Source organism: Triticum aestivum, chromosome 2D, assembly GCF_018294505.1.
Source record: "Triticum aestivum cultivar Chinese Spring chromosome 2D, IWGSC CS RefSeq v2.1, whole genome shotgun sequence".
In the NCBI taxonomy this organism is placed as follows: Eukaryota; Viridiplantae; Streptophyta; class Magnoliopsida; order Poales; family Poaceae; genus Triticum; species Triticum aestivum.
This window is the reverse complement of record NC_057799.1, coordinates 2,418,398-2,488,953: the sequence shown is the minus strand read 5'-3', so window position 1 is coordinate 2,488,953 and position 70,556 is coordinate 2,418,398. Positions and strand designations below refer to the sequence as shown.

The 70,556-nt window shown below is 44.2% G+C and overlaps 4 protein-coding genes and 1 long non-coding RNA gene across 17 annotated transcripts; 1 reads left to right on the top strand and 4 right to left on the bottom strand.

Annotated features, from left to right (window-relative positions):
- Positions 1 to 7,403: 7,403 nt before the first annotated feature.
- Positions 7,404 to 14,642, bottom strand: LOC123050936 (uncharacterized). Of its 5 annotated transcripts, none has more exons than XM_044473655.1 (3): positions 11,950 to 14,642; positions 11,790 to 11,870; positions 7,404 to 11,646 (listed from the first exon to the last, which is right to left on the bottom strand). In XM_044473655.1, the coding sequence occupies exon 3, from the start codon at positions 11,617 to 11,619 to the stop codon at positions 10,507 to 10,509; it is 1,113 nt and encodes a 370-aa protein (XP_044329590.1). In that variant the 5' UTR covers positions 11,620 to 11,646; positions 11,790 to 11,870; positions 11,950 to 14,642; the 3' UTR covers positions 7,404 to 10,506. The 5 variants fall into 5 exon arrangements, with proteins under 5 accessions (XP_044329590.1, XP_044329589.1, XP_044329591.1 ...); XM_044473654.1 differs by having other exon boundaries at positions 11,790 to 11,866; XM_044473656.1 differs by having other exon boundaries at positions 11,790 to 13,322; positions 14,443 to 14,642.
- A 10-nt stretch (positions 14,643 to 14,652) lies between these two features.
- LOC123050938 (uncharacterized) lies at positions 14,653 to 15,683 on the top strand. Its single transcript, XR_006423869.1, has 2 exons — positions 14,653 to 15,326; positions 15,412 to 15,683. It is a non-coding gene; the product is annotated as an uncharacterized lncRNA (long non-coding RNA).
- A 7,305-nt stretch (positions 15,684 to 22,988) lies between these two features.
- LOC123050931 (MDIS1-interacting receptor like kinase 2) lies at positions 22,989 to 28,636 on the bottom strand. 3 transcript variants are annotated; one of them, XR_006423868.1, is made up of 8 exons: positions 25,860 to 28,636; positions 25,316 to 25,708; positions 25,078 to 25,201; positions 24,820 to 24,992; positions 23,885 to 24,411; positions 23,696 to 23,799; positions 23,358 to 23,603; positions 22,989 to 23,244 (listed from the first exon to the last, which is right to left on the bottom strand). XR_006423868.1 is itself a non-coding variant. In XM_044473647.1 (3 exons), the coding sequence occupies exons 1-2, from the start codon at positions 28,372 to 28,374 to the stop codon at positions 25,356 to 25,358; spliced, it is 2,868 nt and encodes a 955-aa protein (XP_044329582.1). In that variant the 5' UTR covers positions 28,375 to 28,636; the 3' UTR covers positions 25,056 to 25,201; positions 25,316 to 25,355. The 3 variants fall into 3 exon arrangements, 1 of the variants encoding a protein (XP_044329582.1); XR_006423867.1 differs by having other exon boundaries at positions 23,885 to 24,992; XM_044473647.1 differs by lacking the exons at positions 22,989 to 23,244; positions 23,358 to 23,603; positions 23,696 to 23,799; positions 23,885 to 24,411; positions 24,820 to 24,992 and having other exon boundaries at positions 25,056 to 25,201.
- Positions 28,637 to 42,994: 14,358 nt separating this feature from the next.
- Positions 42,995 to 46,421, bottom strand: LOC123048111 (uncharacterized). Of its 2 annotated transcripts, none has more exons than XM_044471279.1 (6): positions 46,256 to 46,421; positions 46,023 to 46,178; positions 44,615 to 44,721; positions 43,666 to 43,783; positions 43,508 to 43,582; positions 42,995 to 43,327 (listed from the first exon to the last, which is right to left on the bottom strand). In XM_044471279.1, the coding sequence occupies exons 1-6, from the start codon at positions 46,355 to 46,357 to the stop codon at positions 43,160 to 43,162; spliced, it is 726 nt and encodes a 241-aa protein (XP_044327214.1). In that variant the 5' UTR covers positions 46,358 to 46,421; the 3' UTR covers positions 42,995 to 43,159. The 2 variants fall into 2 exon arrangements, with proteins under 2 accessions (XP_044327214.1, XP_044327215.1); XM_044471280.1 differs by having other exon boundaries at positions 43,010 to 43,327; positions 46,023 to 46,172; positions 46,256 to 46,417.
- A 3,209-nt stretch (positions 46,422 to 49,630) lies between these two features.
- Positions 49,631 to 62,674, bottom strand: LOC123050930 (uncharacterized). 6 transcript variants are annotated; one of them, XM_044473643.1, is made up of 9 exons: positions 62,597 to 62,674; positions 56,093 to 58,543; positions 55,918 to 55,986; positions 54,516 to 55,824; positions 53,556 to 54,417; positions 51,450 to 53,089; positions 51,147 to 51,361; positions 50,111 to 51,061; positions 49,631 to 50,020 (listed from the first exon to the last, which is right to left on the bottom strand). In XM_044473643.1, the coding sequence occupies exons 5-9, from the start codon at positions 53,780 to 53,782 to the stop codon at positions 49,664 to 49,666; spliced, it is 3,390 nt and encodes a 1,129-aa protein (XP_044329578.1). In that variant the 5' UTR covers positions 53,783 to 54,417; positions 54,516 to 55,824; positions 55,918 to 55,986; positions 56,093 to 58,543; positions 62,597 to 62,674; the 3' UTR covers positions 49,631 to 49,663. The 6 variants fall into 6 exon arrangements, with proteins under 6 accessions (XP_044329578.1, XP_044329577.1, XP_044329581.1 ...); XM_044473642.1 differs by lacking the exon at positions 62,597 to 62,674 and having other exon boundaries at positions 54,516 to 55,640; positions 55,729 to 55,824; positions 56,093 to 58,976; XM_044473646.1 differs by lacking the exon at positions 62,597 to 62,674 and having other exon boundaries at positions 54,516 to 55,633; positions 55,729 to 55,824; positions 56,093 to 58,976.
- Positions 62,675 to 70,556: the final 7,882 nt, after the last annotated feature.

Sequence of the window (70,556 nt, the reverse complement as noted above, 5' to 3'; positions counted from 1 at the left end):
CTCGTCTAACCACCGTATCTCCAGCTCTCCACTTTCTAGTCGCCCGAGACAACGCGGGAAGGCAGCACGGCCTAACGAGCCACCGCCCCGCCGCCCCAATCTCTTCCCACCGCTGTCCCTTCGCTCGAGTACTCCTCCCGCTGCGGAAACCAGGTCTGCGGTGCTGTGCCGCGCCCTGCACCGGAAGAACCACGGCCTCACCATGCGGAGTCCGGCTAACTGCGAGCTCGGTTTTGCTGGCTTTGCCAGGATCGCGGTTCACGATGGTGTCTCCTTCGCCGAGGATTCCTGTTGAGAAGCCGTCTGGCGATGGTGCTGTGCAAGACGTGATGGTGCAGGTGGTGCCATCCATGCCGAGTCCAGTGCAGCCTCTACGGTCGGCGGCGTAGCACGCACAGCGGCCGGCGTCACCTTCGGCATGGAGCGGACGTGAGGGCCTCTAGAGTTTCCCACTCCACGCTTTCAAGCTGATCGGCCAGCGCATGGACACGTACGCCCTCTCCTCCGGCCCCTATGAGCTATGACGGCCAACGTCGTGCAGGACTGGCTTCGGTTGCATCAGTCGACACCAACGACACCGTCGGAGCTGCCCGCACTCGAGGCAGCGCCATCTTACTCGGGATCCAGGGCAATACATGTCGCGCGCCGAGAGTTCATGCGCGTCCGAAACCATTGCTGCAGTCGCTCACCCTGACCATCTCATGTTCGTCGGTGACTCGATGGAAGGTGCTTTTATCTCTATAGGCCTCACGTCTAGAGCTACGCAGTTCACCGAGCTTGAAACTACACCGATTTTAGGTTTTGTAAGAAGCAACACACACGTGCTAAGCTTGCCGTAAGAAGTTGACTGGACTTTAAGAAGCTTGATCGATTGTGTGTGCGTCGCCGGCGGCGAGGCGGACGTTGTGGACAAGGCGCTGAACCTGTGGACCTTCGTGGTGCTCACGTGTGACACCCTGCAGTACATGTGCTCGCCTCTCTGGCGCTGTTGGAGCCTGCTGCCCCCGGTTTTGGCCGTGTGCGCGTGCGCCGCTGCATCGGTGACCAAGCGTGTGCCGGCCTGGAGGGTGGACCTCAAGAAGACGGTGAAGCAAGGCTGAAAGCTGACAAGGTGCTTTTGCGGCGCGACGGCAGCAGGGCTCGTCGGCGAGCTGCGGGGATGAGCCTGCAGGAAAGAGGGCGAGCGTCTCAATTTCCGTATACATAGAATAACTGAATAAGTACGGGAGAGATAAAAATTACAATAATTGTTTGCCTCATTTTTCTGGCTAGAAAAGAGACGGAGAAGCTATGTCCGTTGGTTTAAAAAGAGAGAGCGGGGAGCATGGAGCGGGAGCAGGCAAGCTCCGTCACGACTTCACCGCGCATCCTACTACGCCGACCGCGACGCCGAAACTACATCACGCAGATGCAACAGCTTCGCATACATGCACAGCGACCAAGTCCATGGGCATGCTACGATCGAGCTCCAACCAGATTAGCATCGGCATCGAGCTTCATTGGGACCCGGCTCAACGCGTCTCCAGCTTCATCGACCCGATCTCCAGCATTGGCATCTCATCGACACATCTACTCCAACACACAGAGGTGCAGCCAGCCGAACACATCCACACCGAGCCGGCCTGATGCAACTGCATGGATATCTACACCACCGATCGGTACCTCTGCATCGACCCTGTGTGCTACATCATCGAGGTGTACGACTACATCACACCCAAGAAAAAAAATCTTCGTCGAGCACATCTACAAGAAGCGACCATGACATCCACCGTCCACACGCTAGGCCACTGTGGAAAGAGATGCAAGTCTTCATCGACTTCTCCGGCACGACACGGCATCGACACATCGTCGCCGCGAGGGACGCCTTAAAGCGACATCATCGTTGACATGCCGCTGCAACGTCATTGCCGACACTTCATCGCCAAGGTCTTCATCAACATGGTCTTCACCAACAACTTCGTCAACACACCACCACCGCCTCGTCCACAAGATGGAAATCTAGCATCCTCTGATAGACTTTTTTGCAAGACGCAACCTCGACGACGGCAATGACCGCGTCACGATGATGACATCGACCGTGTCATGCACGACGACATGAATGCATCGACACGGCGTCACTACAGTGATGACCCTAGATGGCCACAAAGTTCTGGCAAAACCGATGTGTGCTCGATGGGCTTCCGCCGGTCTTGGCAAACCGGTAGACTCATCACCGACGCACCCTCTGACATCCGCAAGGCGCATCGTCTACATCTGCAGCTCCGTCATAGCGCATTTTTGTGTGCCTCCGGATTTGTGTAGCTTCATCATTTACGATGAATTCCACATCGACCACGACTAGTTCGACCACGCTACATCACAACCGGCAACCTCGACATCGACCAGGACTACGCCTACAGTAACACATCGGCAATAACTCTAGTCAACATCGTCCGCGTCGTCACTAGCGTCCACTCCATTCCCGCTATGACCGCGGGAGGGAATAGAGGAGAGTCAAGGGAGGCACCAGAAGGGGACACAGTCACCGCCCTAAGTGTCGACCCATCAGAGACGCAGTTGATGATGACGCAGTGGAGAAGACAACGAAAGTGCAAGACTTCAAATTCAGTCGTAATCGTCTGCTTCACTCTCGCTATGACTGAGGGGGAATGTTAGAAGTATATTGTGTTTAAGATAGAGATAGGAGTTAGAGATACAATATATTAAATCATGCATGACTTGCCCTCTACTCCAAGTCTCTCTCCCCCACATGTACTCCCTCGGATTCTTTTTTCTTTGCGCCTAAGACCGAGCTCGCATATACCAAGGAAAAGATCTTTAGGTTAAATCCGGACCAAACTGCCCCTGGTTTGCCATAGATAAAAAAAACTGAGTAATTATGTTCTGCATGCAACCCATTGGCGCAGCAGGTTTTACGCCTCAATTCCTGTGCGCACTAGTCTCTCTGTGTCTCTCTGCATGCGCTTCTCTCCCCCCCCCCCCCCCCCCCCCCCACCCCTCTCTCTCTCTGCAAGGCCTATGCCATGACTGCGACGATGTGGTCCTCGCGGAGCCGCCCGGTGCATCATCCGCCGACGATAGAAAGTAGGTGGCTAGCACAGACGGCACGGCCTCCTGGTTCTTCACATGGAGTACCCAACCAAAACTCGTAAATCTTCTCACAGGGGACATCACTCTGATGCCTCAACTTCCAGAGAATGTCGATGAGAAGACAAAACAGCATTCGCTTTGAGTAGTAGTGTCTCAGAATCCCTGGCTTTAGTCTTTTCTATCTAATAAAATTATACTCTTTGAGTAGTATAAATGGGAAAACAGCATTCACTCAATTAGCATGACATGTTCATTGCAATCAACTTGCACACAGGCTGCTTACTATATGAAAGCTTCTTCATCTGGTACAGTTGCCGAATGGCTCTCATCAAAGATAAAAGTAGTAGTCTTGAGAGAAGTAAACCACCAAATTCAGATCCGCGAAAACCCTCGGCTCCGCAGCTTCTCCTCCAAATCTGAAAAAGCTTCCGTCCCTTGTCATTGGTGTACACCACACCGCCATGGTGGTAACGGATCACGGCCACACTGAAAGCGCACGGCATCAACAGCATCAACATCCCTTGAAAACAACTTCGTCCATGCTCAGCAAAGGGCCAAGTTTCTTTCCTTTCAGATCAACGTGAGCAGAGCATTCCCATCCATGTTCAGCAGGGCATAGCTCTTCCTGTGCAAAATATCTATCATTCCTCAGATGCCGCCACCAACGCCACCACACAGTAAGAGGAGATTTTGGGTATGTAGCTGCAATCTATATCTATAGAAGCCAGCCAGTAAGAGGAGATTTTGGGTGTGCTGCAACACATATTTCATCTTTTAATCAGGTAAAACCCACACTCCCCGTCTGAAACAACATCACTTTTAATCAGGTGCACCGAGCTGAGGTTCAACCACTACTTTCCCAACAACAAAAACTTAAGTCGTTTGTTCCTTTAATCAAGTCTTCAAGAGCTTTTGACAAAATGTAAACACAAGTAGCTACAAGCCTACAAGAGAAACACAATAACACGTGAAAAGCAAGCAATCAGAAATTAGGAATGCAGGAACAGCTGGTACTGATAGGAACATAGCAGTATGTTTAAAAAAATGATCACCTAAATATCTGTAGCTTGACCCAAAGTCTTATTTATTCCATACTGATGCTGTACTGACATTTTGATTGTGACAATCAAAATAGGCACGTCTTGATGAATGACAATAACCCAAATTTAAATGCAAAAGATGAAGCCCATAAGATCAAAAGAACACCTGCACAAAGAACCAAACCATATTTTTTATCACAGGTTATGTTAGTAATGAGTAGTAATAAGCCCTGCTTCGGTACACCTCTACCCCAAAAAGGTATAACGGGCAATATGTACCTTTGCCAGAACGTACCCACTTTCGTATGTTGGACCGGCAGAACGTATACGCCATATCCAGTTTGGCTACCCTACCCGCCGGGCCCTCACAGAAAAAGGAAAAGAAAAGAAAACCGTTGGACCCTCCCGATCCACAACCGTTGTCGCGACTCTGACCAGTGGCCATCTCCAGTCGTCGCCGACCCCGCTTGGACCCCGCTCGTGAGTCGACGTTGGTGTTGGGCTCATCGGCATCATTGGACGCTGCGCCGTCCACGCCCCCTCCTCGCACACGGCACCGTTGTCGTCACCCTCCTTGCAATTGGCAGCGCCAAGCATGCCGTCATCAGCGCTCCTCCCGCATGCGTCGCCGCCCCTCGTAGAAGACCTTCCAACCAGCGACGCACTTCCGCCTCCCCCACACTGCTAACCAAGACAAGGACGATGTCGACGCCCGGCCTGCGTTGGATCAACATAAGGTTTGCTCTTGCCATACTAGTTATTTTTTGCACATTGAAATGGTGCGAAAAATGATTCACTGCTTTGTTGCTATACTTGAACCATTTGACAGTGCCTTTGTGCATATTGAAATGGTGCGGAAAAAATTCATGTGAACCGTGAATGCTATCATCTGCTTTGCTTCTGTACATGTTTTTTGTGTGCATTACACAACACCATTGATTTCGCATTTGAATTGAATATGTCCCTGATGATGTTGTGTAGTGTTCGGATTAAGCATGAACTCCAATTGAAGGTGCTTGGATAGACCATGAAACTGGATATGCCGGCGATGAATCTTGTAGCGAGAATAGATCTTGGTCGTCATATGAAACCCTACCTCCCGGGACAACCATATCAGTGAGGATGGAGCCGACAGTGCTAAGTGACGTGTAAGTTGTCAATTTTTTTATGACAAGCGACAACATGAGAACTTACATGTCTTACTTCTAAAATTCTATAGGTAGATGTCGCTGTTGACAATGAGCACAATGACTTCGAGGAATCTTATGCTGATGTCAAGTACGTTGAAAAAAAATTACGGCAAGGAATGATATAACAACTGAGTGACGACAACTTACATGTCTTTAAGTCTAATTTTGTAGGTGGATGATCATGGTGATGATGATAAATTAGACATGGACATTGGGCATGATGAATATTAGCAAGAGACACTGGGTAGACATTGAGAGGTAATGGCAATGCCATTTGGTTTAGAAGCGGAGGCGTACGTATTCTACAACAACTATGTGAAGGAACATGGCTTCAACATAAGAAGTGATAGGGTGAAGGGAGGAAAAGGTGCTTTGGGAATTATACGCTCGAGGAGATTTGTTTGTTCCAAGGCTAGGAAATGGCGGAGCAAGTTTTTAACCATGGATGGCCACAGCCGTAGTCTAACACCGGAGACTCGGTGCTACTGCGATGCTCATTTCACTGTGAAGTTTGATAGATCTTGTGTAGTTTGGTTTGTTGGGCGTTTCCTCAATGGTCACAACTATGTTAGCAGTTACTTCACACGAGACTCGTGACAAATTATGCGTGACTGAAACACCACTCATAATACTCACCTCCGCTCTTTGTTGGGACAATAACTATGGAGATGCTCTTACACGATGGTGCTACACTACCTTGTGTCTCTGCTTGCATGCCATCAAGCATTTTCTAACGCTGTTGCCGAGGAGCTAAGCGCGGAGTACTATTTACGTAACTGATTTCTAGGTGTTTTTATTGTAGATGCTAGCTGTCACCGATAGAGGCCCTACTTGTTCTGGAAGAACTTACCTACCGGATTATATTCTGCATTTTTCCCAGGATCTACAAGTTTCATTAATTGAAAATACCAACGAACAAACTTCTGAGCTAAACACTTTGTCTGCAGATATGCCGATCACACCGAAGGAGGGGAAGACTCTGGACGAGTATTGTGCACCATACATGGGCTCAAGATCTCCATGGTTTATTCGACTAATTTTTCTGCTTCTGAGTATTTTGATTTTCGTGTAGAATAGATAGAACAGAATAGATCCCCGCAGAAAAAAAAAGATAGAATGGAATAGATAAATTGTAGATATATAAAATTCAAAGCTGGTGGGTTGGGTCAGGATCGACGTGGAATGGAAGAAGTCGTACGCGCGAAGATGATTACAAATATCCAATTGGCACAAATAAAATGCACGCATCAGTAGAGTACACGTACATTCAATGGAACGGAGCCTTTATTTAATGTATGTATGCTTACATGGTGAACGATTACAATAATTGTGATAATAAAGATAGCACATGGAGCTTGGCAGCTGGCAAAGCGATGCTAGCTATTTCTGGAACGTGAGGATGCCCAAGCACATGGACCCGTCGCTCTGCTTGTGCCAGGGGCACTCCTGCTTCTTCTCGGCACCGTCGTCGGCGTAGACCAGCGTGACCGGCGGGTACAGGTCCGTCGTGCACAGCGGGCCGAATTGACGGTGGAGCTCCTTGGCCGTACTGAACTCATCCTTGAGTAGCCCGAACGCCTTCTCGTTGAGGAACGGGAAAGGAAAGGCCGTGACGATCAGGATCACACCGTGCTGGCCGTCCTCAAGCTTGTGATCGCCGACTATTATGCCGGTGACCCTGGAGTACTGGATGCTGCGGCCTTGCGCGTCCTTATCATGAAACTTAATGCCTTTCTCGACACCGTCTTTGGCTGCATCTACAATTTCCTTCAGCTTTTTCATCGACTTGAGGTTTTCTTTGGTCCAGCCATCCACCTTAGGAAGGTGCTGAGCAATGGCTTTGGGATTGAATAATGCGGCAGAGACCGCATGCGTCGAGTGAAGGGAGACGGCCATGGTAAGCACCGCGACGAGGAAGCTAACACTCTTCACCATTGGACCAATACTGATCAACAAGCTAGTGAGGTCTAGCCGAGTGTTGTACGCGCGCGCGCGCGTGTGCGGGGGGCTGTGTGTAGTAGGAGTATAGACGGGTCCTCTCCTCTCTATATATAGGCCAGGCCGCGGCGGGTTGACACACGGTTTTCAAGTTTCAACCACCATTCGTGTGGGCTATGCCGCCATATACGTACATGGATGGGGCAAAGAGTTTTTCTTGCTTGCGCTTAGAGCCTTTCTTCCTCAATCATGTGGTCACAAGAATAAGGCTGATCATATTGGGGAGTACCTTAGACTTAGACTAGTAACATGCATACGGGTAGTAACATATGTATGATATCATGCAAGCCTTCATTTATTTAGAAGTAGACTCATTTTTTTCTTGGGGTGCGCTATGTTACGGTAACATATTATTTTACCGCAAGTGAATTTGTCTCAGGTTGTGTTATGTTACTAGCTAAGTTACTTCCACTGTGATGTGTGTGCATGCACGTTATTGAAACTAGTTATGACATGTGAACAAGCCTCGATATTCTCCAACGTCGCCGAGTCGTAAGCCGCTTAAGTAAATTATATGCACAACTTTTCATGAGCGCATTTTTTCTTGTAGACTAGCTTTGTATATAGCGGTTGCATTATTGTTGAGATCAACTTTTACATTGTTTGCACTGCCTTGGCAAACAATTGAGTACAGTTGGTGCTCGTCAATACAATCAAGATAGGTTCGTTTGTCCAAACACTAGTTTGTGATTACTACATGATGAGAACAATGGAAATATTATCCCGATTCTCAATCCTATTCACCTCTCTTGACCAGTAATATGTACGCCAACTACTGATTCCTAAATATGTTCAAGAAAATGATTACGTGTGCATATAGTCTCCAATGTGACTTTTTGACCATTAAGTTTATATACCTAGCTCATTATAGAGTCTTTGTATTATGACTCCATTCTGTTCTATGAAAAAACTTATGACACAAATTCAAAGTGTTATATGTGAATTAGCACATTCGAACAATGTTTTATTAATCAGTAATCGAAGATGTGTAGAAGAATAATTTGGCCCCTCATGACCAGGGATGAATTAATGCAGGTAGCTAGCCCTGGCATAGGAATACAATGTCCTGGAGGTGGCAGAGACAAGATAGGTAAGGTTTTGGTTTTTCTTGTTTGATGATGAAAACTACTCACCGTTGGAGTACGTAGTAATGTGCAGCAGTGCATATGATTATGGAGCTTGAGTCGCACATAACCACCAAACACCACATATTCTCACCGTTAGAGTAGAAAATTAGAGAAGAATTAATTAAGGGGAGGCAGGGCCTAGTTGGACAAGTGGTCTACTAGTGGCACTTAGGGACCGAGTCCATATTCTTGATCTACTGGGTGGCACCTAATAATTGGAATCAACGTCAGAGTTGGACAAGTTTATTGTCTTCCATATGATGAGGTAGGTTGTCTAACGTGCTGGAGGGATTGTTCGTGGAAAGAGCCAAAGTGTTGATTCGTGGAGGTGAGGTCATCTCATCTACGTACATAGACCATTACTTGCTGACGTAATCTGGGGCACAAACCAGGAAAGTGATGGGCCCTCGAAAATGAAGAAACATGGCATGTTCATATTGTAATCCGGGGCACAGACCAGATATTTCATCAAAAACCAAAAAACATGGCGTAGTGAGTTCAGAGAACCTCGTTGTGCTATCTTTTTCTTTTCGTGAATACGCAAGCTACGTATCATTTCATTGATAGATAGAATAGCAGGAGTAACATGATGATAGATGCATGACGCGTTCACCGGAGGGCGAGGATGCACCTACAATGAGCAGAAGAACCTCGGAGGTGCTGAGCCCCATGAGCAAACTTGTAGACACCTAATACGGTGGTTCCAACTGGGAGATTGCCGCCAATTCCCTAGCTCATTGTGCTATCTGGTGGGCAACCTTGTTGAGTTCTGCTATCTGTCGAGAAAACATGGCAGGTAGCATCCACACCATTGAGTTTTTCTATCTGGCGAGTAACCTTTGTTGCTACTTCTCCATTTCTTCTTCACCAGAATAAACTACTCTTCTCCATTTCTTCTTCAGCTGGTGAAGGGTGGCTTGGCTCTCTGTGGTAATGGGCGGGCAGTCGTTGGTGGCCTCGCGTTGAGCTGCATCGGCCGCCATGGTGAGGCGACACGGGGTGTGTCCCGTGGGGACTTCTTAGGAGGGATGGGAGGCCCCGATGTCGGGCCACCCGTCGCCGGTGCGGGGGTGCACCGGTCCAAATGCGCCTGCTCCTCCTCCCCATTTCCTCGGCCGTGTGCCTTCTGGCGAGCTCTGTCGATGTTCGAGGAAGGACGGTTGCTGGCTGCTCCATCGGTTGGGGTCTGCCAATCAGGCCAAAGTCAAGGACTTTGGGTGTTCACGAAGGTGCTTGGATATAGGGCAGCCGCCCTGGCGGTGGGAGACACAATATTCATGGGCGGAGCGCACGTCTTGGGTGCAGTCGGGCAGCCATGGTCACGCGGGGTGGCATGGTTGGTAATGTTTGGTCTAGCATGGTCGTTTGGCAGAGGGAAGGTTAACACCATAGTGCATAACTTGCCCGGTTCTTTCCGGTCGATGGTGGCGGCGGCGGCGGGCGCCGTTTTCCTTCATGAAGGCTCCGTCGTGGTGTTCCCTTCTTCACATTGCTCTAGATGAAAACTTGATCGGGATTGGGTGGTGGTAACAATTCAGTCGTGCCCTTCTTGAAGGCACCGCCTTGGAGTCCATGCTCCGTCATTGTCTCGCTTCACATCTTCTCGGTGGCTAGTTCTCAGGAGCTCCTCGTTGGCCCCAAGTGGTTCTTTTTGGCTCATCTATAGTTTTCTTGGCGGTCGATTGGGTAGTGTTGCGGTGCATCGGTATCCTTGTATCTTGTCTTGGGTGTGTGTGTTGTGTTTGTCGGTGGCGTGTTGTATCCGGGTTTGTATCTCTGGTCGTTGCTTTATATATAAAGCAGAGTGAAAGCCTTTTTCAATAAATATATTTTAGGGAAATGATCCAAATCATCAGACTGATAACGACGCGAGCGTCCGTCACCTTTGTGGCCGTCAGATCTTATTTTAATCAGATGGCTCAGGAGCAACGTATTACCTAAACTAAGTCTTGCAACTAAGTAGTTATTGCAATCTCGCCACCGCAACAACCGGTGTGTTGCGGGATCTGGATCCCCTTGAGAGCAATCACCTACCGTGCTGCTCTTGAGCTCCCAGTCAAGCTACAACCTCTGCGCACTGCTCTGACCGCCGCCTCTAGCAAACACGCCAACGAGGCCGCCGACAAGCACGGCCGCCACCGCCTGCAAGCACACTGGCGAGGCTGCCAATAAGCATGTTGACGAGGCTACCGCAAGCACCAGCGGGCACCACCCGCGTTCCTCACGAGCAGTCCCCACCACACTGCTCCAACCACCGCCATCGGGGCTCGCTGGAAAATGATTCTGCACTTGCTGGTTGCGATATATGTGTTGTATAAGAGTTGTCTTCCCCATTCCCCCTGGACCCACTACCGGCAGCACAGTTAGACCCTTGTCATAGTATTGACCCTTGGTGATATCATGTATGATGCTATTCATGACATGGTCCCTTCCATACAGTTTTGGCTCATCAATTCTACTTTTGGTGATAGGACGACTCAGGGCAATGTCTGGGACAGTTCTAGGGCCACAATGTATCAGAATCTTGCTAACCTCATTGCGCATAAGTTGCAATTTCTCTACAATGTCCTTCATCCTTTGAGAGAAATAAACCCTATTAAACTCAAGCTTTGGTGTTTCTTGCACATTGCCACAGTCATCATCACTATCATAGTCATCATCACGAACATGTGGATGCGGGGAAGATGAGCAAGTGAGGAGTTTACCGATCTTGGGCATGCATCCGCTAAGCTCCTGATTGGTGTCTGGGGCCGAGGAGTCGCTGTGTGACCTCTGCCGATGCTTAGCACAGTTGACCAGTTTGCCAAAAGCTTTGGCGGTGTGGCGAGCATTGAAGGCAAGGTTGTGGAAGCAACCCTTGTCGTGCTCGCCTGCAGCATCGTGGGTGCCGTGGAGCTCATCGTGGATGCGGAAGTAGTCGAGCTCATCTAGCAAGTCTTCAGCATTTTGCGCCGAGTCACGCAGCTTCTGCAACAACATCTCCATGGCCGGCCCGCCGAGCTCCTTACGGCCAGCTTGTTCGAGCGTGGCCTTCACCAGCATTAGTTCCATGCTGAGGGCCTCGATGTTGAAACCGAAGTTCCTGGTGGCCGCCCATGCCTCCAGCACCCCATCCGCAACAGGGGCTAGCGCCTTGCCCACCACCCATTGCGCCGCACTGAGGGCCGCGTACATCCTCCCCCTGATGCAGAGATGGATGACCTACAACGATTCAGGAACCAAAGGGAATCCAGTCATTCGTGGATATATGCATGAATTGGTTTGCCGTCACCAATCCTGGTGGAGAAGGATAGTAGTACTTGTATAGCCTATCTGCAAATTAAAGGAGAGGAGTAGGTACTTACGATGTGCACACGTGCACGAGTTGCTGGTTTGCCAGTGACGGACGCCGCCTGCCTTCGTGCTTGCCTGCTGTGGAGGTCTAGCTAGTTGCAAAAGGGAGGGTTAAGCCGTTGAGAGAGAGAGAGCGAGAGAGAACTGATATTGATATACAATCTCTCTAACCTGTAAGCTGGGTAAACACGGAGTCTTAGTCTCCTCTGTTGCAAGCCAAAAAGGAATTGAAAGTGGTGTGGGTGGATGACAGCTCAAAAGATGGCAAGATAAGATGCCATACCATTCACACTGAGATATCACAACTTCTCCAGCCACACAAAAAAGAGAATACGGTGCTGTAGAAAAAGGCTCTAAAAATGAGGAAGAATATGATACTATGAGAATTGTGCCGGTGGGTCACAAAAGTATTTGGCAGCACTTGATAATTAATCAGCGATCAAACAAAACTAATTAACGTGCTACAACTGCTTGCTTGCAAAGCACAAGTGTGAGGCGTAAGCACTTCCAAATGTACTGCCAAGGGTGGAGTCGTTGCAGGAACACCTTGTTTGGTGTTTGGGCTTGTTTGGAGTTTCAGAGACACGAGAAACAAATGCGTGCATTCTTTGGAGTTTCGGCTGGAGCCTAAAGGTGAAAGGGCAGCAAGGCATCAGTGCTTGTCCTTGTGGGGCAGGAGCTTGGAACAAGATTAGAAGAACCGGTGCCTTTCACGTAATAACGGAATAATGGAAGGAGAAAAAGAAAAGAAAAGGGATCAATGCTGCTACAGACTAAGAAAGTATCTTTCCACCATTATTTCTTCCTTTAGTACCCTGTTCAACTTAGATCAAGGCTAGAGATGGCACCCTGCTATACTAGTGCTCAAGCCAGCACTCTTTTTTTTTCCTTTTTTGTGCCTGGAACGAGGAAGTGCGTTGACACAGCCAAGTTGAGCGCCCGGAGGGTGGCGCTGAGCAAGGGTCAGATTTGGTTCGATTTTTAGAGTAAGGTTATTTTGAACTTTCAAACAAGGGTTAGCTTTGTCAATTCTCACACACACGCCATCAAGGAGTGGTAGGTCTGCAATGATTTCATGCAAATGAAATCAACAGGATTGTACACACACAGACTAAACGGGAGATATGACAGAAAGCTTGACCATTTATTTGTTTCTGGAATTATTTTATGTCGAGATGAACAGTATAGATAACTAACATTTGCAAACATAAGCCAGTGAATCACTGGCATATATAACTGACCTAATGGAAGAACAATAGCCAGAAATAGGTAGAGAGATCTTTATCTTTAAAAAAAAGAGAGGAGTTCCAATTGCCAACCCAAGTTGAAAATCAATTGCCTGGCAAACACACATGTAGCATGATGGATGATGGATGAACTAACCGAGAAGCCGGCACCTCAATTGCATGCTATTTTACTAACACATGAATCTCTAGCTAGTTACTGTGAAATAATTAGAATGAAAACAAAATCATTCTTGCCTGACCGAGAGCTTGTATGGGAAGGCCTTTCCAACACGAAATGTAGGCGGTCATCAACAGTTACTGAAAAATGGAAGCAATAAGCACTTTCATCAATAAAGAAACAGCTGTTCATCATCAGATGACATAACGGCATCCTGGATAGAAGGTGTTGCGTAGCACACTCCAGGTGCCTGGCCGCCTTGAGAAATGCTTTGACGGAAACTCATTTGTTCTCTGAAAAGTATATGGAATTCAGGAAATGCACTTGTATAAAATATTCAGAACTGCAGCCCGATCAGCTTGTGATTCTGGAAACTTCAACAGTGGGAATTAAGGAGCTTATGGCACACAGCTCGATGAGCTTGTGATTCAGACCAAGAGACGTCTTTGGGAGGAGCATTGGATTTGCTACAGGTAACACCTCATACCAAGCACTAGGTGATAGAATCTGTGTTACACATAGACACAGGCTTTAATTTGTCGTGGTCACCAGAGCAGCAGGACTCTGATTGTGTGTTCAAATTAATGTGCTGCAGACCTCCTTCATTTTACACAGTTTGCTTGCAAGAATAGATCCATGGACATATAAAAAGATAGATGTCGTGCTCACATTTACATGTAGCTGGTGCGTTTAGTAGTAAGAAGAATGTATTGAGCTCAGCTCGCCGGTTGTTGTTATCACTGTCTGGCAATGAGAGTGGGTGTGCTTTGGCATGTATGTGTCTCCGTTGGGGTTGTTGGTTGGTCACTAGACTAGAGTGCTGCAGAGTGTGTGCAGCAGCACTCCACTAGTTTGTGATGAACACAACCAGAGCATTAAGCAAGCAAGCAAACTTAACTCTACTAGAGGAGGAAGAAGGTGTTTGCCTGTGTGCCTAATTGCGGGATCCAGCCGGCCAGCCGTACTATCTAGTAATTCAGAGCGTAGGGTCCACTCCAGGAGTATCTGGATCTTCTTCAGAAAGATGCTTTGATGCATTTTGATTGACTGCGCCAGTGTTGGTTTTTGAGATCATTAAACAAAAGAGCAAGGCAGACGATGTATACTCCTTGGCTACTGCAATGTAATCGCCGGTCAGTGTTTATTGGATGAAGACAACAGCCAAGACCCCAAACCCAAAGCAGCGCGAGAAACGAACGTCACGGGAATAAACACAAACACATGGCGGGCGGGCGGGCGGGCGGGTGGACGAAAGCTGACCTGACCTGACCCGGTGGCGGTGGCTCCAGCTGAACGGGAGAGAGGTCAGGCCGGCCGCTAGCAGCTGGAAGACGACGCGTCCTCGTCCTTGCCCGCCGTCCCACAGGTGTCTCCTCGCCGTCGCCGTCGCCGCCGTCTGTTGGACTCGTCGGAAGCAGAGCAGCAGGGAGGAAGGAAAGGAATGGTGGCCCACTTCGGTGCTGTAGGATGTGTTTGGTTCAGAGGCTATCCCTCGGGGGACAGGGATATCCCCTTTTTAAATGGTTGCCACCCGTTTGGTTTGAGGGATAGAAGGGATAAGGATAGCCATTATTCCTGGAATATTCCCTAAAACGGGGGATGTGCGGAGCCGCCGAAATCTCGCGGGCGAAGCCAGCCACCCTTCTCGTCTCACGCCCGAAGCGTTTTTCTCTCGCTCTCACCCCTCTCTGGAACAGAAAACACTCCTGGAAACATTATCCTCTCGATTCGCTGGTGAGCGACCACGCTGGTGAATCGTACAAGTGGAATGGTCGAGCCATGAGCGGCGGCGGCGGCCGCGCTGCCATGGTCGGACCCAGATAGGCACACGCCTGCGGCCCCCACCCGTGCCCCGCCAAATGGGAGCGCGCCGCCGGTGACTTACGATGCAGAGTGGCGGCGGCGGCGGCTTCAGTGCCTCTGTCTTTGGGTACGTGATGCCGGTTTTATTCGATCTTTGGGTACGTGATGCTGGTTTTATTCGATCTTGATATGCGCCTCTGTTCTCGATCTGTTTCTGGTGGGCGCAACAACTTCGATTTGATCTGGCGGGTGGCACCAGTTGCATCAGGAGAAAATGAGGAGAGAAAGTGGTACGAGCAGGAGATGGCTGATGAGCTCAAGCTCTTCTACACGTTCAACTAGTAAACCTCAATTTGTACAGGGCATTCGTGTACCAATTTGCATTCTCTGCTCTGAATGTGCACTGTTCTTTCTGTCATCTGATAGGTTCTGAGAATCGGCGAAGATGCAGACCACAGATGGATCAGTTCACCTATCACCAGTACTTGATACAAAGATTGTTGTGGTTGTGCACTAGTGTCTTCGATATGGAATTATTCGATTAAAATAATGCATGGTCATCGCAGGAATTTTTTAGTTATCACCACAACGTATCCATCCCTCAGTCTCTCAAACCAAACACTTAAAATGGCTATCTCTAACCATCCCACCCAACCAAACAAAAAAAGGGTTATCCCTAGCCAGGTGGTTGGGGATACCCTCAACCACCCAAACTTATCCCGGGAACCAAACACATCCGTAGTTGCTGCAGGGCCGCCGGGTACATACATGGCCCCGCCCGGGTGGCCTCTATTTTGTTTATTTATGCGTCACAACGTAAATTATGTTTAGGATCTCTAAAAAAACGTCAATTATGTTTATGTGAAAAAACCCATCATTTTTTTAGAAACTTTTGTGAACATTCTTTAAAAAAGAACATTTGAAAGAAACCATTACCTTTTTAAAGATGCGAACATTTTTCTATAAATATGAACTTTTTTAAAAAAATGAACATTTTCTAATAATTTCATGAGCATCTTCTAGAATTATGGACATTTAAATAGCATGAACAATTTTTAAAAGAAAATAAATACCAAAAATGCAAATATAAAAAATTAAACTTGTAGAGAAACAATAGAAGAATTTTTTTTTTGAAAAACCGGGCGGGAAGAACCTTCTAGAACTTTTCTAAAACCGGAAAAACAGACTATTTGCCATAGGATTTGCGCGACCAACGTCTCATGCTAACAATAGTATAATTTCTGCCATGTGCATGTCCAGCAAAACTGCTGTAGAAATTACAGCAACCACGAAGTTCTGGACAGAAAAGCAAGTAACGCTAACGAAAAAACTAAATAACTGGGCGCTTCCTAAATTAAGCAGCTGCTGGTTTTCCTTTTCCAAAAATCAAGAAGAACCTAGAAAATTGTCATACTCCGTGTCAATAGATTCAGACCGTGAGACTCGTCCAAAACTAGTAGATTCAGCGTGTCATTTACAAAAAATCAAGAAGGACCTAGTACATTGTCATACTCCGTTGAGCCAGGGAGAAAAATACCTAGAGACACTTAACGTTAGGGGGCACGTGTACAGATAAGCAGCAAGACAATAATGCCATATAATATAGAAAACATTACAATTTAAATGTGTACAGATAAGCAGCAAGACAATAATGCCATATAATATAGAAAACATTATAATTTAAAATGCTAACTAGAAGGCAAGAGGTCTTATCTATAGGACCAACATGCTCCAATAGAAACATTTCACCACAATGATCCTAGACGTCAGCATAAGCATGGTAAGCCATTTACACTAGAGTAAGCATAATATGAAACGGAGGCATCGCGGCAATAAAATTTTTAAATTTCCTTGCAACAATAGAGCCACAAAAACACAGCTGTTGTAAGTCTACCAGAGTGGTCTATTAAAAGACCGCAGTCTTGATTGTACAGTAAAGCCTAGAAAACAATAGACGGACAGATAGATCAACCTAACTGTTCCAATCTTCAAAAAATTCCTCATGACACAACTCCAAGATGTATGGCATAAATATTTGGAAGTCATAGAACAGAGCTGCTGAGTCTACCTGTGATCCGACTCTGGTGGTGGTCCATGATTTTTCTGCCTTATACTGTTCAACAAGGTGATCATTGTCGGTGACGTCTCTCATTGGCGGGCACCTCCATTTGGCACCGATCCTCGCCACATCCGCTCCCTTGGCTCCAGGCATGGCGACAGCTTCGGTGAGCGGCTAAGACTAGACATGGTGATCATGGTTGACAAAAAAAAACATTTGCAAAAATAGTCTCTTCGTCATATTAAATTATGCCTGATATAATTTTTTATTAGAACAACAAAGGTGATATTTATGCAAAGTTTTTGACATCGAATGCGCAAGCAAATAGTAGGACACAAAACGTGATGGTTGACTAACTCCGACCGGTGTGGCAGCTGTCGGCAAGGAAAATCATCTCACACACAAAAGCTATTGATGTATGACTACAAAACAAAAAATGAAGCAACGATTGCTCGTGTTTGTTTTTCAGGCAGAGCTGGCTCATGGTACGAACTATAACTTACTGAAGTTATTATATCATTCATTGTCCTCACTTGATTAGAGAGAAGTGTACATGCAAGTAGCGAGACAGCAATGCTGTGTTAAGCACTCAGTTAAATATTTCTATATAATTATTTCTATGCATCACCACTTGTGTCAATATACAACAACAGTAGAATTTCAAATGCTAATTTGAAGGTAAGAAGCCTTAAGTACAACACCAATTATCAAATGCTAACTTGAAGGTAAGAAGCCTTATGTACAGGACCGACAAGCTCAAATAAGTAGATTTCACTACAGAGACCCTACAAAGTTCTCATAAGGACGGATATAAGTTAGCAAGTCAGTATAGAGTAAGCATAGTATGGAACTGAGGCATCTCAGGCGAATATAAAAATTGGAAATTTCATTGTAACTTATGAAGTTATTACCATTCGTGACACATTAATTTTCATACAGCTAGTTCGCAAAATGACACACTCGATTAGAAGGCAGGTGAACAAATATGTAGCAGGTTAATGCTACATTAAGAACTTCAGTTAAATATCACCACTTGTGTCAGTAATTCAATATACAACAATAGTATAATGTCAGAAGTTTCATTAATGAACTTTTTTATGTTACCGTTGGGCGTAGCCATCCCGTTACCATTGCTGGCCATAACTTTTTGTCTCAACGATTAAATCGTGGACATATCGTCGTTGTTAAAACTAGTACCATAACTTGTGAGTTTGATCATCTAATCGTTGTGAGAACTACTATAACAGTCAAATGAATAAGGTTTAGCCTTGGGCCACTTGAATTCTAAATGTTATGATTTGATAGCAAGTTCTCAGACCAAGAAAGCAGCACCGCAACCAATGGTATACACGGGGATCTATGACAAAATAATCGTTGCCACATCATACATTCTTGAATTATTTTTTTGTTAAATCTAAAAATATCAGTCTTTGTAAATTTAGAAACATTTATAAAGTTATTTGCTAGTTTCGTATAGTACAAAGGACTCTACCAAGTTTGAAAGTTCAGTAAATACTTAGGTGTGGTATGGATAAAGACAGATGCATTCCAATTCATTAATGACCTAAATTAGTTTTGTTGAGTAGGACAACACCTTCACTTTGATTAGATAAATAACATAAATTAATTTGGTGGAGTGAGATCCATCTTAAGAAAAGACTTTCTTAAATGTCCCAAACTAAAACTAAAAGGAAACAGAGTCTTATGGCATTGTTAATTGTTCTAGTTATTTTTGAAATATATTCTTTGCGGATATTGGAATATATTATTTAACATTGTATGTGAAGTAACGAATTGAAAACAATGCATTCAATGAAAACTATATCACAAAGTAAAAATATTTAGTATCAAAATGGCATGTTGGTTCATTGTAACCCACTAAGTCCATAAAACATTTGATTTGACAATATCGAAAGACTCAACCTTAATGCAAGTGTCCACATCAGTACAAAAGTTGGTAACGAAGGTGTGGAAAAACTAGTTTCCTATAGTCAAAACTGAAACTAGTGATAACTAAATCAGTTTAAGAAGAAAATAGTTTCCAGTAAGGTTCAACTTCACAGTGACAATAATAAACAAATCACAAGGCCAGACAATACCAAATATCAATGTCTAACTGTTGAACCAGTTTTCTCACATGGCCAACTATATGTCACGCTTTCTAGAGCGACCACACATCAAACATAATGGTACTAATAGGTACACATGATGAGAACTAGGAGAAGAATAAGAAGATACGTATAAGCAAGACAAACACAAACAAGATAAGAAAAAGGAAAAAAGAAGAAAAGGAATACCAACACAAACGAGACATACACAAAAAGTATTGTCTACACAGAAGACCTCACCAAATAGGTAATGCAACTTTCACATTTTTGTTCAGAAATTTATTTTCTACTTTGTGGGTCCATTTACGACCGACTTAAGCATTTATGTTCCAATTGCATTGCTAATTTTCTAACCTTCAATTCATTACTGAATTCTACAGAACCACCAAACTATCAACTTCCGAGTTAAAATTCGGAACTAATTGATCGTCTTAAAGAGCATGTCTTTATGTCGTGAACCACTAACTTATTCATGCATATTTAAAACTATGATCACTCTGACGATCCACATTATGTTTATACAAGCTATATACCAATAGTTCTATGTGTATATGCAAATTTAGCAGCAAAATATGTAGGTAAGGGAAACTAAGACTAACAGTCAAAACAGGGACACATTTCTCGCCTTGGAGCTGTAGCCGCACTAGTTTTTTATAAACATGGATTTCTCTAACTTACCCAAAACCTGAAATATATCTGGCCCATTTTGAAGAATACATATCAATTTCACAGCTATAGATAAACAAAACCACTACACAAGCAGATGAATATAATCTGGTGGACATAGTATATTTAATTGCGAAAAGATAAAGAAAATACCCAATATGAACCTCGAAAACAATTGCTCATCCCTCTCCTGTTATTGGGCCTCGCATATGACGTTGTTCCTGTCTTTTCTGTGTTTGTTTTCACCAATCTCCCCGATCAGTTTTTTTTGTGTGTGTTTTTTCTCGGTTTTACCGGTTTATTTTCAGTTTCCTATTTTATTTTATTTTATACTTTTATATTTTCTCATTTTATTTTTAAATCCATGCATTTTTTGAATCATGAGAGAATTTTCGAAAGTCCATGCATATTTTTTCAAATTCATGAATATTTTTTGAATTCTGGAAATATGTTTGAGCTTCAAGAACACTTTAGGAATTCAGGAGTATATTGTGAGTGGAACAACATTTTTGGAATTTGGGAACATTTTTTAATTAATGATATTTTTAAATCCACAGACATTTTTTTATTTCGATATTTTTTTTGAAATGCTAGTACTAAATTTATGAACATTATTTTAAAATTTAGGAACATTTATAAAATTTTGGAACGTTTTAAAATTATTGAAAATTTATTATGTTTGCTAATATTTTTCAATTAACAGAAAAATTAAATCCGGCAACTTTTTATAAATTTTGTTAAAAATAAAAAGTACAAAAAAAGAGAAAAAAAACAAAGAAAAATATATGTATATTTAGTGCCTCCTTTAGCGGTGCAATTGCTAGCTTGGTGGGTCTTAGGCCAGTAGCGCTATCTCAGCGCCTGCCCCACTCGTGAATTGAAAAAAATGTGCATGAATATGTAAAAAAACAGATCCAAAAAAGATATTATCGGTTGTTTGATAGATTTGAAAAGTTCACTGACCTAAGATATTTATAAAATTTTAAAAAATTTCTTAAATTTTAAAATTGTCATGAATATTTAAAATGTTAACACATTTGAAAAAAATGTCCAAGATTTTGAATATTATTGCGATTTTTGAAAAGTTCATGAGTTTGAAAAAATACTAAAGAATTTACAAATGTTCACAAATTCAGAAATGCTCATGAATATAAAACAAGAAAAATACAAAGGTGAAGAATAAAAAAGGAACACGGGAAAAAGCCTAAAACATAACCAGTAAAGCAAAAAGAAACATAGAAAAGAAAAATGAAAAAAAAACATGTAGAAGATTCTAGAAGCTTCCGAGAACTGGTGAAAAGGTAGAGTCCTGAGTTGGGAAGATTTTGCTATCTCTACGTGCGCAATCCCGCAAAAATAAAATAAAAATTTGTGTTGCTATTTTTCTCCATGTCTTGTTGACCTGAATAATAAACTGCCTCTCTACGCAAAGCTTCTTCCCCAGATACGACCATCTTTATATTACCGGGAGGTTCGTTGTAGCTGAGTGAATATTCTTCAGAGATGACATATATTGGCCGAATAGCTATCATCAAAGATAAAAAGTAGTCTTGAGAGAACTGAACTGGACAAAAAAAATACCCAGGACTGGACACAAGCCTGAAAGAGCTTCCATGTGTGCGTCTCTTGGCAAAGGCATACACCACGCCGCCATGGTGGTCACCCACACTCTGCCGCTCTCAACTGAAAGCCCGCGGCATCAACATGAACTTTCTGAACCGGACTTGGCGCCCATCCCATCCATGTTCAGAAAGTTCAGCAGCACATTTACATAGCTCTATCTATCTATGTCTATCTGTAACAAATTGCCCGACGCCGCAGTCCCTTCACGTCCATGACACTTCCATTTCTGAGATGCCACCAACACCTCGGTAGGTGGAGAAATAGGCCACGCTGGTCCGTCCATGGAGATTTTTGGCTAGCAGCAATAGAAGAAGCCAGCCAGGCCAACTATGGCTGGGTCTGTCTGAAACAAACTATGCCAGTGTACTGCAACTCACATTTTCACAATCAGGTAAAATCTAAACTCTGCGTCTGATGCAACATCACACAGTATTTGCTGAGAAATCGAGAGATAGCTGCTTACATTCAGCAACAAAATCACACAGTATAGTCAGCTATAGATTTGTTTGGCACATCAGGCGCGCTCGAGCAGGCAGGCGCCACGAGTGCTGCCTTCGGCGATGACCGACGGAATAACATTTCTTGAACATAAACGAAATGAAGGCCGATTTTTAAGGCTAAAACAAATCAGGCCCCCGCGTCGGGCGACTCGGGCGGCGCCCTAGCCCCAGCCGCCGGGGGCGCATCCTCTCTCCTCCCCTCCCTCCGCCGCCGCCGGTCTAAGCCCAGGGGCCGACGGCAGTGGCGGAGGACATCGCCTCTCTTCCGCGAATCAGGGGTTGCGTCGCGCCATCTGCCTTTGTATCGGCGGCGGCGGCGGCATGGAGGGCCTGGTGGTCGCGTCGACCGCACCTCCGGTCTCATCTGTTCTGACCGGTGCAGTCGGCGGTGGTGGTCATCTCTTCCGTCAGAGGTGGTCGGCCGGCGGCTCGGTGGTCGGATCTCAAAATTCGTCATCTAGTCCCGGATTCGAGTTCGAGGAGACATAGTTGCCGGTGAAAACCGGGCCATTGGCGGCGTTTTGCGCCATTACCTTGATGAAGACATCGTCATGTAACTGTTGACGACCCACTCGTGCTGCTTCAGGGAAAACCCTAGGGTCTGGTCTTCTAGATCGGATGATGGCGATACTACGATGCTGTTTCTTTCTTGGGAGCATCGTTTGTGGAAGACAGAGGCAGGAGTTGGAGCGGTTTCGTCTTACACGGAGCTTCGGTGGAGCTGTCAAGTCATACCTGGCCGACAGGTGCTACGCACGACAGATCTTCCAGAGTCTTCGCATCTAGGTGGATGGGCGCAGGGCAGTGGAGCCGTTGGGCGCCATGGTGGCGTCAACGGATGTCCGGACTGGCAAGGATGATGCGGATATCTTTCCTGAAGATGGGTCAATGGTCCAATGATGATGGCGGCTTCTAAAACGTGTGCATGTGGTGTGCGCATTAGGTAGGTTGCACCGACTGTTGGTCCTGATACGTTATGTGGATAGATTGGCGACGACACTGGTTTTAGATATGGGAAATTAGAGCACTCCACATTATTGAGTTTGTACGTATGAGTGGTGGCTTATGGTGGATTGATGTATGTTCTTGTCAGACCTTTATGGAATAATTAATAAAGATGGATGCATGCATCGATGACCCAAAGCCGGGGGTTTAACCTCCTTAAAAAAACAAAAAAACAAAATGAAGGCCAGGGCTTCAAGCAAGCCGTACGAGCAGCATCCCTTTGCTAAGAAGAAGAAGCTGCCATTTATTTTGCCAACAGACAGGTACCCTCCATGGCTCCACTCCATGTTACATCTATCTGCCAGGCAAAGCAGCAGCAAATGAGACGTCTAAGTACTGCCTGGCACGGTTCTGGCTGTCACGGTCAAAATAACTTGTCATATACTAATACCAAATGAACAAAATACTAACCATGGTATGAAGGTGAATAAGGCCTCACTGGATGTACTCATCACAGCAATTTCTAAGTGCAGGCTAAGCTTCTGCTAGACTTGCCGATGCGTTTGCTTCTTCTTCCTTAGCATGGCTCCAACGAGCTTGGTAGCCGATTCTGAAACGTTTTCAAGTCCGTCGGTTAACATGCATAATCCCCTTGTTACCTTCTGCTCTCAATTGTTCAGTGGCATCTAGACCTTGTGCAGTTGCTGTTGCACACACCTGCAAAATTCAACCAGAAATTCCATTAGCTGATTATACATCATACATAACGTCCCTCTACTCAGGGTACACATGCATAATCCCCTTGTTACCTTTGCAGTGCCGGTTTTCGATAATAAAAGGTCATCATTTGCATCTTGTGGCCTTTGGGGCATAAGGAAAATGACAATCTTGCTTGTTAGTTTGTCATTATGACCTGCACAGAGGAGTTGCTTGCTAGTTAGACAATAAGCATCATCTCTACATGTGATTAAAATGAAAGCAGATCTGAATGTTTAGACCTTCAGAATATCTCCTGCAACAAAGCTTGATCTGTGCCTTCAGGGATACTATTAGCTACTGCAGCAATTCTTGAGCAACCAGAGTATGCTAAAGACCCCTTGCATCTTCTTCTGTATGTCTCTTGGTTGTGAAAATGCAAGAATTTGAACTGCTGCAGTAGCTAATAGTATCATGGCCACGGTGGTCGCGCATCATGGCACCTACACTCGTCGCTGCTCTGAAAGCGCACGGCATCAACATTGAACTTGACAGCTCGGCTCATGATGGCCATTCTGAACTGGACTCACTTGGCGCAAAGGGGCAGGTTTCTTTCACTTGGGTGGGCAGAGCACTCCCATCCAATGCATGTTTGTACAAAGCATAGCTCTGCAACAAGTTAACTGACGTGGCAATACTACAATCATTCCTGATGCCACTAACGCCGCCACACACTAGGATGAGAGTCAGCAACATATAGATACAAGCCTGTCAGGCCCGGTGCACTGCAACTCATATTTCATCATCAGGTGGACTGCAAACTCTGAGCCTGATACAAAAACATATAATAATTTATTTGTACTACTTAGTTACAAATCCCTCTGCATGCAAAGAAAGAAAATAAATCTCCAGCCAACATTTGCATCGATGAAATTAATCAAGCTCTGTTTCTGTGATCGAGCAACAACACTCGGGGGAATCAAAGAGCAAAGAGAACATGGTGGCACACACACTGACACCGTAGCAAGAAACACATAAACATGAATGAGCACCAGAGAGGCACACCGGCAATGAAGAAATATCTCGCCCCCAACTTTATCAGCACTACTACTACATGTTTTCTTTTTCTACAGTGAGCACTACTGCACGTTCAGAAACATATATTGGTGACATTGAGCAATTGGTCGAGCTAGCTAGGTCGCAGTGCAACGAATCTCATGGGAAAAAACACAAGCACCTGGCGGGCGGCCTAGCGTGCAGGCGGATGAGGACTGGCCAGGTGACGCGAAACCCCTCCGCGGAGCTTGTTCTGATTCGTCATTGCAGCGTTGTTTTACGGGAGTGAATTGCCTCTTCATACAATGTTAAAGTCAAATCAAAGCGGTTTACTACAGGTTTGCTGTGAAGATCCTATATGCCAATAAATATCATTAAACAATAGCAGTTATGATGAATACAAGAATAATTGGTATATCAAGATAGCAGTGGAACGAACCTCATGGGAAAAAACACAAGCACCTGCCGGGCGGGCGGATGAGGACTGGTCAGGTGGCGCAAAAGCTGTCGGCGGAGCTTGTTCTGATCCATCATTGCAGCATTGTTTTGCAGGAGTGAATTGCCTTTCCATACAATGTTAAAGTCAAATCAGAGCGGTTTACTACAGGTTTGCTAGTTCCAATGTTAAAGAGAAAATGACACTTTTTGAGCAAATAGGTAGGTAGCAGAGAACAAACCACATCATACGAGTTCCCCATCCATAGCTATAGCTAGGCACTACAGTGCAGGAAATGTGATGCCGGCGTGCAAATAATCGACATGATCTTCACGAGCTTTAATCGTAAATAGCTCATCACCGACACGTCGTGCGGTTAGCCTGCGCGATGGACTCGGCTCCAGGCACCGGGCTGCGACAGTAAGCACGCGGTATATATCTCTGGCGGTTTCAGCATCCGGGAGCATAAGCCTAGAGTCCAGCAGATCCTGCAGGCACAGCTCATTATTCGTGGTGGCCAACGAGAGGGATGAGAGCAAATCGCCTGGATGAGATCCCATAAATAGCTCCAAAACAAGCACTCCGAAGCTGTATACATCACATTTCTCCGTCACGTTTTCTGTATATGCTAGCTCTGCAATTAATAAAAATTAATTAGTGTATCTGTTGCAACTAAACGGTTCGAAAGTTCATCATAATTAGTAGATTACATCAAACTTTACATCTACGTACATATGTATTGCCAAAACTGCAAAACTAGCAGTTAAGGTTTTATTTTTCTTTACCTGGGGCGAGATAGCCTTTGGTCCCAGCAAGCCTTGTAAGATTCCACCCATAAAGATTGAGAATTTTTGCCGTACCAAAGTCAGAGATGCAAGCTCTAAATTCATAATCAATCAAAATGTTGTTGCTTGTTATATCTCTATGGACTATTGGTGACGAACAATCATGATGCATGTATGCCAAAGCATGAATCACATCCAACACAATATGTATCCGCCTTCTCCAATCCAATTCAATTGCCCTTTCATTATCCTTCAGTGTTTTCGCCAAGTCTCCTCGCTCCATATATTCATAGATAAGGAACCTGCCTTGGTTAGAGGAGCAATACCCAAATAGTTTTACGATGTTTCGATGACGGATCTGCACCAATGCCTCAATTTCACGATTGAACATTGTCTCATTCACACAATGCTCATCTTCTATCACGTGTATCCTCTTCACTGCAAATATTTCGCATGTTGGAAGTCTAGCTTTGTAGACAGATCCATACCCACCGGTTGCTAAGCAATGCATCTCGCTAAAATTGTTGGTTGCTTCAACGATTTGCATGAACACATTTGCCCCATCAAAACCCCAGATAGAGAAGACTTTTTCTTTTGTTACTTTATCGTCGTTAGTTGCATTGGTTTTCTTCCTTTCATGCCAGAACATCAATGTCACCACAGCAAGAACAAGAGATAGCAGAGCAGGAACAATGGCTAATACAAGTATTTTGTATCCTTTCCTTTCCCCTCTGCTCTGATTTGCACTATGACAAGGGAGCAATCCTTTCACCACACCACATAGCATCTTATTATGCATGAATCGCTGCATTGGAGCTCCTTGGAAGAGTTTACTGTCCGGGACCAACCCTTCCAGTTCATTATAAGATACATCAATGGATGTCAAGCTTTCCATACTCTGAAATGATGGCGGAATGGAGCCATTAAGTTTATTGTGTGAAAGATTCAGAGTATCTAGCATGATCAGATCACTAAGTTGGCTTGGTATTGCCCCAGTAAATGAATTATCACTCAAATCCAATAGGTCATGTAAGCTACGTAATAACCCTAGCTCAGGAGGGATGTTTCCTCCGAAGTTATTGTGATTCAACTTCAAAAGGCGAAGCTTCAAACAATGCTCAATTGAATTTTGTATCAACCCATCTAGGTTATTTGATGACAAATCCAGCAACTCTATATTGGATAGTGCTCCAATTTCTAGTGGAATGCTTCCATGGAGCAAATTGTCCCCGAGGCTCAGGTTGAACAATTTTTTTAGATTGCCTAGTGCACTTGGAAGCTCTCCTTCAAGCTTGTTTGATGAAAGATCAAGCCACCCTAGTTGAGATAGCTGCCCCATACTTGCGGGTATTTCCCCGGTAAGGTTGTTGTTTGAGATGCGTAGCATCGTAAGATTATGACATTCCCCCCAGTGACAAGATAACTGACCAAACAAATTATTTGAGCTCATATCCATGTAGACCAGATTTGGATAAACCCCCATCTCAGAAATATCTCCTTCTATTTGATTCCTTTCAAGGCGGACTCTTTCTAGGCTTCTACAGTTCACCAAACTTGATGGAAGAGGTCCATTGAGATTGTTGTCAAATGCAATTAATCTCTTGAGCATACCTCCAGCACACAATTCAGGTGGTAAGGGGCCAGAGAGATTGTTATCATAAAATTGTAGATATCCGAGATCCATTAAGGTGCCAATTTCTCGTGGAACATGACCAGAGAACCAATTACCATCAAGGTATAAGGCAGTGAGCTTGGTCAAATTTCCAAAGGTATTGGAGATGGAACCTGTGAGTTTGTTTGTGCCAAGATCCAATAATTCTAGATTCACTAGGTAACTTAGTTCTTGTGGGATGCTCCCGGAAAGTTGGTTATCCCATAGGTACAAGATAGTGAGTTGAGTACAATTCCATAGATTTTTTGGAATGGGGCCTGTGAGGTGGTTGTTGGAAAAATCTAACTTGGCAAGCTTCTTTAGATAGCTTAGTTCACTAGGGATGGGACCGGATAGGTGGTTCTTTGACAAGTTCAGCCCCACTAGGCTCTCTAGGTGTTTAATTTGCCTTGGTATTTCACCAAAGATTTTATTTCCTGGAAGCATTAGGTGTCGCAGGTTTGGCAAAGATGATGCTAAAGTGGGTGGAAAGGGGCCCCTTATCTGATTGTACGGGAGTCGGATACTCGTGAGAGTATGCAACGCCGTGAAGTTGAGGGATTCCAACGCCGCTCTCAGCCGCAAACCCCGCAGAGATATCTCGGTGATCATGACCTCCTGGTGCCCTGCTTGGTTCTCGCCGCACTTGATGCCATACCAGGTGCATGGCCATGTGGTGTTGCTTCCCCAGGACTGCAGCTGGGCTGGGGGGCTGTGTATGGTGGCTTTCCAGGTGAGAAGGGCTCCGGCCTGTTCTTCCAGGAGGGATGGGGGTGGTGCTGCGATGGCATGAGAAAACAAGGCTAGCAGGAGAACGAGCGAGACAAGCTTTAGGTGAGGTGAGGTCTCCATGGCTAGTCGCATGGCAACTGAAGTAGGTTATATTGTTTTGTGCCGGTGGAGCTCAATTAATGGGAAGTCTCTTCTTATAGAGGTTCATCTATATTGGCGTACCTCTCACCATGGGGCCCGGAGGTGATGCGAGAGACAGCTCCGCGTACGACTAGAGGGACTAGCATTCCCATGGAGTCGTCGTCGGAGGAAGACGATGACGAGATTCCATCCGTGTGTTGATCGTCATATGCTGCGTGGAATGGTAATCATACGGGACTGGTCATGTCCACAGTTTGATTTCCAAAACAATATCTAGCAAAACCCGATCGAAACAGAACGAAACAAACTGTGTCCACGTAAAATATATTTATTTATTTTGAACGGGGGGGGGGGGGGGGGGTAGATTTTTGGACTGGTAAACCCCGATCGAGGCGGACAAGTCGTGCTGAAAAGTCACCCGGGCAGATAGGTCTCTCTCCGTTTGATTTTACACTGCTGTGCCGTGCTGAAAAGTCACCCGGGCAGATAGGCCTCTCTCCGTTTGATTTTACACTGCCGTGCCAGACTAGTGAGTGATATATGGTTGATGCACGTGGAAATTCTATTACTCTGAACTCTGAACCGCTAATGTACCGAAAACAAACTGTATCCACGTAAATTATATAGATTGGACATTGATTTTAGGATAAGCATAATCCATGCTGCTCCTAAAAAACTATGATGTAAACCATATAGAGTACAATACTTAATTCGTACATAATTTTGATCTAAACCACTATAGCATTCACACCCTGGTGATAGTTGTTCCCTAGAGGGGAAAAAAACTTTATAGTTGGTGTACAAAATCAACTGTGAGAATGCGGGGCAATTGTGTTATCCAAATGTAATTATACATTTCACTCATCATTAAAGGACAGAATCAGGGAGACAAATCCCCCGTGGGAGTCTACTAGAATGAGTCTACAACTACATGGGTAGAGGGAGTAGTTGGCGGCGTTGATTACTCTCACCGGATTCGAATTGGAACCGGAACAGATAGATGCATTGGTTGATTGGGCAGCTTTTCTGCTGCGTCATGTCTTGCTGGGCTGATGGCAGCAAGCAAGAGGAAATTAAGAGGTGGCACATTAGCTCGGCTCGGTCCCAAAGTATTCACACTAGAACTAGATCGATAGGTTGGCATCCGTAGCAAGGAGGAGTGTGGGTGCTGCCGGCCCGAGTCGAAAGCGACTGGACTTGGATGTCTGGATTGACAATCTAGCTAGGCCTGTGATTCATGGGGTGTTTGCATCCCAAACCAGCGGGAGCCACTGAAGCAAAGCCAAGAGCGTGACATGACAGGGCTCGCAAACTGAGTGGTTGGCTGGCCATTGTCTATAGTACAGTACTCAAGCTAGGCGGAACGAATCCTGTGGGCATAAACGCAAGCACCTGGCGGGCAGGCGGGGTGGGTGGAAGCTGACCTGAGCCTGCGACGCTTGCTTCCAGTTCCAGCGACGGAGGAGAGGCCATGCCGGCCGTGGAGCACAGCAGCCCCAACTTGAAGGCGACGCGCATTCGCCCTTGACCGCCATCCGGTGTCTCCGCACCGTCCCCGCCGTCGTCGGGAGCGGAGCAGAGAAGAGAAGAGAGCAGAGGAGGAAGGAATGTTGGGTTGGGCCACTCCGGTGCCATGACTATTTGCTTGCTTGAGGAGGAAAGAATTAATGTTGGCATGATCCATAAACTAAATTTGCTATAGTCCAGAAAAAAAACAATTTTCCCATGATCCATAAACTAAATTTGCCATTCTTAAGTGAGAACAAGTTGTGTGCAAGAATTACCATGACACTAAGTTGTCATGATGTTATTACAAAGAACATGGCAATTGTGTATAAAAATTACCATGATGCTTACGCAGATGAGTGCCATTATGCTCTTATAAATCACACATCATGGCAAATTTAAGGGTTTTGTCATTTTTTTGGAAAAAGATGGCAAATTTAGGAAGTTGCCATCGCAAACCAATTAGGAATGTTGTTTTCCAAAAAAAATGGCATGGTACATAGACAAAATAAGAACTATCATGTTTGTATGAGAAACTTGTCGTGCATGTAAAAAAATATCAAATTATGAACAAAGAATTGCCATGGCAGATTCATAATAAAAAATGCCAACCTATTTTAATTAAAAGTTTGATGTTTGGTTGAGAAATTTGCTGTGCGTGTCAAAAAATAACAAATTTTGAACAAATAATTGCCATGGCAGATTCATATAAAATTTGCCATGCTATTTTAATTAAAAAATCCATGTGCGACTGAGAAATTTCTGTGTGTGTAAGAAAAGAACAAGTTATGAACAACGAATTGCCATGACAGATTCATAATAAAATTTGCCATGGTATTTTAATTAAAATTTCCATGTTTGTAAGAGAAATTTGTCGTGTGTGTAAGAAAAGAATAAGTTATGAACAACGAATTGCCATAACAGTTTCATATTAAAATTTGCAATGGTATGTTAATTAAAGTTTCCATGTTTGTTTGAGAAATTTGCCGTGTGTGTAAATAAAAGAACAATTTATGAACAGAGAATTGGCCATGGCAAAAAGTTAATTTTGCCATGGTAACGGAAGGTAAATTTCTCGTGACAAAAAAGTGAAGAATTTCCGTGGCGGTGCAGATAAAATTGCCATGTCAACAAAGGTAAAATTGTCGTGGTAACTAATGTAAATTTTCCATTACAAAATGAAAAGGTACATTTCTGCCACGGCAAAAAAGTGAAGAATCTGCCATGGCGGTGTAGTAAAATTTCCATGGTTGTATGACAAAAAGGTTGAAAGTTCATAATTTGCCATGGCAACTTTCTAAAAGCATTCATAATCAGGGGGCACAAACATGTTGTTTTTGCTTTTGTGAGAGGCATAGATTTGCTTCAAGTGGAGGCACAAGTTTGCTTTCACGAGAGGCACGGAAAGGGAAAAACGCAATTTTTTGCTTGCGCGAGGGGCACAAATTTGCTTCTTGTGGAGGCACGGATTTTCTTCTGTGAGACACACAATTGTGCCTTCGAAAACGGTAAAAAGGTGGGAAAAACTGTGCTTCTGGATCATTTTTTTCTTTCGGTTTTTTCATGAAAAAAAAGTTTGTCGAAACCTATTAACATAATATCTAGTTTTGAAAATCTCAACGCGGGAAATCCAACAATGAAAATGATTATTTCTGCCGAAGCGTTGGAGGGTGAAGCACTTCCGAGCGACTGATTGTTTCTTAGGAAGCTTCCACCACTGGTTTTGGGATGCTTCTAGATGGCTTTTTCTGTTTTTTTTTTCTTTCGAGTTTTCTCAATCGGTTTTCTGCTTCCTTGATCGGTTAATCTCTAGTTTTCTTTAGTTCTTCTTCTTTTCATTTTGCTTTATTTTATTTTATTTTATTTTTTTTTCTAAATTCATTATAAACTTTAGAAATGTACACGCTTTTAAATTCATGATTATTTTTGAAGTTTATCAACTTTTTTTCTGAAATTCTTCACAAACATTTTTCGAGTTCCCAAAGATTTTTTATTTCATGAACATTTTATGAATACACTAACATTTCTTGCATTCGAGATTGTTTTGAATTTGTGAACAGATTTGAATTCACCCCGATAATATTTTAAATTAGTGGACCATTTTTGTGAATTCGCCACAAATTTATATTGAATTTGTCAATATTTTTTGAATTAGCCCAAACATATTTGGAATTCCCCAATACTTTTCAAATTTCCCGCAAACATATTTTGTATTCATGATTGTCTTAATTATCCACAAAAATATTTTCAATTCGTGATTTTTTTAATTTGCCACAAATATGTTTTGAATTTGTAGCAATCATTTTTTATTCACAATTATTTTGAATTTACAAATATTTTTGAATCTCCAAATTATTTTACGATTCATAAACATTTCTCGAATTCACAGTTTTTTTGAATGCATGAACATTTTTTGAGTTCGCCCCAATCATATTTCAAATACATGAACAGTTTTTTTACTTGGGGATCAACATATTTTGAATCGACGAACAGTTTTTGAATACATCAAAGTTTTTTTAATTAACAAGCATTTTCTTGATTTGGCAAACGTTTTTTTTAGTTCACCACAATCATATTTTGAATCACAAACTTTTTTGGAATTCATGAACATTTTTGTAATTTGCATACAATTCCAAATTCATGATTAATTTTCAAAAGGTTGAACTTTTAGAAATAGTGAATATCTTTTTACTAAAACTACATTATCGGAAATAAAAATTGAAGGGGAAAATCGGATAAAAAGGAAATCACGGGCTCTCTCAGGAGCCTCGTAGTGTCGTACATTTTCTGGACACGCAGAGGAGAATGCATATGCAACGCTTTACTGGTCACAGCTCCACGCTTCGTTCGCTCGGTCAATAGTTGACCGGTCGACCGTTAACTTTGAAAAATATTATTTTAGAAAAACTTTACGAATTTAAATAAAATGTTTGGGGATTTGAATATTTTAATAAATTTAAAGAGGTCTGTGGATTTTTAAAGATGTTCAAAATTTGAAAGAAACAATGAATTTGAATGATATTCCAGAATTTCATAAATGTTCACGAAATTGATAGATTGTTCACGAATTTAAAAAAATGATCATGAATTTGGTTTTTTCTCACAAAATTTAAAAATGTTCGGAGATCTGATTTTTTTTGACAAAATTGGAAAAAGTTCATGAATTTAAAAACTATTCATGATTCTAAGTAGATAAGCGGTTTGTTTAAAAACGGCTAGATACGAGTTTTCCTTCTCTTCTAAATTTCACCAGCAGGCAGGTACCCTCCGTTCACGGCCTCCCTCCCTTCCCCTCATATCGCTCCAGGGCTCCCTCGATCGCTCCCTCCAGGGCGATCAGGGGGCCAACCCCAGCGCCTCGATCGCCGCCCCCTCCCCCTCTCCTCCACCTCATCGTCCCGTGCGTCGGCTAAGCCCGGGCGCCGCCGGTGATGGGGACGGCGCGGATCTAGGTTGCAACCCCGCGGTCTGGAAGGACCGGCGGCGTGAGATCGCCCTTCAGTCTTCGTCTTTCCTGACGGTTCGGCGCTGCTCCAGCGGCTTTGTGGGGAGGGCGTATCAGGAGGGGATGTGGCCATGGTTGACTGGTCGGCGGCGCCTCCGGTCAGATCTGATCTGGCCGGTGCCGCTGGCGGTGGTGGCTATCTCCTCCATCGGAGGTGGTCGGCATGAGGCTGGATGGTCAGATCTCGGGATCCGCCATCTAGTTCCGGCTGCGAGTCGAGAAGACATAGTTGCCGGTGAAAACCGAGCCAATGGCAGGCGATGGCGGCGTTCTGCGTCGTTACCTTGATGAAGGCATTGTCGTGTAACTACTATCAACCCACTCGTGTTGCTCCGGGGGAAACCCTGGGATCTGGTCTTCCAGATCGGACGATGGCGGTACTGCGGTGTCCTTTTCTCTCTTGGGAGCATCGTGTGTGGAGCAGAGCTGGAAGACAGAGGCAGGAGGTCGAGCGCCTTCGTCTTGCACGGAGCTTTCGGTGGAGATGTCAAGTCATGCCTGGCGGACAGGTGCTACGTTGTGTCATGCATGGTCGGCAGGTGCTACGCACGATAGATCTTCCGGAATTTTCGCATTTGGACGGACGAGCACGGGCGGTGGCGCCGTTGACAGGTGGACGGACTGGCAAGGATGATGTAGATCTCTCTCCTGAAGATGGGTCAGCGGTTTGATGATGATGGCGGCGTCTAAAACATGTGCATGTGGTGTACACTTTAGATTTGTTGCATCGGTTGTGGGTTCCGATACGTTATGTGAATGGACCGGCGACGGCACCGGTTTTGGATATGGGGAGTGAGAGCACTCCACATTATCAAGTTTTGTAGGTGTGAGTGGTGGCTTTGAGTGGCTTGATATATGTTCCTGTTAGACCTGTGTTGAATAATAACTAAAGATGGCCGTATGCATCCAAAGGTAACTTTAATTAACGCCAAAGTAAAAGCATGTGAACAAGGGGATAGTAAAAGGTAGTAATTCAAATAGCGACATTTCCAGCCATCACTCATCAGAGCCGCTTGATGCACGGTCATAACTTGGGGTGAAGCGGTAAGTTGGCGTTAGATGAAGATCCTGCGGCCGAAGATGAGCCAGCCAGGTGTGACGCCAACCGATAGGTATGGGTTTCTTCAGTTAACATGTGTCGATTTTTTCAGAAGATAATGCAGTCTGGTTGTTCCTGATCAATGGCGCGTGCTCCAGTAAGCAGGCGCATGAAGTAGCATTTCTGGAACACACAAATGAAGGCCAGGTCTTGAAGCAAATCGGGTGAGCAGCATTCCTCTGCCGAGAAGAAGAAGAATGAAGCTGAGCATTTATTTCCCCAACAGGCAGGTACCCTCTCGATTCCATGTCACATCTGCAAAGGAGATGTGCAAGTATTTGTGCACGGTCCTGCAGGCCGGGGTCAAAATACCTTTGCCATATACCGAATGGACGAACTATTAACCGTCGTATATATAGCGGCGCACAGTAGGATTGGCCAGACTGGATGTATGCACGTACTCATCGCAGCAATTTCTGAGCAACGTCGCAAGGCAACAGGCTTGTGCTATTCAATGTGTCGACCTGCTTCTTGCTTAGCATGCATGGCCCCAGCGAGCATATCACATCTGTATCTGCGTAACTCTTCAAGGTTCAGCAGCGGGGCGGAACCCATGCAGAATTGCAACAGACCAAAACTTGTGTCCATGTCTGGCGACGTGTCTTGGCACTCGTGATCTTTCCATCCCCGTGATGCGCCACACGCTCATCACCCTCCTTGGCAGCTTTAGTCTTGGCCTGTTGGGTTAAATATAGATAGGAGTACCTTGTTATTTGTAACTCAATCTGCTGCTTCCCTAGGAGATTGATCTACAAAACAAGGCAATATCATAACTCAGATTAGCTACCAACAGTACATGCATGTCTGACTGAAGTAGATAAAACATCGATCAGAGAGAGGCAATTACAGTTCCATCACTGGCTAGCAAAGTTTCACATGTAATTGGGGTCACCAAGTAAATTCCCGGCATGCATTAATTGACATCCTGATTCACTGTCGACTGGTCAGAAGATATTGACTTACTTCTATTAAACAGCGATGGGGACATAAAAAGAGTAATCACAGAACTCAGAATAAAGATAGAACAAAGTAGTGCTTCAAAAATGACTGCTTGCAGAGCAAAATCATTATCCGACAGTGCGTACTAGACTGACAAGAGAAAATGACAAACTTGACAAACGCAATTCCAGTTAATGTTATACCGAGATGCCATGGACAACACAGTAAGATAGTGTTGATTATCAATAGTTCCTAAAAGACAATGTCATTGGCTAGGGGACAAAGCATTCTTTTGAGACGAATAAATACAGTTCTGACGGGTGTTTACTTTAGTGAGGAAAGAAAATGAAAACTTAATAAAGGTGATTTGCTTCTAAATTTGATATGTACTTAAAATACAGATTACATGCTTCAAATATCATTAAGGTTCAGGTTCACAGGCATCAATGTGGTTTTAATTCAAACCACGTCATGTATTTTCCGAACACATGAACGTCATGTATTTCCAAACGAAGGTGATATTGCAAAAGCTTGCACCTCAATGTTTTAAAAAAAAGAATAAGATCATAGCCAACGACAGATAGCCCCCACAGCTCCAAGGAAACGAATGGCCACCGCCTCCAAAGTAGCCGGATCTCCATTGTTATAAACCATAGCAGATGCTCCAAGGAATACCCCTCTTCGGTCTCGACAGATAGCCCCCACAGCTCCAACATGCCCTTGATGATGTACTGTAGTATCTACGTTGAGCTTTGAGAAGTTTTCCGGCGGTGCAATCCAACCAGTTGGACGCACACTTGTGCTGCTTCTACTCCCTCTGACTGGCACCCTAGATTTTATTTCATCCAGATAGGAGTTGATGAAGCTATGAATTGCATAAGGGCTCTTATGAATATCTTCATAGATAGCTTTCCGGTGGGCTCCCATATGGCCCAAAGTGAAACCACCAATCTGATAAACTCCTCTCCAGATAGTACTTTTTGCGCTTCAAAGATCCACTTCCTTGCACAGTCCAAACTGTTTGAACTAAGATGATCCAAGACATTTCCGAAGACAAAGCCCAGGTGCTCCTAGACATGGGGCAATCAAAAAGTGCATGTCGCCAAGAGTCATGAACTCCACACAGATTACACGAGGCCGAGGTAGGGAAAGGTAAGGTGGATTGATCAATGGTGGGCCACTCCGGTGTGTAATGTTGAAGGGCCGGTACATGGGCTTCACCAACCCGCCCCATTTTTTTCCTTTTCTGTAAATGATGGGTGTGTCACTAGTTAAAGATTACCCGTTGCATTTATTTTGAGGGGAGATTACCCGTTGCAAAGACCACTCTCCACACCTTCTCAGGCACTAACAAATGGGGCACTACATGTGCATCACTTGTCTCAAGCTGAGAGTTTTCCTTTTTAACAAAGATTCGTTTATTTAAAATGTTTTATCTCTTGAACGGTGCGTCCAAATGCTGAACCATTTTCACTGTTGAATTTCCCCCTTCAAGATCTTTTAAACTAGATCCCATGTAAATAGGTTTTGAAAAACTTTAAAAAAATACCACGAGAATAAACAAATATAGGAAAACCTACAAAAAACATTGCAGAAAAAAATAGCCGGAAGCACGGGTGTGGTTTTTCACCTTTTTACTTTCCGAGAAGCATAGGCTTTTTTTCCGCGAAAGCAAATCTATGCCTCCACGAGAAGCAAATCTGTGTTTATCATGGAAGCACAATTTGTTTCCTTTTTTGAGAAGCACAATTCACAAAAGCAAATATTTGCCTCCATGAGAAGCAACTCAACTCTTGTGGAAGCATTTTTTTTCCTTTTTTGAGGAGCACAGTTCGCGAAAGCAAATATTCGCCTCCACAAGAAGCAAATATGTGGTTCGCGTGGAAGTACATAATTTTTTTCTTTTTTGAGAAGCACAGTTCGTGAAAGCAAATATTTGCCCTCCACGAGAAGTAAATCTATGGTTCTACTGGAAGCACGTATTTTTTCCTTTCTAAGAAGCACAGGTGTGCTTGTCGCGGAAGCAAATATGTACATCCATGAGAACACTAATAGGGATAACCCTAGCAGTGGTGCTTAATTTATAGCTATCAGTGGTGCTGGTACAAGCGCTACCACTAAGGCGCTACAACTAACTGGTAGTAGTAGCGCTGGTTGATATACCTAATTAGCAGTAGTGCTCGAATGAAACCAGCGCTACTGATAATAGTAAGTAGCAGTAGCGTTTCTTATAAAAAGCACTACTGCTAAATTTTCCTGTATGTTTAAAAATGCAACTTATTGTCGCTGTATTTGTATAGGTTTTATATACAGTACTTTCATCATATGATTTTATGACCATGATTAGTTATTATATATATCAGTGGGTGAAATAAACGTGGATTATATCAAATTTGGATTAGTAGTACTTTCGCTGTGCACCACATGTTACCTTCACTTGAATCTAATCCACGTTCATTTCACCACTGATATATATAGTAAATCATCATGCTCATATAACAACTTAGCATCATGCATCATCATAATAATAAATAACTCATCATGAATCTAATCCACGATCATTTCACCCACTGATTTCATAGCGTATGTTGAGCATACAAAAAAATCACATTCAAACAAAGAAGATACCTCAACCATCTCTCAAAATTTAAGTGGTTCCCTCTCGAAACCACGAATCTTCATCGGAGATGGCTCGATTTGTGAAGACTCTACATGGCAACAATCTCCAACCCATCTAAGATTTTTATCTCTGCATTATGAAGTCAATCCATGGCACCATGCCAAGTTTCAACTTTTTTTTGACTTCATTTGCATTTTCAAATTTTTCGACAACAAAAAAGTCCTTTTTGGATGTGGTTGCACACAATTATTTGGCATATTGCCCTGCTCATTTATCTTGAACAAGGCATCCACATGTGGAGAAGATCATAATAGAGAATTTTCTAACCATTTTTATCCACTAATTTCTGTACTTGTAGTTCAAATCTGACTTACTTGAATTAAATGCAAAAAAAGCTGTAAATCACTTAAATATAGCAAATGAACCACGAAAAATGCCAAACTTGCACAATTATGATTTCATAGCGTATGTTGAGCATACAAAAAAAATCATGTTCAAACAAAGGAGATACCTCCACTATCTCTCAAAATTTAAGTGGTTCCCTCACGAAACGACGAAACTTCATCGGAGATGGCTCGATTTGTGAAGACTCTACATGGCAATAATCTCCGAGCCATCTCAGATTTTTACCATTGCATTGTGAAGTCAATTCATGGCACCATGCCTAGTTTCAACTTTTTTTGACTTCTTTTACATTTTCAAAAATTTCGACAACGAAAAAGTGCATTTTTTATGTGGTTCCACACAATTATTTTGCATATTACCCTGCTTATTTTTCTCGAACAAGGCACCACATGCGGAGAAGATCATACGAGATATTTTTTAACCATTTTTATGCTCTAATTTATGTACTTGTAATTCAAATCTGAATTACTTGCATTAAATGCAAAAAATTGCTGTAAATCACTTAAATATAGCAAAATACTTGTGAAGGGCTAAGATTTGCTATTTACACTTCACCCAGCGCCGCCGATTTCTCGCCCCATGGCGTCGGCCCCTTCTCCCGCCGCAGCTGCAGCCGCCCCCGTGCCCGGCCGGCGCGGTGCCGACGACCTTCGTCGCCCCCTTCTACCGCTGAGGCCGCTCCTGTGCTCGACCGGCGTCGTGCCGCCGACCTTTGTCGCCCCCTTCTCCCGCCGCACCCACCCCCGTCCTCCTCCCGCCAGCTGCATTCGGCCCTCCTCCCTGTCGGTGTCCTCCTACCGCCGGGCCAATCGACGACAGCGCCCTCAGCCCGCATCTAATTAAGTGAGAATTTTTCTTTTTATATGTTGACCTCTTGTTTAGATATATTTTAGAGTATGAATTCTGCCTAATTAATTATGATGGTTGTGCAAGTAGTATGAAATGAGTGATATGTCTTGTGTGTTGGTGGATATGAATTGTGAGTTGTTATATTTAAATGTTTATGAATTTGCCGTTCGATACGGCTTTGACGGGCATTGACAATAGGCGACGGGTGGTGGCACTTCGCGACGGCTGCAATGTGAGGAGGGTTTCCGGGACTTAACGTATGAAGTCGGCCCACATGTCATCATCCGCACTGTTCTTCAACCGTGTGCGATGTGCCTGGAAATATTGCACTGTAAAAAATTTCCACACAATTATTTTGCATATCGCCCTGCTGAATTTTCCTGCATAAGGCATCCACATGTGGAGAAGATCATAGGCCATATTTTTCTAACCAATTTTCTCCACTAATTTATGTACTTGTAGTTCAAATTTGAATGACTCATATTAAATGGAAAGAAAATACGGCAAATCTCTTGGAAATATCAGCCTGGGTCCGAAGCCACCCTGCAGTTGTGCTGCGCTCTGCCTACTCCACCCGGACCCAGTGAACACAGTCCTGCGCTGGGTCCGGAGCAGAGGCCAGGGCCCTTGGCCTAGGGTTAACCTCCGGACCGGACTTAGCCATAGTCGGAACCACCTAGGCCGACAGGGTCCGGTCCAAGAAATCTCCTCCTTTCAATTTCTAACACTTGAACCACTCCACCCTTGTTTCCAAGATGCTAACCATAAATTGTGTATCACCCATGTGCATGTGTGTTACCACTTTGCAAAGTTTTTTTTGAAGGGTTCCTCTTGCATTTTCTGGGGCTTACGGAGTCAACTTTCGATTCTTGTAGTCAGACAATGTGAGAGCGTGAAATTGAGATAGCATCGCGCACCGCATCACATTTTTCAGTTTGGCCAAGGCCACGGGTACGTATTCCACGACAACAAGATGTAAGCGAAGCGCATTTGATTTTTCAGTTTGGCCAAGGACAATAAGATGTAACTGAAGCGCATTTGATTCATTGGAACGAGGTTACAACACAGGGGCGTACAAAAGAAATAGAAACTAAAAACATACACTCAGTAATAAGGAACATATGTAACAAATACAAGCCTTAATTAAAGCAACACATAGCTAACCCAAAGAGCCAAAGCAAGCACTAATTAAACCAACACACTCTCCTAAATGAGATTCAGTAATAAGGAACATATGTAACAAATACTACAAGCCTTAATTATTGGCGGCATCTTTCGCATTCTCTATAAGCATGCACTGTAGGATAGTAAAGAAGAACGGAGAGTACCGTCTGCACAGTCGTCCACATGCCAGGAAACAAATGCCATACTCCCTTGATGTGGCCCACGAGAGTAAATTGCACAGAAGTACCACAATTGGGGCATTGGAAGCAGATTGGTACCAAGATTGGTAATTTTTACGTGTCAGTACCAAGATTGGGGCTAGCCGTTGCAAAAAAGACTAAAAGCTCGTTTTGTACGTATTGACACTAAAGCTGACCGATTGGGCCCGCCCGTCAGGCGCCACGCTGGCCAGTGCGCGCGTCGCCTGCGCTGGCTGCGCGCTGACTCGGACGAGGCCGGCTCGGACCGTTTATGTGCGACCGAGCCAGACCCCGACCCCGACCCCGCTCGCCTTCTTCTTTCTTTCTTCCTGCTCTCTGCCTCGCCGTCGCCTGCGCCCGCCACCGCCGGCCGCCACAGCACGCCGCCGCAGCCATGGTTCTGGAGGACGAGAGCAGCGACGACAACTCAAGCCTCCCGTACATGCCCTCCGAAACCTCCACCGATGGGCTGAACCAGGTAAGTTACTCCATTGGAGCTAGGATTAGGGTTAGGTTTAGGAAATTTGGGGATTTTTGTGTGTAGGTGGTCTTTGTTGTTAGGATTTCGTTTGATTAGATTTTTCCTCGTCCTCTGCACATGATGGTAACTTGGATTTTGCTTGGGCAGGTGCCTTTCTCTCTTGAGGACCCGGATTACAAGGGTCTTGAGCTAGATCTGATAGTGTTGTGCGAGAAGCATGGGAAGCCATCAGAGAGGCTTGTTGCGTTCGAAGGAACAATGACTGGGAGAAGGTTCTTAGCATGTGCAGAGCCGGTAATTTTCTTGCCTTGGTGATTAAGCACTGGATGTGTTCATTGAAAGTGGCAGAGTCTTGTTTGCCACCTGTGATTCAGTTATGTGCACGCTAAATTTGTTAGGAATGATCATTATTAAGTTCAGTGGAATGCATTTCTGCTAAAATATATGCTCCTGTTGTGTGCACATGCTATTTATTTACACTTCTTTCCAAATGCAGTGTTGCTCAATATTAAGTTCAGTGGAGCCAGTTAGTAACAATTGCTTACTGCTGACAGTAGGTAGTCTCATTAGCTAGTTTGTTGCTGCAGGCTAGTGTAGTGTATTTAGGTGGGCAAAGTAGTTCACATTGTGTTGCTTATTACTGTTAGGATTTCATTATATTAATGGTCAATTCTTAGCAACTGCTGTTGCTTAGCACATGGCTGCTTAGCAACTTCTAAGTTGAATGGAGTGTTACTCTGGTGCCTGGTAAATATATGAGTTGATCATCCATTGTAGGATTACATTAATTTATTTTACAATGTGGTCCTGTTGCTTAGAAAATGGCTGTGCAAATCCAGTTAATGTCAGTGCCAACATTAGGTACTGCCATGAACTAACTGTTGCTTACTACTCTTAGTAGTTGTATTGTACTAAATTTTGCCCTTCTAATTTTTCCAGGAAGGTCAAAATTGTGGGTTTGTTCAGTGGGTTGATGAGCAGTGGCCCCCAACAATGGAGAATGCATTGCTGAAGCTTTGATCAATGGTTGAAGAGAGCAAGTCTGCTAGGGTGAATGATAATCTTCGAAGTGCTCTAACTATTCATCAGTTGACAGAAGAAAAGAACAAGCTGGATGCAGACTATGACAAGTTAGTGAAAGATGTGCATCAACTTGTGGACTTTCAGCAGGATAGGGTTGTGGATTTCAGTTATCTGCAGTCTGCTGTCACATATCAGCACCAATGCAGAGCTGAATTGGTGGCTGGTATGAATGCAGAAATGGCAAAGAAAGATGCAGCTGCACAGAAGCTTCAACAAAAGTATGAACTCCTGTGCAACCTGACAAGTCACTACTAGGAAAAGGCCTACTAATGGCGCACCTAATTTGGCTATTAATGGCGCATTAGTGGTGCGCCATTAGTAGCACACCATTAGTATATTTTACTAATGGCGCACCACTGGTGCGCCATTAGTATCTGGTATACTAATGGCGCACCCCAGATGTGCCATTAGTATATACAACAGTGCGACATTAGTATGCCTCCCAGGGGGCCATCTATACCCAGGTGCCTTGGCATACTAATGGCGCACAACAACTGGATGCGCCATTAGTAACTTCGGCATACTAATGGCGCACTGTTTAGTGATGCGCCATTAGTATCCTCTGGCATACTAATGGCGCACTATGATGTGATGCGCCATTAGTATGAATATTAGGTTTTTTTAATTTTTTAATTTTCTGTTTTTTGCACAGGTTACAAAATGTATAATTGGACAAAATATAGACAGCACACATCAACAACAGATTCATCGAATACAATAGAAGATTAGTCTCTGAATACAATTCATCATTTTAGTCTCCGAATACAATTCATCATATTAGTCTCCGAATTGAAAAGACCGAACAAAGATAGAACATTATATTACAAGTCTCGAGACCGCGAGTTTGTCTTCACATTACAAGTCGATATCGATCATCTAAACTACCATCACATAGAAGAGAGCTGCGGTCATCACGATGAAACCTTCATTTAGGAAGAGAGTGAACCTTTGGTGGGTTCTCTCCACTGCTCCCAGAGTTGATCCCAGATTGTATATTTGAACCGACATTGCTTGATTCGCTTTCTTCAGGAAATGCTGCCCCATCATGCGCATTGAGAATCACACAATAGCAGTGTTTTGGGTCTGACAAAACCTGCTCAAATTTACAAGATCACTTTACTCTTTATGGTTAACTTAGAAAGTATATGGTCAAAGCCATCTGAAGGAAAACCACGGAACATCAGTGATTAAACCGCAGGCATCTATAATATTTGCAAAGTATTGCCAGAACACAATGTTATGTAATTTTTGGGAGAAGTAAATCAGAACTCACCACAGCATCAAAAGGATCATCGAAGTCATCAACTGAGAAATAAATGTTCGGATATGCAGGTACTGTCTCTACAGCCTATTAAAGGGATGTGAGTTACGACAGATTATTTATATTGAAAGGCAGTCTCTCTGAAAAGATGATGCCAGAAAAAAAGTTACCTTTCTTTGATCAAGGCGGAAATTTACACGGCTAGGGGATGCATATACAGTTTTTGAAACCTTGTAAATTGGAGGCAACCGCTTGCTTTTGTCTGCACGATTGCGAAGATTGCTGATACTGTGGAAGTAGATTAGAAGAAGCACATAACCAACCATTAAATATTACTGAGGGGAGTTATGAAAAAAAAGGTTTTGTTGTGCATGACAATTGATACTACTGGCACTCTAAGATTTGTGAGTCCCTTAACATTCCAGGGCAAACTCAAGCTGAAAGATAAATTTGTGGTCACAAATTGTTCAGCCAGCTAATGAAAAAAGTGTGATTGTACCAACAACCCAGACCCGTTTCGCAACATTTAGTTGAAACAGAGAATGCTGTTTCAATACAGAATTAGATGACATGACAATCATTATTTGCCAACCGTCTCAGATTTTGATAAAGGGTGAGAAACTATGAACCAAAAATCTGGGGAGTTCTTTAACTGACTATAGCTAACAGACCAAAAGTGTTGTATTAATATAAGGATTTACTTCATTTAGCACCCCGTTGCCATTGGCGATCTGCCAAGACGCGATGAAGATAGTAAACACGAAGGCTTGGAGAAGAAGAGGAATAACTGAGAGTAGGAGGCTAATTGGTAGATTTCTCTCAATTTGTTCAGCTTAACCATTCTCTAGGTACAGACTGGCTTATATAGCCTACAGCTCAACACAAGGCCACATCGATGCTGAACACACACACACACACTCTGCACCACCGTTATTACACCTCTTCTATACGGTGGCGCCTCCTGAATATATGTCTCAACTCCAGTGTCTCGCACACCAGCCATAACACCTCAATAGATCACCCAAAAAGGTTTGCAGTTGTTCTTATGCATAGTTATAGCTAATTGTTCAGAGCATACAAAGCTTGTAAGATCTTAGCAGAAGTGCCACAGAAACATACCTGCACAATGCCACTGTGACAGTATATGACGTGTGAGCGACTAAATTCAAATAGAAGGAACGTTCCCAATCAACCTCAGTTGAATTAGCATTTATGAGCTTTTCAAGCTGGCAATTGCAAAAAAGGAGCATATTTAGCCCAGTAATTCAAGGGAACGTAATTGTTCCCATCATGGGTTCTCCAACTAACACTATGTTATGTTAACTAGATAAGACATAAAAGAACACCGATAAGGATTTCCCATTGTCACTAGTTTTAAAAATTACACCTCCCAAATATGAAAATTACTGTATTGAGTGTTCATCTGTTCATGCATACAAAGTTAAAAATGGTAAGGGATCTAACATTGTCGTCATGCAACTCACAGATAAAATTTTCCAGTACTGTATGTTCATTACAGTTATACATATGAAAATTGCATAGCATGTACCCAAAAAAGGCTCCTTCGGCAATTAAGGACAACAAATCAGAATAAATTTTCTATATATATATGGTTAATGAAATAAAACAATGGGAACATTTTCCCTTACTTAAAAAAGCAGTTTATTTTAACAATAACTACAAAAACTGTTAGCTGAACTGAATACAGAGCATACTTGTTATGGTTGCAACTAAATTAACTCAACAGTAGAGAACATACAAATAAAAAAAAAGTGAAGAAAGAATGAATAAATTTTATAAAATTTTCTTGAATCTACACTACCAAGGAAGCCTAAAGAATTGGCCAAAAAAATCTTTAGTAAAGTGGATTTAGTGTACAAGCTGGGACAAAAAAAGAAGAAGAGAGAAAATAATTCATTATGGCAACAGCAACCGACTGGGACAACCTGAAATACTGCTAGTAACAAGCTGGTCCACCGACTGTTCGACCAATTGCAGAACAAATGAAGTTTCATGGCCTGGTGCATTAACACTAAGAATTTCCTGAGCCTATTGCAAAGCATTGAAAGCAGCCCTGTCGAAAATGTAACACCATGAAAGCCTACGATGAATTGCATATCCTACACATACACACAGTTTCCAGCATTCCACAGAAACAACTCCATACCATACGTGGTGCAGTAATAAAACATATGCACAGCGGCAATACTGGGCCAAACAGAGTGGGATGCTAAGTTGACACTGCAGCTGCAAAACCAACAACGCTGCTCGAAATTATCACATGGAACTAACAACACCCATCACTTAGTCCTCGGTAAGTGTTGTTTTCTCCCAATTCTATAACCTGCCACAGCAAGCACGTACGGACCACCAACTGTTCGACAGATTGCTTCGGCCAAATCCAGCCACAAAACTCCCTTCCACTCCACAGATCAAACCCACGGAGGCGCAAACTCGAATCCAATACCACGCATGCCCGCTCAATTGGCAGCTAAAACGAAGCAGGAAACGGGAAGGATCGGCTTACTGTCTGCTGCATGAAGTAGCCCTTGGTGGCGGGGTCGACCTTGGCCTGCAGGCCCGGGTTGTTGGCCGGCGCCTCCTTGGCCCCCGACGACGTCGACATGGCGGAGGCGGCGAACGCGGCCGGGTAGGACCGGCGAGCCCGGGCGAACCCCTGCACCTGCAGAACCCCGATCAGAAACCGTGAGCGCGAGTGCGAGAAGCGCGACGATCTAGTATATCAGTTCGCCCGGAGACCTTGGGCTGGGCGAGGCGGGGGGCGCGCGGCGCGGAGGCGGAGGCGAGCCGGCGGAGGGCGCAGGAGGAGAGGAGGGCAGAGCGGAGTGTGGCGGCGGCCATGGCAGAGTGGTACGGCGGGGTTATTTAGGGGAGAAGAGGATAGAGGAAAGGCGCACTAGTTACTAATGGCGCACCTTCAGGTGGTGCGCCATTAGTATGTTTGGACAGGCGCACTAGTTAAAAAAAATTTGATACTAATGGCGCACCCTGGGCCAGGTGCGCCATTACTAGTTACAACTAGTAATGGCGCACTGTGTCTGGATGCGCCATTAGTATGTTTGGACAGGCGCACTAGTTAAATTTTTTTTTATACTAATGGCGCACCCTGGGACAGGTGCGCCATTACTAGTTACAACTAGTAATGGCGCACTGTGTCTGGATGCGCCATTAGTATGTTTGGACAGGCGCACTAGTTAAAAAAAAATTTGATACTAATGGCGCACCCTGGGCCAGGTGCGCCATTACTAGTTACAACTAGTAATGGCGCACTGTGTCTGGATGCGCCATTAGTATGTTTGGACAGGCGCACTAGTTAAAATTTTTTTTTTATACTAATGGCGCACCCTGCGCCTGGTGCGCCATTAGTAGTTTCAACTCTAATGGCGTATCAGAAGGTGGTGCGCCATTAGTATATACTAATGGCGCACCGCTTGTCTGGTGCGCCATTAGTGTCAATCCCATCTATAGCCCTTTTTCTAGTAGTGAGTGCTCAAGCAACTGCCATCCAAAACTTGAAGTTGAAGAATATGAAAGAGAAGGAATTGTTGAGTGAGGCTAGGATGAATTTGGAGTTGAAGAATGCAGAGTTCACAAAGTTTGAGAAGAAGCTCACCCAAGAGAAGCTAGAGTTGAAGCTCCAGGTTGCTGATCTGCTGAAGCTCAAGGAAAACCATAATGAAGAGAAGCAGATGCAAGAGTTTAAGATTACTGAGCTCATCAAGGCAGAGGAGAAGCTGAAGGAGAAGATCAAGGGGATCCAGGCCATCTTGCAGAACTGAACAAGATGACTTGAGATTAGTGGGCATTGCAGACCTTTTGGGAATGATGGTTGTGCAATGACCTAGTAACTTAGAATTATGGTTGTGTAATGTATGGTTCTAGTACTAATTGTGAACTCTGGTTGTTTATGTACCTAGTAGTTATGCTATTCATCCTTTTGTGAGAAAAGGATGGATTGTGCATTTGAACTCCACTATGTAATGTGAACAATGGATGTGTATTCTATAATGTGTTGAACTCCAGTGTTACTTATGTTATAGTGATGCTTAAATGCTTAAATGCATTTGCAAAAGTAATGCTTATGTTATATTGATGGTTTAAATGCATTTGCAAAAGGAATAGTTACATATGTTATGTTACAGTGATGCTTTAGGTGGTTCCGTCGACCCCGAGCCACCCTAGACCCTAGTTGAATGCTTTAGGTGGTTCCGTCGACCCCGAGCCACCAAAACCCTAGTTGATGCCTTTAGGTGGTTCCGTCGACCCCGAGCCACCCTAGACCCTAGTTGATGCCTTTAGGTGTTTCCGTCGTCCCCGAGCCACCCTAGAGCCTAGTTGATGCCTTTAGGTGTTTTCGTCGACCCCGAGCCACCAAAACCCTAATTGATAGGTTTAGGTGTTTTCGTTGACCCCGAGCCACCCTAGAGCCTAGATGATAGGTTTAGGTGGTTCCGTCGACCCCGAGCCACCCTAGACCCTAGTTGATGCCTTTAGGTGGTTCCGTCGACCCCGAGCCACCCTAGAGCCTAGATGATAGGTTTAGGTGTTTTCGTCGACCCCGAGCCACCAAAACCCTAGTTGATGCCTTTAGGTGGTTCCGTCGACCCCGAGCCACCCTAGAGCCTAGATGATAGGTTTAGGTGTTTTCGTCGACCCCGAGCCACCAAAACCCTAGTTGATGCCTTTAGGTGGTTTCGTCGACTCCTAGCCACCAAAACCCTAGTTGATGCCTTTAGGTGGTTTCGTCGACCCCGAGCCACCCTAGACCCTAAATGATGCCTTTAGGTGGTTCCGTCGACCCCGAGCCACCAAAACCCTAGTTGATGCCTTTAGGTGGTTCCGTCGACCCCGAGCCACCCTAGACCCTAGTTGATGCCTTTAGGTGGTTCCGTCGACCCCGAGCCACCAAAACCCTAGTTGATGCCTTTAGGTGGTTCCGTCGACCCCGAGCCACCCTAGAGCCTAATTGATAGGTTTAGGTGGTTCCGTCGACCCCGAGCCACCCTAGACCCTAAATGATGCCTTTAGGTGGTTCCGTCGACCCCGAGCCACCAAAACCCTAGATGATGCCTTTAGGTGGTTCCGTCGACCCCGAGCCACCAAAACCCTAGTTGATGCCTTTAGGTGGTTTCGTCGACCCCGAGCCACCCTAGAGCCTAATTGATAGGTTTAGGTGGTTCCGTCGACCCCGAGCCACCCTAGACCCTAAATGATGCCTTTAGGTGGTTCCGTCGACCCCGAGCCACCAAAACCCTAGTTGATGCCTTTAGGTGGTTCCGTCGACCCCGAGCCACCCTAGACCCTAAATGATGCCTTTAGGTGGTTCCGTCGACCCCGAGCCACCAAAACCCTAGTTGATGCCTTTAGGTGGTTCCGTCGACCCCGAGCCACCCTAGACCCTAGTTGATGCCTTTAGGTGGTTCCGTCGACCCCGAGCCACCAAAACCCTAGTTGATGCCTTTAGGTGGTTCCGTCGACCCCGAGCCACCCTAGACCCTAAATGATGCCTTTAGGTGGTTCCGTCAACCCCGAGCCACCAAAACCCTAGTTGATGTCTTTAGGTGGTTCCGTCGACCCCGAGCCACCCTAGACCCTAGTTGATGCCTTTAGGTGGTTCCGTCGACTCCGAGCCACCAAAACCCTAGTTGATGCCTTTAGGTGGTTCCGTCGACCCCGAGCCACCCTAGACCCTAGTTGATGCCTTTAGGTGCTTCTTTTTTAGCCTAGACCTTAACAACATATCCAACAATGTATACAACAATATATCCGGCAATATATCCAGCAACAGAGTTACTCTATCCAATAGTATGCACCATTGTCATGAACATATCAATCATAAAAAGATATAAAAAGAACCATCCACATGAACATAGTCCATTCCAGGCATTGATTAACTAATAAATAGCAAGATCACATCCATCCACATGAACAAAAGCCAGCTCCAGAAATGGCATTAACTAATAAATAAATCCATCCATCCACATGAACAAAAGCCATATATGGCATTGATTCTTAAAGTACACCAGCAAAGTACAATAAGAGCACCAACAAAGTACACTGAGAGCACCAGCAAGATCACATTGTACCATAGGATGCAAGACACACATGAAGTATCTAGTTTTGAACATTACATGGCACATGTGCCATTTAGTGGTTACCACTTGCATAGAAGTAGGCTCTCCATCCTCTGTTTCTACCACCAGAAGGTGGAGTAGCAGTAGATGTAGAGGGAGCAGTAGATGTGGAGGGACCAGATTGCCTTGGGGCAGAGAATGTACCTCTCCCTCTCCCAGCACCTCTCCCAGCACCTGGTGCAGCACCTCTACCAGCACCTCTACCAGCACCTCTAGCAGCACCACTCCCAGCAGCTGCAGCTGCAGCCCCTCTCCCAGCTCCTCTCCCAGCTCCTGTTCCAGCTGTTGGTGTTGTTGTAGGAGTTGGATGAGAAGTTCTTGATGCTTGTGTAGTAGCAGCAGCACCAGCATTGGAATTCCATGCAAGAGGCTTGCATAAACAAAGAAGGAAAATGAGTTAGTACTTAAAAAAATAGAATGTACAAGAAGGAAAACCTGTTACTACTTATTAGAGGATTACCACATGTTTGTTCTTCCTCAAAGCCAGCTCAGGCTTCAACTGCTTGTTGCAGCTTGTGTACCTATGTCCTTGCAGTCCACAATTGCCACATGTTATAGTCCCCATTCTTGATGTCTCCTTAGGCTTTGGAACTTCAAATTTCCCCTTGATCCTCTTCTCTTTCTTTCTTCCTCTCTTCACTTTAAATGCAGGTGGGTCAATGTCTGGACCAGGGGTCCTTGTCCAGTCATGCTCACCAGGAACTGGATAGATCATTGGTTCATAAGCTGCCAGATAAATTTCTTTCTTGAAGAACTTGCTGACATAATCCTCTGGTTTTCTTTTGGCCTTGTTTATTGCTGAGATGGCATGGTTACATGGGATGCCACTTAGGTCCCATTTTCTGCACCCACATGTGTGCATTTGCAAGTTAACAGCATGGGTTTGCTGCCCACTTGTAACTTGCCACAAGTCCACACCAGCATGAATTGGTTTGCAATATTTGGCCCTCTCCTTCTCAACCTCTAGCTTCTCACTATAATGGGGTGTTATGTCCCATCTAGCTTTCTTTCCACTCTCCCTATTCCTATGCCACCTCACCATCTGCTTATCCTTTATTCCATCACACATTGTCCTAATTGGTTTCTTCCTAACATCTAGGACATACTTGTTGAACACCTCAGATAAATTGTTAACTACAAGGTCAGTCTTGCAGTTTGTGTCAAATGCATGCCTTGCCCATGTTTTCTTGGGTATTTGACAAAGCCACTCCCAAGCTTGCTCACACTCATCTCTAAGGTCATTCATTGCAATGTTAAATTTGTGTTCACTATATGCATAGGCAGCATTATCCATACACTTTTTCAGATCTTCCCCCCTAAACCCAGCATTTTGGAAGTTTGCATAGATATGCCTAAGGCAGAACCTTTGGTTGCACTTAGGAAAGACATCATTCACTGCATTTAGTAGGCCCTGGGACACACAATTAAACTAGCTAAGCTACTATCTAGCACAAAACAACCATATAGGAACAATGACATAAGATGCAAGCACATACCTTTTGTCTATCTGACATTATTGTATATGGACCAAACCTTCCCACTTCTCCTCCTAGGCAGATTTTAAGTTGGTGTAGAAACCAACACCAGTTAGGTGTGTCCTCTTGCCCAACAATACCAAATGCTAGTGGGTATATATTGTTGTTGCCATCTCTACCAGTGGCATCAAGTAGTTGAGCACCAGTAGTTAACTTAATGAAGCACCCATCAACACCTGAGCAAGCAAATTCAGTATTAAAAACATTCAAATGCATTTCAAGATGAAACAATATGTAACTAATGCACAAGGTGAACAAACTAACCAATGAATGGTCTGCACCCCTTGAGAAACCCCTCCCTTGCTCCATTGATGCAATAGAACATAGCATGGAATCTTGGACCTGGATGGGGGATTTTTTCAGTGGGTGTTGGAGTTACAGTAGTGACTACTACTCTACGCCCAGGGTTTGTATCCATCACTGTCTGAGCATAGTCTTTCAACCTAGGGTATTGCTTCTTGTGGTCTCCTAGCACATCATCAATAGCTAGGTTCTTTGCCCTATATGCCATTGACTTGGGCACATCCACACCATACTTCTCCATGCAGGCATCAATCAAAGTCTGAATGCCAGTTGTTAGATCAGATCTGAACAGTGACTCATACTTCTGTGCAAGCCACTTGGCACTTACCCTTGTTGTCTCTGTACTAATAGGGCAAGTGTGCTTAATTCTCATCTTCTTAATTACAAAAGTAGTTTCACCTTTTATAACTGCTGCCACCATAAAGAAGTTGCAATGTTTTTGGTTGCATTCTACAATTATTCTTTGATCTGAGTTCCTATGATATTTGAAGTTTCTGCCTTGAGTGATGTGTAAGTTCAACAAAGCCTCTCTGAATTGATGTTGATCCTTGAAACACATCTGTAGACATAATTGCTCATGTGGTGCCTCCATTTTCTCATTGTACCATTTTCTAGGAGGCCTCTGCTTTGCCCTGCTCTTCCTTTTCTTTGGCAGCACAAATGACAATGGCTCATAACCATCATCATCAGCCTCCTTCAACAATCCTTTCTCTTCTTCATCAGATGAAGGTTGGAAATCAGGTTCCTCCTCTTGAACTACACTTGAATGTGTCCTTGTTGTAGGCCCTTTCCTAACTGGAAGCTTCTGTTTCTTCTTCTTCTTCTCTTCATGTACAATTACAGTTTCTTCATCCTGTGAAACAACCTTGTCATCTTCATCCATTTCAAAAGGTTCCTCAACCTCTGTGTCACCAGAGTAATGCACCATTTCTTCCTCCTCAGATTCTTCATCATCTGTTTCTTCCTCTTCTACTTCATCATACTCTCTCTGTTTCTTTCCCTCATCCATCTCTATGTCATCAGCATCACCCATATAAAAAGGGTTTACATCACTGTCATCTTCACCTTCACAATCAGAACCACCACTGCCATCATATCCCTCTTCTTCTTCTATTTCCAAAACAGCTTTCAGTTTTCCTTTTACATTCTTGCTCTCTTGTGTGCAAACACCAGTACCATGAGCTACTAAACTGCAGCTGCTACTCTGACTTTCAAAGGCAACTCCTTCTTCATCAACAGCATAGATGGGTGGCTCACTGAGATCATATAACACAGGCTCTTCATACACAACAGTGGATAATTCTTGCCTCTCAAACTTGCTGCAAGGAGGTGGACATGCCCTCACTAGCAAATTTAAAACCTTACACTCCTCAACCTGCCTCTTTACTAGTTGCAACTCAGCATTACTCTCTACCATCTCCAATCCTTTCTCCCCTAAATCTGGATTCTCAATGTGAAACAGCAGATCATATTCACTAAATCCTTGGGTTTCCATCACTGCAATCATATTCAGGTATGTTACATCTGAACTGCAGAGCTTCAGCTCTAACATTTCTGAAGCATCAAAAAAGAACCTAACATCCAAAATGTCATCATACAAACTGCAAAATGAAATAACAGACAAAATTGGTTAATAAACAATTTTACTTAACATATTGTCTAACATATAAACAAAGATTTGTTTCAGTTAACATATAAACAAGTTAACATATAAACAGAGTTTTGTTTAAGTTAACATATACACAAGTTAACATATAAACAGAGCTTTGTTTAAGTTAACATATAAGCAAAGCTTTTATTTACCCTAGCTAGGTAACACCTAATGCTGCTCTGACAATTTGGACTAAGAAATAACAATGTAATCCACTGATGCTGCTCTGCTCTGCTCCAGTTAGGTAACACATAATGCTACTCTGCTCTACTTAGGACTCATGTAATCCATTATACTACTCTGCTCTAGTTAGGCCTAGCAATTAGAGTGCTAAACATGCAGGCAGTAAACTCTAACCCTAATCCCCAATTTCAGTGAGCAAGAATAGAGCAAGAATGGAACAGTGGAGCACTTACAGAACACCACCGAAGCCATGAGTCCAGTGATGGGCAGTGCTAGGGTTGTCCACCCAAATTCGCGCCATCCGCAGCCTCTGCTCCATCGACAACGCCGGCTCTGCAAAATCTTCCTCCGCGCTACTGTACTCCGAGCTGGAGTACCCGCCACTGCCATCGAAGCGGGGGAGGTCGCCGCCGCTCGCATCGCCCAGGCCATCGCCGCCTGCCGGAGTCGCCGAGGCCATCGTCGCCTAGGGCACAGCAGCCGCGGGGGAGAGGAGGGCACAACGGCCGCGGGGGAGAGGAGGGCACAGCAGCCGCGGGGGAGAGGAGGGAGGTGACAGCGCCTAAGCAGTTCGATCCATGGCTACGGCGGCGTGGTGCGGCGGCGGCGGGGCGGGCGGGGAGGCAGCCGCCGGCGAGGGTGCGAGGAAAAGGAACAGGGCAGAGCGGGGTCGGGGTCTGGCTCGGTCGCACCAACGGGCCGGCCTCGTCCGAGTCAGCGCGCAGCCAGCGCAGGCGACGCGCGCACTGGCCAGCGTGGCGCCTGACGGGCGGGCCCAATCGGTCAGCTTAAGTGTCAATACGTACAAAACGAGCTTTTAATCTTTTTTGCAACGGCTAGCCCCAATCTTCGTACTGACACGTAAAAATTACCAATCTTGGTACCAATCTGCTTCCAATGCTCCAATTGTGGTACTTCTGTGCAATTTACTCGGCCCACGACGCTTGCCTTGCACGAGTCACACTGGAAGCAAAGCGTTCGCTGATCGTTGCTCCACCTGCTGCAGTCTTGGTCCACGGCAGCTGTTGGTGGTGACCACGTCGTGCCATTCACGTATGTGAATGCACACGATGATGGTGGCTTGCAGCATCCAGACTGCAACGTAAGTCCAGTCACAACAACACAAGATGCAATAGCAAGTACGTACTCTAAGGAAGGAAGAATAATGCTTAGTAAGTAATTGCTAGTATTACCTGGACTGGAGAGTTTGTGAGGAGGCTCATGCCATCGCAGGTGTTCCTGTGGCCGAGGCACACGCTGATTGTGCCCCAGTACTTGCTACTAACGGCGACGTGGCTGAAGACGACCACGACGCTGAGGACGAAGAAGAGGCCGACGAGGAAGAAGTTCTTGGGGCAGCAACCGATACGCGTGGCGGCGCAGCAGCAGAAGCAACCGAAGAGAGAGACGACCACGAAGGCGATGCCGACGTAGAATGTGGGCCAGCGAAGGGCGGCTATGCAAACCGTGGAGTTGCCCCTCACGGCCACGGCGATGCCGACGCCCAAAACCCAGAACGACAGGAAGAGCATCGACGAAGTGGCCATCCCCCTTGTTTTCCTAGGACTCATTGTCCCGTTAATAACAAATAGTCGTTTTGGTGGACGAGCACCTAATAGCTCGGTATCGCGTCCGCAGAAGATGCTTTGGGATGGCCTATATCGATGTATTAGTGCAGGGTACACGTAGGTGAGTTTGTTGTATTTATGATGTATTTCATCCACGGAAAGCGACATCTGGGCCACCGTAGTTAATGCACACGATGCGTTTTCGCTGCTTGACTCATGTCTCGTGTGGGCTATGCATTTCCGCCGGAGTACCAACACAGGTTTTGGTACATCAGATACTCAATTAAGTATAGTTTGTTAAGATTGTAATTACTCTAGAAACACAAATATTTTATGTTTAGGAAAATATACCTCCATTGCCCACAAATATTTTCATAGTTATGCTCTCTCTCTCTCTCTCCACATTTAAATATGTTCATTAACCAATATGTAGTACTGAGATTAGCATCATTGCCACAACAACAAAATCCGCACACTTTTTTTTTTGCGGGTGAACAAAATCCACTAACTTAACTCCATTTTAAGCTTTGAACGAAGTACTTACTGAGAAACATCAGGAAGATTTGAACGAAGTAGTATGAAAGAGAAAGGATGTGGGACGAGTGGACGGCATCCTATCAGTAATTGCTCACACTGTTTGGACTCCCAAGGTGCTCGTCCGCTGAAAATCCGCTCTCCGTTAATAGGCTCTTCTCTGTCCCTCCTACTCAGCCCCCTCATCTCTCAACCTCTCGATGCAGCTGCTGGTTGCTTCGAACGGCAGCGCAGGACTCAGTAAATACTAAATCCTTGAGGATAGAAGTGCTTGTATAGGTTAGCTTCAAATGGAAAAGCTTACATATCCAGGAAGGAACCAATCAAATGTGATTGTAGATAAATCTTGGTTGCTGTAGCTGCAAAAGCTTTCCCTTGTGGATTGTCTTGGGTTGAATCTCTGCAGGAACACGAATCAAGTAAGTCTTAATGTTGGATCGAAGGAAAAAAGAAGTAAATACTACTGTAAATCCTAGAGGAGATGAGTGCGTACCGCCGGTGATGTACGCTGCCTGACTTTGCCGCCGGTGACCGGTGCCGCTGACGCCTAGCTAGCTGCCACCTGCGAATGAGGGTTGCGTTGGGTTGAGTCAGAGAGAGAGAGAGAGAGAGAGAGAGAGAGAGAGAGAGAGAGAGAGAGAAGAGACGGCGAGGGTTGTGTTGGGTACCTGTTGCTGTGGGCGGCGGCAGCACGGTGCGGCTGCTTCAGATCCGGGAGCCGTGGATCGTGCTGACGGGAGAGTGGGGGGAGGCGGCGGGGGCTGCGCTGCGCTGCCGGCCGGCGAGGCGGAGATGAGGAGCAACAGGGCTTGCAGTTGCCGGGGAGTGGAGAGCAGAGCAGAGCAAGGGAGCGCCGCCCGGGGAGCAGTGGAGTGAGAGTGAGTTGTTGGTGTAATAAGTGGATGCTCGAATGGCTCTGGAGGCACACTGTTGTCTAGTACTACTAGTAGTAGTAGGAGTATCAATATTTTGCTTGACTTGACCAGCCAAAGTCTTTGCTTAATGTTTTCTTTTTCATCCTTACCATATACTACTCCTGGCATGGCAGTAATTTATATTGCATTTGTGTCGGTCGATTTTGTGTGAAGCCATGAGGCCGAGACGGAGTGTTGCGATGAGCGACAAACGAGGCGTGGGGCGGCTGGCGAGGTCGAACCAGGCACGACATGGAGCCAGGGACGACGGGGCAACGGCATGGAGCCGATGGAGATCAGTTGGAGATTGACAGGTTCATAACAGAGGAGGGATGCGGGGAGATTGTATCGATGGATATGAAGATGGTTGGGAGCAGCGGCGGCATGGAGCAAGTGACTAGCCTTGTGGTAGCGGGCGGTTCGGGCGCGTTGGGCAAGCCGGTTCAAGGAGGAAGAAGAAAATGAAGGAGGAGAAAGATGAAGCCTTAGTTGTTGAATTGACAAATCAACGGAAACAGAAAAAACTAAGGCAGCCCTATGGTAATATTTGTCTTGGTCCCATTTCATCAAAAGATGAGAAGGAGAGGGGGAATTTTGCCGTGGGTCAAGAGTGAATGCAGCCCCGCAAGATGGTGTGCCTTGCATTACCCACCAAGGTTAACATGGCCGTCGCGCACCTGTGCGACTAGCCTACCAGGCAACCTCTTAATTAAACACGGTGACTCACAATAGTTTCAAATATGTTTATTTCTCATAATATACAAAATTTAAGATAGTTTCAAATTTTGAAAAAAAAACTTCACATTTTTTCATAAAAATATAACTTCAGTTATCAGATTGACATGTGTCTTGAATAAAAAGAAATTTGTGTGAAATGTTTCTAGAACTGACTAAATATAAAAACAATAGAAATGTGTGGAATATACGAATTATATTTGTACATTGTTTTGAACGAATAAAAATTTGATGGTTGTATGAAATGCTTCTGAAACCGATTGATTAAAAAACAATTGAAGTTTGTTAGAAATGTCCATGAATATTTCTGAAATCGATTGAAATGTCACTTGAATAATTAAATTTTTAAATATTTATAACTATGATTTTATATTTTGGGGAAAATAATGTAATTGGCAAGAAAACAATTGAAATTTGAATAATATAAACAGTATGGATTTTTTTAAATGACACAAAAATATTGAAGGATTTGTGTAAGAATATACCCATTGGACGAAGACATATTTTGTTTTAATTTCTTTTCTTGACAATAACAACATAAAGCAACCTCATTTCAAATAATACTGTTTTGTGATTAGCATGGATGAGTCCACAACCCCCCGGCGACTATTAGGTTTGGTTTGAATTGGACGTGGCCAAAATATTGTGGTGTGGCTGTCTGTTTTGAAATTTGAATTTGTGTAGCTATGTTGATGTTGGAGAAGGGGGTTTGGAAAGCTTGGGCAGAACACAATAGAGACTTTGTGAGCGAAAGTACTATTCTGCTCCCGAGCTCAAATGCACCTGTATGAACAGTAAAATCGAAAAAAATAGAGACTTTGTGAGAGGCAAGCAAGCAAACAAGTTATTGCCGGATACTGACGTACAGTACAATTGAATTGTAGGAGTAGGTTGGATGAAAGATGCATGAACCAGGGATGGGGATGGAGGGAAGAAACGCATTGGATGCCTGCTCTGCCCTCGAGTAGTTGGGCGTGATAATTTCTACACTCTCTCTCGCCCAGCAATTTTTATGACTGACTGCGCACTCTTGTGCGTTTATTGGTGAGCAATGAATGAACTGAGGTACGTACTCCAAACCAGCGCGGCGATCATTTCAATTGGTGGATCATTTCAATGAATGAACTGAAGCAAGCTCGTGCGTGACAGCTACTCCTACTCGGTCGCAGTGGCATAAGCACAAGCACAAGCACATGATGCGCAGCTGGATGAGAGCTGAGCTGACCTGAAGAGACCCGGCGGCTTGCTTCCAGTTCCAGTTCCAGTGCGGCTGACGAGAGGCCGGCCGGCCTGGAAGACGACGCATGCGTCTTCGTCCTTGCCCTCCATTCGTCCCCTCGCCGGCGCGGACATCGTCTACCCGTCCAACTCCAACTCGCGTCGCCGGGAACAGAGCGCATGGTGGCTTGGTCGATGATGAATTGTTGCACGGCCGCCGGGTGGTACATGCGCCTCACCGCCTTGGCCCATCTGTTTTTTTTTTCAATTTGCACACAACCCGTGTTACTAATTTAAACGTATTTCGCTCAAAGAAAACCAATTTAAAACATACTCTGCTAAAAACAACTAATTTCTTCCCGCAAAAAACAACAACTAATTTTAACACATGGTAAATTATTTTCATCCAAAAATAACTGTACTTAGATTAATTAAGAATTTTCCACTTACACCTGATCATGTGGTGTTGCAGGTGACCGTACTGCCTAACATAAAAAATCGTGGGATATCATCATATTGTTAACCTTAAAATAACAATGCAAACTGTTCGAGTACCGAGTCTTAAAAGATGACCCTTTTTGTTGTTCTTTTCACTATATTGAACATACTCCCTCCGTCTCAAAATAAGTGTCTCAAGCTTAATACAACTTTGTACTAAAGTTACTATAAAGTTGAGACACTTATTTTGGGACGGAGGGAGTACTTATTTAAAAGAAAAATCGAATGTTTGTAATACCAATGTAACACCGAATGTTCAAAAATATCTTCACGTGCTGATTTGAATATGTCTATATAGTGGTGCCTTATATTGGATAGAACTAGTGGTCAGAATAATATTTTATGGCGAACCTACCTGTGGTTGGATGGTTAGAGGGACAGTGATATCCCAGCCCAATAGGGTTCAAGTCCTGGTGCACGCATTATTTCTGAATTTGTTTCAGTATTTTTGACGATGTGCTTTCAGTGGGAGGAGACGTTCCCGTCGGCGACGAGGCGCCTACGGCGACTTTATAAATCTCAATATGATATGCCGGCTCAGTCTTTCGAAGGTGCTCACAGGGGTAGGGTGTGTGCGCGTTCATAGGAGTAAGTGTATGCGCGTATGTATGAACGCTTGTGTCTGTACTGTGTTAAAAAAATTAATATTTTATGAACGCCGTGCAATGCGTAAAAAGGTTCTAATTCAAAAAAAAAAAAAACTAGAACGGCAATTTTCAGTAATCTGGTGGGAATAGTTTCTAGCGTTCAAAGTTGTATTTTCGAGGCCTACCATCATTGTGTTTGTAAACTAATTTGATGAAGTCGTCGTGCACTTGATGTGCGCCACATGAAATAGTGATGTATGGATTATTCTATGAAGTACCGTGAATTATTTTCCGTGGATTATTTGAATGCCAAAACAAGTGCTGCCAAGACCCCCATGTATGCTTTGCAGTTGCCGGGGAGTGGAGAGCAGACCAGGGGAGCAGTGGAGTGACAGTGAGAAAACAGAGACAGAGTGAGTAGTTGGTGTAATAAGGCCAACTCCGATGCACGATCCTAAACCGACGTTCGTTTGTTTTGAATTTCGTCCGTTTGGGTCGGCAAAACGGACACACGCGTTCAGATGCAGTTATTCGGCTGTCGGTGTGCCCGGTTGGGCCGCCGCATCCCAAATTGTCCATGAAGTGAACTAGCAAATTTCACCCAAAATGAACCCAAATAGACATTGGAAAATAATTAAAAAATCTTAAATATTAACATAAACAGCCCAAGTCTAGTCCAGCACATTCTTAAATAAACTTAAAATTAAAACGACATAAATAAAACTAGAAGCACATCACCGCCGTTGCCGCCGTCGTCCTCGTCGCCCGTGACGTTGATGTAGGGTGGCGACGTCCAAAGGTGGGATGGCGGCCCGTGCCAGGCGGGAGGCATGCGCGCGCGCCGGGGTGGTGGGGGTGGTGGGGGGAGGCGTGGCGGACTAGCGCCGGGTTCCACAGCACGGGCTCCTCCTCTTTCTGTTGTTGCACGTCCTCCATGGCCTCCTCCTTCACCGCGACGTCGCCGACCGCGGGGAGGGCTGCCATATGTTCGAGGCCCTGCCACTGGGCCTCGTCGTGGGTGTGGAGGGAGTCTTTCATGACCCGCCTCACCAGCTCCTCCTCCTCGGCTCTCATCGGAGCGGGTGCGTCGTCGGAGGTAGGTGGGCAGCTCCCACGCGGGCTCAAGGCGGACACGGAGCGGGCGTGTGGGCGTCCGTTCGCCGTCCGTGTGGACACAAACCGGGTGCAAGTTTGCGCCAGGAATGGGGCGGGCCGGACGTCAAGCAGACAAAAAATGCGGATGCGGTAGCGCGTTGGGCCGTGGCATCTGTCCATTTGGGCCCAAACGGATAGGCACAGACCGGATGGGGTCGTGCGTTGAAGTTGGCAGTGCTCAAATGGATCTCGACGCACACTGTTTGTCTAGTACTAGAGTATCAATATTTTGCTTCACTTGACCTACCAAAGACTTTGCTTATGATTCTTTTTCCATCCTTACCATAAAGCATATTCTTTTTCCATCCTTACCACAAAGCATAGTAATTTATATCGCATTTGCTATTCATCAATTGACTGAAAATTCTATTTACGTCGGTCGATTTTGCGTGAAGCCATGAGGCCAAGAAGGAGTGTTGTGGTGAGCGACAACGGGGTGTGCGGTCGTCGGCGAGATTGAACCAGGAACGACACGGCAACAACGTCGTTGATGAAGGGGAGTTGGAGGTTGACGGGTTCAGGAGAGAGGAGGGGTACGGGGAGGTCATTGGCAATGGAGATCGTACTGATGGATAACAAGATGGCTGGGAGCGACAGGAGCACGATGTAAATGACTTAGCTTGCGACAGCAGGCGGTCCGGGCAGCATCGGGCAAGGCGGTTCCATGAGGAAGAAGAAATCCGTGGAGGAGGAAGAGGAAGCCTTAGTCATTAAATCGACGAATCAATTGAAATAGAAAAAAAGGCAACCCCGCGGTACAATATTTCTCTTAGTGACAATTATGGAAGGATGAAAGGGGGTTGGGGGGGGGGGGGTTCGGTCTGGGTCCTTATTTTTACCGTTAATGCGACCCTACACGATGATGCTCTTCGCATTACCAAGGATCCACCAAGATTAACATTACCATCGTATCCCCGTGCGACCAACCTACTTGGCAACCTCTAAACACGGTGACTCAAAATAGTTTCAAATATATTTATTTTCCACAATATATAAAAATCAAATACTTTAGAAAATTCAAAATAGTTTCAACATTTTGAAATAAATCTTCATATTATTTTAATAAAAAATGTTAATTCAGTTATCAGAATGAAATGTGTCTTGAATAAACGAAATGAAATACTTTATTCACTTATTATTTTAATAAGTGAATAAATGAAATGCATGTGAAATGTATGTACAACTGATTAAATATAAAAAGTAATTAAAATGTGTGAAAAAATATGAATTATATTTGCACATTTTTTGAACCAGTAGAAAATTGGTACTTGTATGAAATGCTTCTGGAACTGACTAAAAAAATTAATGTTTTTTTAATCACTGAATATTTCTGAAATTGAATGAAATGTCACTTGAATAATGAAAACTTTATTAGTGATGAAGTATATTTTTTAAATGGAGAATTTATTAACATTGGTGAAAAAATAATTGAAATTGGAATAAACTATGAATTTATTAAAATGTCACAAAGTATAATGAAGGATCCGTGAAAGAATGTACTACCTATTGGCCGAAAACATATTTTATTTTTATTCATCAGAAACATAAATCGAACTCATTTGAGTTACTATTTTGTGATTAACATGGATGGAGTCCACACCACAACGCGGCCGGTAACTATTGGTTTGGTTTGAATTGGTTGTCCAAAAAATTGTGGTGTGTGCTTCTGTTGTGAAGTTGAATTTGTGTAGTTATGTTGGAGATGTGGGTTTGTTTGTTGAAGACACAATACATACACTCTCACCGAACTTATTGCGGGATTCTGTCTGACGTAGCAATTCAATGCATGAACAGTGTTGCTTGAGAAAGATGCATGAACCAGGGAAGAAACACGTTGGATGCCCTGCTCTGCTATGCTCTCGAGTACAGTAGTAGTTAATTTCTACTCTGCTCACTGATGGAGCATTCATTCACTAGCGCGATGAACCCTACTTGATATGATGAACCCTAATTGATATGATGAACCTAGTGTAGGGGAACGCAGCAGAAAACAAAAAATTCCGACCTACGCACCAGCCTAGGACCACTATGGAGACTGCATACAAGGTTTGATCTTTTTCGTTACCGACTCGTAGCGCAGCGGGAAGTAGAGTCGATGACGATCGGCGGTGCAGATCCCCGCAGCTAGGATTTACAACCTCCCAACCGCGAGGATGTATACCCTCATCTGCTTCTCAGACAGCCCTCCGGGAGGCGGTCGAACAGCCCCCCGGACGGTGTCGCGGACAGCCCTTCGGGAGGACCTTCGAAACTCGAACGGTCACTCGGACAGCCCTTCGGGAGGACCTTCGAAACTCGGACGGTCACACGGACAGCCCTTCGGGAGCCACTCATGAACTAAGACCGAAACTACGATCTCTCTACAGAGTTGCACACATACGGTGTCATCTATCCGGCAGGGCTTCGCCGTCCAGAACTAGTTCCACCGGAACCCAGACAGCCTTTCGGCTCTACGAAACTATTTCGCTGGGAGGGAGAGAGAAGCCAGATCATGCATGGCACTTGTATGTGAGAAGGGATGATCCTTTAGGCAGCCCCCTCCACCCCTATTTATAGGCCAAGCCCAAGGGTGGCTTCTCCAAGAAGCCAAGGGGGGAAATACCAAAAAGGCCCTCAAGGTGGCTTCTCCAAGAAGCCAAGCAAAAAGCACTTTCACTATTCATGACGACATTTTTCAGCGTCCGTTCGAACTGAAAATATTTATGTGGGCTCAGAACATTTCCAGTACCCACTAAAATAATTTTCAACGCGTTCCGAAACAATTTCGGTTTAGTGATTTTCATCTGCGAAAAGCAAACAAGAATGCGTTTTCACTATTCATGAAGACAATTTTTCGCGTCCACTAAATCCGAAAATATTTCTGTGGGTCTTAGAATAATTCCAGTACCCACTAAAATGATTTTGGATTCGTTCTGAAACAATTTCAGATTAGTGAATTTCATCTGCGAAAAACAGCCAAAGCGGTACCGGCAGCTCCGAAACATTTTCGGTTTTTATTTCTGAAAATTCCAAAAAGTTTCCAGAATGATTCTGGCACCCTCCAAGAATTATCAGGCATGTGCCGAAACCATTTTGACTTAATGGCATACCCCGAAACAACTTTTCGGTTTCACCGAAACTCATCCGGTGACCTCTCTCTGCGGTACGATTCCGCTGTCCGAAACTTTTCGGTGTCCGAAACTTTTTCGGTGATTTTCTCTCAGACTCCCTGTCTAGTATTCAGCAGATAGATGACCCTTAAGCGTGTGACCCTATAGGTTCGGTGAAGTATAGACATGACCTGGAACCCCTTCCGATCAATGATCAACATCGGAGCCGTGGACACCCATATTGACCCCTATACCCACACGAATGAATATTCGAGTGAACCTCCAGTTGAGGTGAGCTATTCCTGTTGCTTCACGATATATCACAAACACCTGAGGTGAGATTTATTGCATCCCCGTGGGCCAACACTTTGTCCACTATGCAAGTTACCTCGTTACCGGTTTTGTTCTCTTTTCTCGTTTCGTGTTCCGGCATCCCCGTGATCAAATCACAAAGTGTCTGGCCAGACGATGATGGACACCGTAACACCGAGTGGGCCCGAGTATATCTCTCCATCGTCGGAGGAGCAAATCCCAATCTCGAGCTATCAAGTTACTTAACATACTTTCCCATGAACCCGTAAGCCGCCGTAATAGCCATCCAGTTACGGATGACGTTTAACAAACCCCAAAGTTCATGAAGCAAGCATGAAGAAACTCGATACTCTCATGGTCTAAGGAATTATGCAAACATTAACTATCTCTGTGTTATAAACCATTAACTTGTGACGAATGTATCTCATAGCATAACATCAATTCGGGTCGATTCAACACAAATGTCCTTCCTGACATTGTGCCCTCAAAGTTGCTTGGCATAGACATGCCCATGATTGGGAAAACATAACCATCATGCAACACTTGAGCTAGTCTTAGAGGCCAGACTAGGAATACATTTTACCGTTTATTATTCCACACGTGCATATGGGTCTTCCTCCGAGCCTCGTGGATATTGCAGACTCGAGAACCATAGCAGTTATAGCATGGAACATAAACATAATTATGAACTCGGAGATAATCAATATCATTTATTATTGCCTCTAGGGCATATCTCCTACAGACTCCCACTTGCACTAGAGACAATAATCTAGCTTATGCTAATGCACTTCACACCTGTGGCACACCGGTGTAAATATGCTTCGCTTGTGGTATAGCCTGATGTCCAACGGATCTGACGACTTCAGTTCCGTGTGTATCTTTGCATGTCCTCGCGTTTTCACGTTTTCACAAAATTCATATTTTGTGTGGACTTGGCTTTGTATGTATGTGAATCACAGGTCGAACCTGGATTCCTCAGACTGAGTTATGGAGCAACTACCTGCAGTAGTGTCCCATTGTCAAAAGCCATCTTGGAACTATACTAAGTTCATGAATGAACTATATGATTCAACATCTTCTTTGTCGCTTCTAAAGCGTCAACATACTTAGCCCTTGTTATAGAATTCGCCACAGTAACTAGTTTGAACAAATTCCAACTAACTGTGCCACCACATTGTGTGTTACACAAAACCCTTAATTTAAATCGAAAATCGCATGGAGAAAAGATGAAGACTGTATCGATGTAACATTTTACAACGAACTCTTCATGATCTCTGCTTGCGAGAAAACCATGTCATCAGTACTTACTCTAGTACTCTGTGACATCTTTCACTGTTGTCCCATGATCAGTAATTTGATCACTTTGGTATCCATACTCGCAACACCTTGGGAGTATCGGACATATCTGGTTGTTTTACATACCATGGAATACATGATTAATCCAAACACAAAAGTGTGTGGAATCTGCATCATGTATTTTACTCATCAGTGTTTTGGGACACCGAGTCTTGCAAAAACTCTTTCCATGTGACTTTGGCAAGAATCACTCCTTGGCGTTTTAAATGCTAAAAGGTTTTAGCATCTTGTCAATATGTATTCATTGCTTAGCCCCATTAGGTAAATCTATCTCCATAGATCATCATGCCTAATATTGAGGCTATTTAGCCTAAGCACTTCATCGAAAAACTATTTTCAAATGAAGTCCTAATTTGTGTCAAGAAATTTATTTCCAATTACCAATGTGCCAAGCACATAAGGTTTTTAGAAATATTATTACGCTCCCACTTACTTTCTTGAATTACAAGCATCTTCGTTACCCATTGATGAAGTCAAAACCCCTTTGACCATTTCATCAAAACACGAAGATTCCAACTCCATTTTGCTCTCTTCTGTCCATTGCTGGAACTCTGAAGTTTGCATACCTACTAGCATCCTCTGGATCGACAAATTACTTTGGACTGTATCATATACAAGTCCTAGCTTTCATTTCCATCAGATGGAAATCCTTTTATCATCCATGTTTCATATCTCATGATTGAAATATGTATTAATTGCTAGTTCAACCCGAACCGACTTTAAGCATCGCTACGATGAAAACAACCTCATCGTAGTCAACTCTTGAACTTGTTATTTCAACAAGTCGAGCTTTATGGATAAAACATTTTATCCGTATCAGTTTTAAGTTCCATAAATATTCGTTAGACTCTAAGTCTTCCGAAAGGTGTATCAAGGTTTTAATCTTGAATCACTTATATGGAAACTAACTCGGGTTGTATTGGCATTTAGCCAATTCCGGAGTCAGGGCCCATCAACGCTTCCTTGTGTATCGTAGGTATAATGTTGTCTAACAACAATATCTCGTTTGCGCACCTGAGAGGTTTGCACGAGCCTTGCCTACGTGGTTCAGCTGCAAGTTCGACCGAAGTTCATACATTTTATTGTAGAGACTTCCGTATCAGTCGCAGTAGGAAACTCTGGAATTACTTCCAAGGTCTCTTTCCTTTGATCTGATGACGTAGATACTGTTTATCTCGTCGAGTTGCACTATTCTCCCACTCACCTTTTTGAAAGAACCATTCTCTTTAAAAGCACACCGTTTCGCGGCAAAACTATTTGCCTCGGTATAGTGAGGGAGGAATACCCAACATTTTGGTATAACCTACAAAGTAGCACTTGTCTGATTTGGAATAGGTTTGTAACCTTTTACACAAGCCCCATATTCCAAATGTTAAGAAAAGATATAACATGGTTGGGCGTACCATACCATGGCTTCATTTCAACAGACCCGATGTAGCTCTTTTCAGTGTAAAAGCCGCAGTCTCTAAAGCATCACTTTAAAAGGGATAATGGCAAATTTATTTATGTCATCTTTGACCTTACCATGTCATAAATGGTTTGATTACATCTCCACGGACTTTCCACTTGCAGTGGTGTTCCGGGAGGTGCAAGTTATGAAACCCCTTTCACAACTCATCAGACATTCGCTAAACATGTAACTCAAATATTCCTTTGTGCAATCAAATTGCAGAAACATAATTTTCTTGTTACAATAACTTCTACTTCATTTTTGAGAACCTTTCGAATGATTTCAAAAGATCCAGACTTACGTCTCATCAAGTAAATATCCATATATCTACTTGAGTCATTTCTGAAGATAAATAAATCCACCACTAACAACACTTATCGGACTACACACATCAAATGTATGATCACTAATAAGTTTGTTGTTCGTTCCTTATGGCCTGTGAACGGTATTTTAGTCACTTCACTTTTCGGAGGAAAGTTGCAAGTGTCAGATGATTCAAAATCAAAAAGACTTCAAAATCCATCATAATGGAATTTTCCATGCGGGTTTCTCCAATGTGACCAAATGTAGTGCCACACTTGTGTGGTATTCTTTTAGTCTTGCGACATTTAGCGTCAGTGTTATGGATGTATCATATTACCATCAATATTCATAACATACGTCCCATCTTGGATGGAAGCATGGCCCTTCATGTTATTCATAATACTTAACAACAATTGTTGTTTTTATGAACAACTCTTTTGCAACAAACATTGTGCAATGGGCTAGAGTGTATGAAACTCTAAAATGAATTATGAAAGTAAACCCAGAGGTATTGTATTATTATCAATATTCATAACATACATCTCATTCATAATGAAAGTATGGCCCTTGTGTTATTCATAACATCGAACATAAAAAGTTCTCTTATGAACAACCTTCTTGCAAGATACCTTATGCAATGGGATAGAGTTTGTAAAACTCTAAATGAATTATGAAAATAAATACAGACGGCAATACACCGATGGAAGGTATAGTAACATTTACTATGTTCCCTGTGTATACCTTAACCTCATTTCTAGCTAGTCTTTCAGGCCATAGTAGTTCTTACATCGAGTTGCAACAGAATGCAATCGAGCGGGCATTTTTGTGATGAACTCACAATACCCAAGAATTAGTGATTAACATGTTTAACCATAATTCGCAAGAACTATATCTTTGACCAGCCTTCTATACATCAAAAACTTGTATGACATTCATACATGAGCTGGATATTCCAGTCTTCTTTCCTTTTGCCTTTATACTTCTAACAGTTTAACTTTTAGTATTTCTCCTACTCTCAGAAGAAGCACCCAACTTAAGAGTGGCATTAGCCCCGGACTTCCTAGGCGTGTAAGTCATACTAACACCCTTTGGACACTTCCTTTCTCTTTAAGTTGTTGTTTTATTCACCTTTCATTATATGACAGGCGTTCTTCTGGATCCCTTTCCCAACAGTCAAATGCATAGTAAACACTTTTACTAATACTTGCAAACAAACATTGCTTTGTTTGTATCTGAAAATAATTTTCAGTTCCATGAATATCATATAACTATCCCAACTTTCGAAGTTTGGGTTTCATGGAAGCAAACATATTCCACTTGACCGTAACAGAATTCTAGCTTTTGGATCGAAGGACGAGAGTCACATGATCCATAGCATTAGCGGGAGGATACGGAAAGCATGCGATAGGACAAAGTCCTTCTCGGCACTTTTGAGGACAATCCTCATATTACGTTACCAATCGTAAAGTTTTAACCAGATATTTAACAGCTATTCAATTTTAATAGGGAAGGTGGAAATGCGAGCCATTATTCTACAACTATTATGCAAGAAACACTTAGACAGTGTTCATAATTAATTGCACTGAGAATTAAACATGTTAATTCAACAGTGCGCTCCCACTCAAATCAATATCTCTCACAATTAATTTTGAGTGATACAAGATCCAGACTTCAATTCATCGCCATAGAATCATCATCTCATAACGGGAATTTTAATCGGTAGGCCAACTTGCCGATCACATCTCTATGTGACTCTTGCTCATCTTTCGATGCGTGTGTTCCGAGCTCAGGACGATCCTGCCATGAACGTCAAGACAACCAAGTGATCTTGCTGCGAGGTCTGACCTCACCCGCCTCACACTTCTCTAATCGTTCGTACCCATGCATCCATGGCGCACCCCGAAAAGATAGGTGCCGTGACGGTGCTACACTTGGGAGAACACTAACTACTTGATATTTTAAGTGAGAGATCACCCTAATAAAAGCGACTACCGCGCAATCAAGAAGGGTGCATCATAAGGGATAAACATCTCAGGCAATTCATAATAGCATGATATGGTATAGCCCTTTCTGACGGAGAAGTATTTCATTTCTTCGTCTTCGGCATTCGCGTCGGTGTTCACCTTCGCGAAGATTGCCACCACCTTGTCGATGCACCAGATAATATTGCTATCTCTATAGCTAACAAAATAATGCATTACAACAAGGTTGACACGCAGGTCATTAAAGTGCAATCATATGGCTCCAGCCATCATGCCGAATCATGACACGCAGGTCATGTTAATCAAATTACATCATATAGTCATCTCATACATAATCGAATTAGTATGAGCACTGCTATACCACATCACATGCACATCCTGCAAAACCAAGTTAGACGCCTCTAATCGGTTTATGCAAAATTTATTTTACGTGGCTTCTAAGGTTTTGACTTAAACCGCAGCTACCAACATTTTATCATCAAGTATGATTATTCAGGTTGCTAGATTAACATCTCGGGGTGTATGAAACACGGGATAATTAAATCTCGAGCCCCATACTAAACTTCGTCATACGCATGACCCCCGTGCAGATCATATCTGCAATGCCCTTTCATCTGCGAATTTCATCTTTCTTTTGACTACGGCAGAACCCAAAGAACTGATAGCACTTCCATGATCAATCAGGATCACGGATTGCCAGAACTTTGTCAAATTCCACCATGCTGTCTCGAGATTGAGCAAACGCAAATTCTAGGGAAGCAACAAGAACGTCGGGTAACAGATTTCATCTGTCACCCGCATAAATAATTTTCAGCAATAGATCTCATCTACTACCTAATTATATTATGCAATACCCATACATCTCTATGTATTCTAGATCGCAACCTGCATCTACGCATAGCACGGCTCATGATGCCACTGTAGGGGAACGCAGCAGAAAACAAAAAATTTCCGACCTACGCACCAGCCCAGGACCACTATGGAGACTGCATACAAGGTTTGATCTTTTTCGTTACCGACTCGTAGCGCAGCGGGAAGTAGAGTCGATGACGATCGGCGGTGCAGATCCCCGCAGCTAGGATTTACAACCTCCCAACCGCGAGGATGTATACCCTCATCTGCTCCTCAGACAGCCCTCCGGGAGGCGGTCGAACAGCCCCCCGGACGGTGTCGCGGACAGCCCTTCGGGAGGACCTTCGAAACTCGAACGGTCACTCGGACAGCCCTTCGGGAGGACCTTCGAAACTCGGACGGTCACACGGACAGCCCTTCGGGAGGCACTCACGAACTAAGACCGAAACTACGATCTCTCTACAGAGTTGCACACATACGGTGTCATCTATCCGGCAGGGCTTCGCCGTCCAGAACTAGTTCCACCGGAACCCAGACAGCCTTTCGGCTCTACGAAACTATTTCGCTGGGAGGGAGAGAGAAGCCAGATCATGCATGGCACTTGTATGTGAGAAGGGATGATCCTTTAGGCAGCCCCCTCCACCCCTATTTATAGGCCAAGCCCAAGGGTGGCTTCTCCAA

Excerpts from the sequence above, each read along its gene's own strand:
- LOC123050936 (XM_044473653.1), bottom strand. The coding sequence starts at position 11,619 with ATGTACGCGGCCCTCAGTGCGGCGCAATGGGTGGTGGGCAAGGCGCTA.
- LOC123050931 (XM_044473647.1), bottom strand. The coding sequence starts at position 28,374 with ATGCGACTAGCCATGGAGACCTCACCTCACCTAAAGCTTGTCTCGCTC. Across the intron at positions 25,709-25,859 it reads CAAAGGCTATCTCGCCCCAG|AGCTAGCATATACAGAAAAC; the intron begins GTAAAGAAAAAT and ends TATTAATTGCAG.
- LOC123048111 (XM_044471279.1), bottom strand. The coding sequence starts at position 46,357 with ATGGCCGCCGCCACACTCCGCTCTGCCCTCCTCTCCTCCTGCGCCCTC. Across the intron at positions 46,179-46,255 it reads CCCGCCTCGCCCAGCCCAAG|GTGCAGGGGTTCGCCCGGGC; the intron begins GTCTCCGGGCGA and ends GGGGTTCTGCAG. Across the intron at positions 43,583-43,665 it reads TCCGCCTTGATCAAAGAAAG|GCTGTAGAGACAGTACCTGC; the intron begins GTAACTTTTTTT and ends TCCCTTTAATAG.
- LOC123050930 (XM_044473643.1), bottom strand. The coding sequence starts at position 53,782 with ATGGCCTCGGCGACTCCGGCAGGCGGCGATGGCCTGGGCGATGCGAGC. Across the intron at positions 51,062-51,146 it reads TAATGTCAGATAGACAAAAG|GGCCTACTAAATGCAGTGAA; the intron begins GTATGTGCTTGC and ends TGTGTGTCCCAG. Across the intron at positions 50,021-50,110 it reads TGAGGAAGAACAAACATGTG|CCTCTTGCATGGAATTCCAA; the intron begins GTAATCCTCTAA and ends TGTTTATGCAAG.